We start from the raw sequence: 72,089 nt of genomic DNA on the forward strand, positions 1-72,089 counted from the left end.
TTGATTCAATTCATGTGACCCACGTGTTGCTCATCCCAGCCATAAACAATGGATTCCAAACTAGAAAGGTTGGATTAACTCCATATCCTAAACCAAGCCAAATAAACTTCATTACAGCATAGCATGATGTACAGATCCAGGCATGTCAGTATGCGTGGGTTTTCTCTGCAAAGTTTCTTTCCCCAAATAAACATATAGAATATTTGAAACAGTTAGTACTCTGGGACCTTTGCCGAGGAACTGGCTATGAGAAATACAAGCCTCCTGGCATACTTTCTCCAGGCCCAAATCTCCTATGTAAGGATACTGGGTCAACTGAAAGATGCATACAGTGCTGTTTACTTAAACTATTTTTTAAAGTACACAGCATATTTGGCTGCATTATCTGTTTACACAGCATAAAACTATGAATTCAGCTGTCTGGGAAAATGGGATGATGGTCATTGATTTTGTTGGTTTTAATTTATAAAATCTAAGGCTACCACAGACAGACAATTTGATATAGTGGTTAAGGCACCATGCTAGAGACTGGGAGACAATGAGTTATAGTCCCACATTAGGCAGAAAAGCCAGCTGGGTAACTTTGGACTCTTAACTCTGTCTCAGTCCTAGGAAGCAAGCAAAGGCAAACCACTTCCAAAATCTTACCAAGAAAACTGCAGGGAGTTAGTTGTCCAGGTAGTTAGTCATAGGAGTCAAGACTGACATCACACACACACACACCAAGGCTAGTACAGGGGCTAGTACAGAGGTAGATTTCAGCAGGTTCTGACCAGTTCTGGAGAACCAGTAGCGGAAATTTTTAGTTTGGAGAACCGGTAATAAAAATTCTGACTGGCCCCACCCCCATCTATTGTCTGCCTCCCAAGTCTCAGCTGATCGGGAAGAAATGGGGATTTTGCAGTAACCTTCCCCTGGAGTGGGGTGGGAATGGAGATTTTACAGTATCCTTCCCCTGCCACACCCACCAAGCCATGCCACATCCACCAAGTCACACCCACAGAACTGGTAGTAAAAAATTTTGAAACCCCCCACTGGGCTAGTAGTCATAATGGCTATATATTATTTCTAGGAACAAAAGTGCTCAATGTACTTTTTTCTAAATTGAGAGTAGGGGAGGGCTATCTTTGTGTACTGTGGCCTTTCTACAGAGGCTTCTGACCACCTAATATCAGAATCAAATAAAATTCAACTGGCTATTGGTATGTTCTAGCAGGGCTCTTCTTCCTATGAATGAATGTCAATATGTTCAATTCCTAGGCCACAAGAATAAATTGTGCCTTCCAGAAATAGATGACATTAGATTCCAATGCATCTGATTTGGGCCTATGGTGCTTCTTGAACTAGTAAAGTGGAAAATAGTTTCAGTAGATAGATGATTTTGGATGAATCATTCAAGGAAGTATAAGGAGTTGATAGAAACAGACTATAAAAAAGACAAAATGTCTTTTGTTGCACAACCTTCTTCTATTTTGTCATCTGTGGTATATAATGAATTAAAAAAAATAATAATACACCAACAGTGGAACATTCATAAGGATCTTTCAATAATAATCTAATCTATGGAAGAAAATATTTCATCTTCTGTTTCCTGTGCATAGATTTGATTATTATTCCATAAAAATAATATTATCAAAGATTCAAGCCCACCCTGTACAGTAATCCTCGATGTACAACCCCAATTAGAACCAAAATTTTTGTTGCTAAGCAAGATGGTTGCTAAGTGAATTGCACCCAATTTTATGACTTTTTTTTGCCATGGATGTTAAGAAAATTACTGCAGTTGTTTAGTGAATTACATAGTTGTTAAGTGAATCTGGCTTCCCTACTAATTTTGCTGGGCAAAAAACAACTGTCACTGAAGATGATTAATGACCCGAGATTCTGCAACTGTTGGTTAATAAATACAGAATAAATACATGTCAGTTGCCAAGCGCTTGAATTTTGATCATGTGACTGGGAATGCTGTGATAGTCATACGTGTAGCACTGGTTGGAAATTACTTTTTTCAGGGTCATAATTTCAAACGGTCACTAAACAAATGTTTGTAAGTCAAATACTGTATACTTTCATACAATTATAAGGCGTGATGGGTAACAGTCTAACAGCTTATTTCACAGAATGTTTCAGTTGAGCTTGTTTTTTTCCTAATGCTCGGTTTGTGCTGCTGAAAACATTTACTGTCATTCTAATCAAAAAGCTACAGGAACAAAATTTAGATATCCTAGTTTAGCTTTATGTTGGGCAGTTCAGATTTTATTTCAGCAGGATCAAAAGAAATGCATGGATGGGATGAAGAAAAGTGACTAAAAAATGTCCTTGTCATAATAACATGGAGTTGTATGCATCAACATCTTGGAAAAGAGGACAACATAAGAAAATGTAGATATCAGTAAATTTAGAGAAAGCACATGATAAAGTGAATAAGCAGAGAGTAAAACCTGAATGTGTGATATCCCCTTGATTGGATAATATCTTTATGGATATTTACTCTCAAGAGATATTGTATGTTCTGTTCTGTCGTGAATGTACATGTTTATATATGCAAATATTATTTAGGTTGTGTGCTGCAGCCAAGGTCAGAAAATTAATGTATTAAAACCCAAGCTAGTTGTGTTTGACAGATAGAAACAACTCAAGTAGCATCGTCCTTCATGGGAATAAATGGAAAAAAGATAAGGAAAGCTTTAATGACCTGATTTGTATCATGGGCTGCCATGGTTTAACCAGCTCATTGAATAAGTCACAGTTAACTGCTTCAAACAACTAGATCACAAATCAAGATTTATAACCCACAACAGTGACATGATGGCCATGCTCTTCCTCCCAAAGCAATCTGGAAAAATGCACAAAAACGATAAAGCCATTTTCCATGAAAATGAACGCCCATAACGCAAAATATAAAGCAATGAAAGAACATCAGTTTACAATAGCATTTAGTTAAAAGATAGCCTAAAAGTCCATTCTAGGAGCAATTATAATACAGTAGTACTGGGTGAATATTTCAACTGACATTTAAAACAAGACAGTTGGTATTCATCATATTTCCCCTGGCATGAAAGATCCCAATTAAGGTGTTGTTACTGAGAAGGCCAATAACTGTAGCTACTCTCCAGCAAACCAGAGCTATCATCAACACTATAGTGGGTCTCCCTGATTATTGACTTCAAGGTAGAAACATGGCAGATTAGCACACCTCTGTGAAATAGAGGGGTTGATGCAGGGGCAACCTCCCCGCCTCCCCCCGCCCCCCATGAATGAAGCCTCTCTGGACAAGGAGAAGCCATGAGATCACTTACATGTGATCCAGGAAGGGGCAGCTCCTCACCAGGAAGCCTGAAGTATCAGGCAGGACCCTGCAAGCAAGTTGTGAGTAGAGCACTGGGCAGAATACTAATATTGTATTGTCTTACTCCAGACAGAGTCCTGGTGGATTTATCAGCAGAAGTTGGGAATATAGAGCAAAAACCAGTGTGAGGAAAACAAGTTCTTGGGGGAGTGGAGAGTGTTAGCAAGATAGAAACAAAGAATGTGTGGTAACTGAGGCAACCTTGAAGTGCTCAGTTCTCAGTAGCTTGTATCAAAATTTTTATGGCAATGTAACTGATACGTTTCTTTTTACTAAAACAATTCTTTCTTGAGGATAGTAACAGTAGAAAGGCAGGGAAGTAACTTGAAGTTTGCTAATCATGAATATCTATGCTTATGTCATCTATTACCTATCTCAGGGGTGTCATACTCACCTCGTCACAGCGGTGTCACGTGACGTATCAGGAATTCCCCCCCCTTCACTAAACCGGGCGTGGGCGTGGCCAGCAGGTGATGCATCCGGGGCGGGGCGGGAGTTTGACAGCCCTGACCTATGTATAAGTATGACTGCATCATTTTCTCCCCCCTTTCCTGATATTTATAAATATGTGCATCCTTTTCTATGTAGGAGTCCGTCCCATTATTTTCTGTAGGAAATTCCTCCAGTGCATACTGTTAAATAAATAATTACTGCAGTAAGCCTTGATTATTGCTTTTTGAGTCTTACATTTGATTCCACACAAAGAAAACACATTATGGTCACTTCAGGATAATGTTCAACACTCAGGTTTTCTGCATGATTTGACAGATGTTACAAATGGATCTACTCTAATACTGACTTCAGGACTTAATTGAAGAAGTAAACAATTGTGTTCTTGGGGCTGAATTGTTTTCTTACAACTACTTCATTAGGTAACATCATCAGTATAAGAAAGAATAGGGTTTGCTGGCTGTTTATATATAGGAGCTTGTTGTGCCAATGTGCCAGTCTTGATGGCAGTGAAAAATCAGAGTCTTTTGAATTTCTTTGCTGCCATATAATGACCATCTGGATTTTTGTAGGCTATATCTAGTAGCCCTAATATATCAGACAAACACAGCAATGTTTGAAAATGGAATTGATTTCTAAGACCATTTCTCAAAAGCAGAAACTTAATTATATATATATATATATATATATATATGTATATATATATATATATATATATATATATATATATATATATATATATATATATATATATATATATATAGAATTTGATTTATATGCCGCCCTTCTCCGAAGACTCAGGGCGGCTTACAATGTGCTCAGCAATAGCCTTCATCCTTTTTGTATATATTTATACAAAGTCAGCTTATTGCCCCCACAACTGGGTCCTCATTTCACCTACCTTAGAAAGGATGGAAGGCTGAGTCAACCTTGAGCCTTGGCGAGATTCGAACCCTGCAGTAATTGCAGGCAGCTGGTCTTAATAAGCTTAATAACAGGGTGCCTTAAACCCCTGTACTACCAAGGCTCTATTACATCATCCTAACATTCATTAGGATCCCAGTAAGTAATAATACTAGCAGTAGCACTTAGACTTACAGTATATGCTGTACAGCACACTCTGAGTACTTTACAATGTCAGCATATTGCCCCCAACAATCTGGGTCCTCATTTTACCAACCTGAGAAGGCTAAGTCAACCTTGAGCTGGTCAGGATCAAACTCCTGGCAGTGGGCAGAATTAGCCTGCAATACTGCATTTTAGCCCCTGTGCTACCAGAGCTCCTGATGATAATAAACCAAAAGTTAGTCAGCAATCAATACTATTTAAAGCAAGGCAGCCTTAATAGTGTTAATTCTAACTACCCATTTCAGATAAAATGTTAAGGGAAAATTCCTAATTCTGTCATTAGTTTTCTCACTGAACAACATAATTTTAAAGCTTTGGGATTTCCTTTCATAGTGTTCAAAAACTGGATTTCGGATTCCAGGTGAAGCAATATTTGCAGCTCAGGAAACATTTCTAACTTTCACTAAATGCATCTATAGGTGTCAACTAGCAAAATGAACAGTATTTTTCTTACCTTATTTTAATCACATCTCAAGTGCTGTAAAATGTAATTAATGGTTACTTCTTTTCCAGCTTCCATTCCTGATCTGTAGTCTTCAGGGGTGGGTTCTACTTACCTTTACTACCGGTTCGCTTGCGCGCTCGCAAAGTGTTTTGATGATGTCGGAGTCTGTGGGCGGAGCTTCCTGCCTGTTTTACTACCGGTTCTATAGAACCGGTGCGAACCGGAGGCAACCCACCACTGGTAATCTTCCTATATAGATCAATCCTTGTGGATGAATGTTACCTGAATGTATGTCCTATAGGTGCATAAAATAATCCCATCCATCTGAGATGGATAATGGTGCCACGATAGAAGTGGCTCCCTTAATGCAGCCTTGTCCAACCCAGTGGCTTTGAGATGCTCCCTTAATGCAGCCTTGTCCAACCCAGTGGCTTTGAGATGGGCTGGATGACCAATCTCTTCATTCCCCAGCAGCAGAATTGTCACTCAGGATGCCATAAAATGTATCAAGGCATTCAAGATATTTTCATGTTCATCTAAAAGAATTCCTGACTTTAGAGTGCCCATCTAGCCCAGCTAACAGCATCCTTTTAGGATTAGGAGGAAGAAAAAGAAGAAAGAGAAAATGAGAGAAAACTGTAATTGAAAAGGCAGAAATAATAACTTTTCATTATTCCACAAGTTTCTTCTCCAATAGGTGCTAATGCTGCCATGGAGCATTTTTCTTTCACTTGGAGCATTTATCCAACCCCCACTTGCAAAGCCCATCCCAGCCTTACTTTCACTGCGACTGCTTAATTCTGGAATATCCCAAGCTAAAGTACAGTATATTTCTCTCACTCCTAAAGAAGCAAGTGTAACAGCAATGAAGGGCAAATCAAAATGAACTCAAGTCACAGCATTCTTCATTTTAATGACTGGAGCATCAAACCAGAGTACAGAGGTAGTGAAGTGCTTAGCAGGTGCTTTCTAGCATGGATTGGTTTACACAACAGAGAGGTGGAATACAGAATCTCCTAGTTTGTTAGACTTTGACAGTAAACTAAACAGTGATAAGATCTATGTTTCAAAGTGCCAGTGCTGTGATGGAATGACCTTATTCATAATTAACTTCACCATGATTTACAGAACTGAATTTTCTACATTTGCACAACACTGAATCCTTGTGCACAATACATGAGGCTATAATTATATGATATACTGTATATAAGCCCACCCCTGAGTTCGACTACCTGTTATAGGGGGTGAATCTTTAGCCCCCACAGAGAGGGCTCACAATCTGGGCGTCCTCCTGGACGCACGGCTGTCTTTAGAAGAGCATATGATGGCCGTGGCCAGGGGGGCCTTCTATTAGGTTCGCCTGATTCACCAGTTGCGTCCCTTTCTGGATCAGGATGCCTTGTGCACGGTCACTCATGCCCTTGTTACCTCTCGGCTGAACTACTGTAATGCTCTCTACATGGGGCTCCCCTTGAAGAGCACTCGGAGGCTCCAAGTGGTCCAGAATGCAGTCGTGCGGGTGATTATGGGTGCAACCTGTTGCGCTCATGTAATACCTCTCCTGCGTGAGCTGCACTGGCTCCCAGTGGTCTTCTGGGTGCGATTCAAGGTGTTGGTTACCACCTTTAAAGTGCTCCATGGTCAGGACCTGGTATCTACGAGACCGCCTTCTGCCACCGATAGCCTCCCACCAACCAGTTTGCTCCCACAGAGAGGGACTCCTCAGGGTGCCATCGGCCAAATTATGTCGGCTGGCGACACCAGGGGGACAGCCTTCTCTGTGGGAGCCCCTGCCCTTTGGAACAAACTGCCCCCGGAAATACACACAATCTCTGACCTCCGAATTTTTCACTGTGCCTTCAAGACCCTGCTCTTCCGACAGGCAGGGCTATCTTTGTAATAGAGTTTTAAATTTGGAGTTTTAAAATTTTTGGGTTCTTAACGAATTTCAGCCGCAAATGTAAGAATTTTAATAATTTTTAAATTTAATTATGATGCTTGTATTGTGTTTTTACTTCGCTGTGCACCGTCCCGAGTCCTTCGGGAGAGGGGTGGTATAGAAATAAAATTATCTATCTATCTGTCTATCTATCTATCTATCTATCTATCTATCTATCTATCTATCTATCGAAATAATAGCTATTTCTATTTCTGTTTTAATGTGCTTGTGTATACTGTTGCTGTTAACTATTTTTACAGCTGCCCAGAATTGTGTACATGGCAACCACTGTAGAAATTTAAATAAAATGTAGTTAATGCAAAATGTATCATGTGAACACAGCCAATGACTCATCATATCTTGAAGTGCAATTTTAAGCATTAAAAATTGAGAAATGCTGGCAGAGAAATAAAAAAAAACCCTAATTGCGTATAGATAAATGTCCTCATTTCCCAGTATACTTCTGTATGCAAATGGTAAATTAAGATCTAGTGATGGGTCTCTGATGATTTGCAGTAGGTCCAGAAGGATTTTAAGCTCTTAGTTATTTAATAACAAAAACAACAAAGTATTTCCTTGCCACTGCTTGAAACAATGCTGCTGAAATGGAGAAACCTTAAAAATGGATATGTTTCTGAAAGCATTGAGATCTCTGTTAGAATCAGATTTTTAGAATTTTAGAATCCAAAACAATGTCTTAGGTTCAGAATTTCTTGAATTCCAGTATATTTAGCATCAGCTAAAATTGATTTCATGGGTTAAATCCCACACAGTACGATAATTTCTTGGTTATGTTAGGTTAACTTGAATTATTATTCACCAAAGTGGAAAATTCTGAGCAATGGATAGTATGGAGTAAGGCTTGTATCAGAAATTTTATTTAAAAAAAAAAGAAGCACCAGAATATATAGATTGGGGGGGGGGGAATAAAAAGGCAATACTGTAACAAATGAAAGTATCCAATGTAATGTGAATTGCAGTTTTTGATACTTTATAAGTGGTTGGTTATATGAGTTCTGGATTCTAAAATAAGTGCAAGTGCATTGATCCAACTGAGGAAAATTATAAAATGTTAATGTATACACACATTCTCAGACAAATATCAGTCTGTAAGGTTTAGTAATCTGGGGTGCAAATATCTCTGGCAGCTGTGAAATTCAGAGTACTTAGAGGGGATAGTATTCCCTTTATCGCCATCTGGTGGGCATCTGAATTTTTGCAGCTCTATGGTGCAATTACATCATAGAGCTGCATTTACACCTGGGAGAAACTTGTGGCAAAAGGAATCAGTTCTCCATGTGAGGATAATGTGTTTGTAAATATACAAGTGATGTAAGTATATATATGTGTGTGTGGTGTGTGTGTGGTATGCACATATATTGTAATAAAGTAAAACAACAGCAGTCTGATACATTTATTCAGACATCAGAATATGAACCATCTTACTGGATCAGATCAATGGCTTATCCTGTTTAACATCCTATATTCTGAAGTAGCCGATCAGAAGCTCATCAGATTTCAAAAGGAACACATAAAAGAACTGCAGATCTTGCTTTCAGTGGTCCAGCCAGTGGATATCAGAGGAAATTCCTTTTGAGCTTGGAGCTTGTGTATGGCAATGAGGATTAGCAGCCAACTAGCAATTAATTCTATATTCATTTAATTCCCTTTGATGTGGTCAGTCATATGCTAGCAGGTCTCCTGTCTGGGCAATCTAGATCACTTGGAAGGACCATTTTTGGAAATCGGGAATCTGCTGGGCTCCAAATGCTGCAGGACTGACCTCTTCCCTTGGATCTCCAAGGTCCCTTCTAACTCAGTTATTCTATATTCAATGGGACCAGTGGGCTCTGCATTTCCATGGCCCTTTTGTATATGGGGAACAGATAATGTACTTCACTGGCATAGCCTGATTCTTCCCTTTTTAAAAATTGTGGTTGCTTGGGCAGAAGAATATTGATTTCATGGGAAATTGATTGTAAATTTTCCAGGGGTTCAATATTCGTACTGGGCGACAAAACTAAAGGCTCCACAGGACCCAGGTGGCAGTGCCCTGTTCCCATCATACCCAAGGTCTTGAGATGTTTCTTGTCTTCTGGAGGTTGGCAATCTTGTATTATTTCTTTAGAAGCTGAAAGTTTTAAAAAAGTTGAACCAATCCATGCCCTGAAACTATGCTGCATTAACAGTGCCCACAGGCAGCAACAGTAACTGGCTCCATTATTGAGGAGGTAGGCTGGGGGGCAATGCTTTTCATACTGACATACTTTCCTCCTACCTCAATTATGGGAAGAAAGCATATTATTGCTGTTACGAAGAAGACTCTTCCTCTCCATCTCCAGGGAGGCATAAAGATCCTCTAGTCTCCAATATCAACACCATTATAGTTGTGGCTGTATATGCACTTAGGTGTCTTCAGATCCCCTAGAACTATTTAATGTAATATGTTAGGCAACAATATATCTTGAGTGAACCAGTAATTGGCAACAGGGCCAAGGAGGTCAGCTTCCTCTATGTGTGTGGAGGAGTTATATGGTGATGCTAAAACCTTAGCCCAAATCAATTCAGGGCAAGGTTAAGGTCTTTTCACTACAAGTTATGGATCATAATTTACTGCACTAGTGCAACGTGGCTTGGAAAGTACAGGAGACTTTTTTTCAGCTTTGCACTCTAGGGCTGTGAGTGGGTGTGGTTGGCCCAAAGAAATCAAGTTGACTTCAATGACTAGGGGAAGATTACCTGGGTCTGTCCTCTCCTGGTCCAGAATCTTAACCCCTACATTATAGTGTGTCTTTCTCCTAAATATAGGCTATTAAATGCAGAGGAAGATGTTGACACAGTTATCAGCAACGTATCTGAGACTATGCCTTTGCAATCCCTATTAAAATGTATGAGAGCTGTTAGGTAAAGGAGTCCCTGCAGATTTTATTCTGCTAGTTGTTACAGATTATGAGGGCGGGGCAGTGCTCATCTCCATTTCAAGGAATTGGGCCAGCTCTGTCCAAAGACATTTATGTGGTCATATGGCCAGCATGACATCATGGAATGCTGTTACCTTACCACCATAGTGGTACCTATTTATCAACTCACATTTGCATACTTTCAAACTGCTAGGTTGACAGGAGCTGGGGCGAGGACAGGAGCTTACCCTGCTGCATGGTGCTCAGATCTCAAACCTGAGCTGCCAGCTTTCCAGTCGACAAGCCCAGAGTCTTAACCACTGAGCCACCATGAGAGCTGTGCCTATGTTCATATACAACTCCTGTTCATTTCAGTGGGACTTGCATGGGAAAGCATACTGCATGGGGCATGATGCTTCAACCATCAAATTTGAAGCAGGACGATAACGCAACAGCAAATGACATGCACTGCGGCCAGAAGACTTTAAGTTCTCTCTCCAGCTTTTTCCATTAAAGGCATCACAAAGCAGGGCAATGCAAAAGATGTCTGCCTCTTCAAATCCCTATAGAATTAATCCTGAACTTTTTGGCAGCTTCCCAGATTCATACATAAAGTGAACCAGGGCAATGGTTTTGGAATCTGGCAGAAAGCCATCTCCCCAAGGACTATTTACAAGCAAATGGAGATTAGTTGAAGGAAGCATGATTCATTTTTATGAAGAGCTAGTAAAATTGTTATTACGCTAATGAAGTATTATAGAAGACTAAATGTAAGGTAGTTAAAAAAAAAGATGCTTGGGGTGTAATGCAAATCTTTTGAGCCATGTCATAGACTACGTTAATGAACACTCCTATCCCAAGGCCAAAAGAGAGGTCTTTCCTTATAGGTCATCAACTACCTCTTGCTCTATCTCTGTCCCAACTTTATTCATTTCTAGGATGCCTCCTGGAGTGGCTTTAATTGTACAAATACCTTACATCACTCACAGAATTGTTAAACAAGCTTTTCTATGAGTAAATCCCCTCTCCCTATATTTTCCCCATCACTTCCTGGGGGTAAAAGTCATTAAAATAGGAACAATAGCAAGAGTGCACAATGCCTTTTGACTGCGAGGAAACTTATATTTGGGGGTGCGATCTCATCCCTCCGCTTCTCTTTTATCTACAAATGCATTGGCATTTTTGTACTAAGCAGGGCTGAGAGGACAGACTGAGTTTTAGAGCTCAGATGGAGCATGTTAAAGCTTCCCAGCTGCCTCTTTTTCAAATGTGATATATTGCATATTACTTCCTGTCTCCAAACAGTCCAACAACAAGGGACTTCATACTATGGGGAAATGCAAGAGATATGAAGGAAGAGGCTACAGAGAAAAGAAAGGAACAAGGCAGATGACCATAACTGGTTCTAGGCTAGCTTTCCTTAATATGGTGTTGTCCAAATGTCGTCCAGTTGTCATTCCCAACATCTACAGACAGCAACACAGGTATAGACTGACTATATCCAGAAAGAAGCAGGTTAGGAAAAATTGTTCATGGCCATGAAAACTCTTGCAATTGCAAGTGCAAATCAAACTAGTGTTAAAGATATATGAACAGGTCAGATTCTTTTTCTGGTTAGCTGATAACCTTCTTCACTGCTAGTCATCTGCTTTCCTGAATTCAAAAGCCTCACTCGAGGGAGGGGGATTTTTTTTTTGACAAAAATAAGCTTCTTCCTGTACCAAAGGTGCTTTTTCAAGAGGCAACTGGACTTTCTGGTTTTTCTTTGAAGATGTTTCACTTCATCCAAGAAGCTTCTTCAGCTCTGACTGGATGGTGGGGTATGGAAGGATTTATAATCCTTGCAGACAGCTGGTCATGTGAGGGCCACTTCCCCGCTGCCTTGAAGGAGGCGGTGGTGAGGCCTCTCCTCAAGAAGCCGTCCCTGGATCCGGCAATATTGGCCAACTACTGTCCTGTCTCCAACCTTCGCTTCATGGTGAAGGTTGTGGAGAGTGTGGTCGCGCGACAGTTCCCACAATTCCTGGAGGAAACATCTTATCTAGATCCATTCCAGTCAGGTTTCAGGTCTGGGCACAGCACGGAAACGGCATTGTTCGCGTTGGTTGATGATCTCTGGAGGGCTCGGGACAGGGGTTGCTCCTCTGTTCTGGTCCTGTTAGATCTCTCAGCGGCTTTTGATACCATCGACCATGGTATCATGCTGCACCGGCTGGAAGAGTTGGGGGTGGGAGGCACCGTGTTGCGGTGGTTCTCCTCCTTTCTCTCCGACCGGTCGTAGTTTGTGTTGGCAGGGGGGCAGAGGTCGACCTCGAGGCTTCTCGTCTGTGGAGTGCCGCAGGGATCGGTCCTCTCACCCCTTCTGTTCAACATTTATGTAAAGCCGCTGGGCGAGATCATCCGTGGCTTCGGGGTGAGATACCACCAGTACGCTGATGACACCCAGCTGTACATCTCCACCCCAGGCCACCCCAATGATGCCCTTGAAGTGATGTCCCAGTGCCTGGAGGCTGTGCAGATCTGGATGGGGAGGAACAGGCTCAAGCTCAACCCTTCCAAGACTGAGTGGCTGTGGCTCCCAGCATCCCGATATAGTCAGTTGACTCCATCACTGACTATTGGGGGTGAGTCTTTGGCCCCCACAGAAAGGGCTCGCAATCTGGGAGTCCTCCTGGATATGCAGCTGTCCTTGGAGGAACATCTGACAGCTGTAACCAGGAGGACCTTTTGTCAGGTTCGCCTGATCCGCCAGTTGCGGCCCTTTCTTGATCGGGATTCCCTGTGCACAGTCACTCATGCCCTCGTCACCTCTCGCCTTGACTACTGCAACGCTCTCTACATGGGGCTCCCCTTGAAGAGCACCCGGAGGCTCCAACTGGTCCAGAATGCAGCAGCACGGGTAGTGACGGGAGCAGCATGGCACTCCCATGTAACACCGCTCCTGCGCGAACTGCACTGGCTCCCAGTGGTCTTCCGGGTGCACTTCAAGGTGCTGGTTATCTCCTTTAAAGCGCTCCATGGCATCGGGCCTAGCTATCTTCGAGACCGCCTGCTGCTACCGACGACCTCCCATCGTCCCGTGCGCTCCCACAGAGAGGGCCTCCTCAGGGTGCCATCAGCCAATCAATGTAGGCTGGTGACCCCCAGGGGGAGGGCCTTCTCTGTGGGAGCACCTACCCTCTGGAATCAGTTGCCCCCAGAGATAAGGAGAATCCAAGACCTTAGTGCCTTCCGCCGTGCCCTTAAAACCCACTTTTTCCAGCAAGCCGGGCTGGCTTAAGAAGAAATTTTAAATGTTTTAATTGGTTTGTATTTTGAATTTTGGGCCAAATTTATATATATTTAATTGTTTTTTAATATTTGTATTTTATGTTTTTTAATTCTGGTTGTACACCGCCCTGAGTCCTCAGGGAGAAGGGCGGTATATAAATTTAAAATAAATAAATAAAAATAAATAAATAAATTTGCATTCCTTCCATTCCCCACCATCCAGTCAGAGCTGAAAAAGCTTCTTGGATAAGAAGCGAAATGTCTTCAAAGAAAAACCAGAAAGTCCAATTGCCTCTTGAAAAAGCACCTTTGGGACAACCATGACCTGGATGACTGAGAATCTCCATAGACATTTCTGCCCATACTTAACAAAAGACCATATTATGTATAAATATAGGCTAACTGACTATTGTCAAAGGAAGAATGAAATTCTCCTTGGTTGTTTTAAAAGTTTGAATAATTCTATGGACAAATAGAGTGAGGGGTGATAGTGGGACTTTGAGTCAGATTATCATATTAAGCAATATAGAAGAAGATAAACAACAATGACCAAATAGCAAGATGCTGAAAGAGGAGTGAGCTCCAACTTGCACCTAAAGGAAAGGGATGAATATGGAAGGTCAGGAAAACTAATTTAAAACTCTCCCATTGTTTCTATCAGAATTAGAAACAGGAACACAGTTAAGTGAGTGCCATTGTTCACCCCTATCCCAGCGATGGAAATCCAGAAAACAACATAGTAGCTGGGACTAAAGCCATGTTTGCCAATGTAAGAGCAGTCTTTTTCTAAGACCAAACCACTTTTCCCCTCCCAAAACACAACTCATTAAGCCAGTCTTATTTCTAAAACAAGGTTTAAGGCTGAAAGCCCAGTTAACTGTTTATTCATTTAAACCATGGTAAAAGTATAACATAGCATAGTCTAAAGTCAGCCACTGTATCATGGCACTGGGCGCTTTTTGAGAGTCAGTACATTGTTATAAATACAGAGATGTTAATTTCTTGGTCACTAAGATATACAGATTTCTTGTTTCAGATGGATGGGTCTTGTCAGAAACTCTGAGGTACTTTCTTTCAGGAATTTCAGTTTGGGAGATCTACCTCAAATAGCCAAGTCTAGATGGGAAAAATGTAGACCATCGCTAGATGGCAACAAAGTCATACAAAAAACTCTTTGCTGTCATCTTAATGGTTATCTGGATTTTTTAAGCCCAGATTTGGGACCCCTAACCTTAAGCCCTAGACCTCAACCAATGCCTGAGAGAAGAGGTCCTCCATCCTGTGACCACAGAGGAGTATCATATGGAACATCTGCCATGGAACATTTCAAGGCCCCAGAAGATGCTGTTTAATGATTTCCTAAACAGCACATGCTGCCACAGCTAATCTCTGAGAAATGACAACCCCGTGAGCAGATACAATCTGTATGGACACTGCACCTGAATATCAAGAATACAGACATAAATTTCTTCCAGAGAGTAGGAAATGTGAGCATAATCAACCATGGCTGGAAAGGTTACCTGAAATATTAAATTGTACTTTAGTGGTTACCTAAACTGTATCACAACACCTTTGAGCATCACATGGTATGTTAAAAAGTGGTCTTTATGCATTGAATTATTTCATGCATCTGTTGTGCTATCAGATCCGAGTTAGTATAATTCTTCTCACTGCCTATAATTTACCTTGGAGTTAGGTAAAGCTGGTACTGTGTTCTTGATTTCAAATCTCCCTGAGTTATACAGATGGGGGGATGGGGAAATAAACGTTTAGCAGAAAAGCTTGTTCAGTTTGCAACAAATTCTTAAGGGTACAGTACAGAAAACAAAGTACAGGTTTTGCATCTTCAGAGAGAAGCCATGCTAACATAAAAGCGAGCAGCAGCTGAAGAAAGACAGGAGAAAGATTCTTCATCCTTCACAGAAGCATTTCAGAGGTGTGTTTTGATACGGCGGAAGATACAAACCCTCAACTAAATCGACACAGCGGTTAAAAAGAGCAGTCCACAAGAATGCATTCACATGTACCTCCGTATTTTAGTTCCACCAGTTTGTAAAGTTTGTCCAAATATTTGTGTTTAAGAAGCAAATAAAGTTTATCTTAAGGGGCCACCCATGGTTTGTTAGATAAGAGATACAGCAAGCTTTGCTTGTTAGCCTGTGGAAGGAGGAAAAGAAACCCTTTAAGAAGCTGTGGTGGAAACCAATTCTGAACTGGTTCTCAATGCAACAGTGTTTAACGTGTCTCTCAAGCCTGTAACAGGCCAAATGCACTAATTCCATAGCTCAGTTGACTGACAGTCACTGTATTCCAGACATGATTCAACAAGAGTTTTGGTACAACAGCTTCTGCTAGGTCACACACACCGTTGCAGCGTGGAGCTATAGATCAAGAATGCAGCCCTCTATTCCCCCCAAGCAGTCCACAGGTAATAAAACTGTCCAAGCCTTGTAGGCCTTGTTTACTAGCTTCGTACAAAAGGGCCACCCGCAGATCAAAACCAACAGCTTCAGATAATCATCAGAGAGCAACCTGAAACTGCAAAGTTAAAGCGTGGAGTCCATCACTGGATGCCCATTCTGAGACAGGATCTGATGCTCTATGGTGCTAGATTTCATTGAGGCAGGGGAGTACTTTGGAATCCTGCGGCAGGCAAAGCAAAGGATCTTCCGGAAGGTGCTTCGCATCTCATTGTCCCGGTAGGAGTAGATGATGGCATTGATGAGTGAGTTGATCTCTGCCAGCAACAGGAAGTATTTCTCCACTGCCAACACATTGCAACTCTTGCAGCCGAGGCCGTCCAGCAGAAGAACCACCTGCCCTGGCGTCCAGCAAATCACAAAGGCACCTAAGACAAGAGAGAGGAATCCATGAAAAAAAAAGAAATCCACAGCAATTCACAAGGCTTTAAGCAGTTGCACATTCGCCAAGGAGAGAGAGGTGAAGTGGAAGATACTGCTGCCAACTTGTTCTGAATGCTGAAGATGCATTGCTAACTAGAGTATATTACCTGATTCATGGCTTTCCCAGTCAGATATATATATATAGATATTATAGCTTCAATACTGGATGGGGATTCTGGAAATTCCAGTCACAGCATATCAGGAAAGACTAGGTTAGACTTTTGCCAGAAAGGAGAGACTAGCTGGAGGCTAAGATTTAGGCCTGGACCCAAGGAGGCAGAGTCTCCCTTCAAAGGAAGGAAGGATATATATTCTGGCACTTCCACCTATTATCTTTCTAAAACAGACAACCAAAAATGATTTAAAAGACTATCACATATAGGCTTTTTAATTATTTCTGGATTTTTAAAAAATCCTGCCTTTATTATTGGTATAAATAGCTCAAGGCAACGAATATAGCTAATACTCACTCTTTCCTCCTCTTATTTTCCTCACAACAATAATCCTGTGAGGTGAGTTGGGTTGAGAGTGACTGGCTCAAAGTCACCCAGACAGCTTTCATGCGAAAGTAGGGCTAGAATTCACAGTCTCCTGGTAAGGTACCTTAACCACTAGATAGAACTGCCTCTAATTTGATTTAGTTTAGATTAGAAAGGAGGTAGATGATGGAAGAAAGTGATGCAACATGGCGGCCAGGGAAAACATGGGCAGGAAACATTTTCTCTTTCTCTCATACTAGTGGAACGTGAAACCCGTTCTCTCTTCTTGAGAAAATTCAGAATCAATACAAAAAATCTTTCTTCTCAATTTCTGATGAAACCACGGAATTCAGAGCTATAGCCATCAATTTAGAAAGTGATTTCTAAAAAGTAAAGGGGGACCGCAGACGCAATGAGTGCACTGTTGAAAGACCTGAAAAAACAGGTTAGGGACAGATCTTCATGGAGAAAACTATGTGGTTGCTCAGTGTCACAAATGAATTGATGGCACATAATCAATGAATGAAATCAATCAAAATTTATGTTAGACTATCAAGAGCTAGTGGCTGTTATATACTATTTCCAGAATCAGTGCAGGACAGTCTTAAATATCTACTACTAGGGAGCAATAGCTAAAGTTGGTTATTACTTTTCCATAACGTATACAAAAGTTTAAGAGAGAATGCTGGATAACATAGGCATATTGCATGATCCATCGGGGCTCTTAGTATGTTCCAGTGGTGAAATGTATAATTTGTTACTACCGGTTCTGTGGGCATGGCTTGGTGGATGTGTGTGTGAAATATGACTGAGTGGGCGTGGCGAACTTTTTTTTTTTTTTTTTTACTTTAAAAAGCATTTTTTCTACAACCTCTTCGGCTGAAGAGGTTGTAAAAAAATTGCTTTTAAAGCCTCTGACGATCCCAGCTGACTTGCCTGATCGGCAGCGGCTTTTTTCCTTTTAAAAACATTTTTTTTATAACCTCTTCAGATGAAGAGGTTGTAGAAAAAATGCTTTTAAAAGCCTCTGATGATCCCAGCTGAGCTGCGTGATCATCAGAGGCTTTTTTTTTTTACTTTTAAAACCATTTTTTCAGCCAAAGAGGTTGTAGAAAAAATGCTTTTAAAAATTAAAAAAAAAAGCCTCTGATGATTGCGCTGCTCAGCTGGGCAATGGGGGGGTGGGGTGGGCAGGGATTTTTGCTACCGGTTCTCCGAACCACCTGCCTCCATCCCTACCAGATCCGGTCTGAATCGGGAGCATTTCACCCCTGGTATGTTCCCATAATGCAAATCAAAACTATGTTTATTAATCACATCTTCTGGTTGCCTGCTTGTTTTCCTATAAGGAGAGAAACATTTTATCTTACTATTTTATTAAGGAAGCTTATATGGCCACCAAACTCTTGGTGACTCCTGGTGGCATACACTTCATGAGTGTGTCAGGGTGCAGCCCCGATTCCTTTCCATGTACACATTTTGTTGGATTCATGAACGCTAATAAAATCTATGAAGAGATATAATTTAAAAATAGAGTTCTATCTAGAGGAACTGTTTAACACTTGGCAGCACTCTAGATATGTCGAAAGCCAAATGGCTCTAGCTTTAAACATTCTTCTGGGACATGAGAGGACAACCAGAGGTTTATGGGCCGAATGTGACTGGCCTCCTCAGCTTCTTCCTCCTTGACCTTGGATAGAATGAGCAATAAGGATTTTGAGCAGCTAATTCAGAGCTCAGAAATAGCAATAGCCCTCAGACTTATATACCGCTTCACAGTGCTTTACAGCCATGTCTAAGAGGCTTACAGAGTCAGCATATTGCCCCCAACCATCTGGGTCCTCATTTAGACTGTACGATTCAGAATTTAGACACAATAACTGGTATGCAGCAAAACATTTTTTAGCAAAACTATTAAGTTTATATGAAATATTAGAAATGGCAGGGTACATAATGTTTTACTGCTGGTATATTATTTCAGTTGCTAAAATGGACATTTTCTAAACAAAAAAGGTTGCAAAATCGGGTCGGTCACATGGACAGGCTCCATTACAGTTGTATGCCCAAAAAAAAACTATAGTTTTTTTTTTAAATGAAGGAATTCAATTTTCCCTCTTTTATCTTCACATGCTCTCAATTCCTTTTTTAGAAAAGCTTATTGAACCAAACATTGCGTGGGATTGAATAATACAGCTATACATCCCTGTTCATTCCTCTATTCCTGCTGTTCCCATCAACAGCTTCACATTCATTATTCAACTGAACCCTACATACCTAGAATGACCTTGTCCCAGTGGTGAAATCCAATTTTTTTTTACTACCGGTTCTGTGGCCATGGTTTGATGGGCGTGGTGTGTCATGGTGGGTGTGGCAGGGGAAGGATACTGCAAAATCTCCATTCCTACCCCATTCCAGGGGAAGAATACTGCAAAATCCCCATTCGCTCCTCACTCCTGGGGGAAGGATATTGCAAAATCTCCATTCCCACCCCACTCTGGGGCCAGCCAGAGGTGGTATTTGCTGGTTCTCCGAACTACTCAAAATTTCCGCTACCGGTTCTCAGAACTGCTCAAAATTTCCACTACTGGTTCTCCATAACCTGTCAGAACCTGCTGGATTTCACTCCTGCCTTGTCCCTAATGCTATAAGCTATAAATCACTCATTTCACAAAGCCACCCTGTCTGCTTCAATTTCATCTGCTTTCCAAAGGGAGCCCACTCAGGAGCCACCTTTCCAGAGCTATCAAGCGGTTTTAAAAGGCAGTTGAGCGTACCTATAAGACATAGATTAGAGTGATCCGGCCTTTGGCTTTTGAGGAATTCTGGTTTTCCCAAAGCTATTGTGGAAACATGTTTACCTTATTTATTAATTAGGTTTATATCCAGCCCCAATCATAAGATATAAGACACCTTACAATAATAAAACAAAATAATGGAGCAAAAATAAATAAATATAAATATTTTAAAACAAAAGAGACCCCAAAAGCCCTCTAGAAAAGCTTTCTATTTTTCCCCCAGAAGGCAGATAGTATCTACGGGCTGACATCTCACAAGAAGACATTCCAGGGGCTCTGCTCCATCAAAGAAAAATGCTTGTAAGCTACCCCTTAAGGGCTAAAGCAGTGTTTCTCAACCTTGGCCGCTGGACGATGTGTGGACTTCAACTCCCAGAATTGAAGTCCACACATCGTCCAGCGGCCAAGGTTGAGAAACACTGGGCTAAAGGAACAAAATCCCAAGCATTAATCAGCACCCACAGACAGGAGGTGATTTCCCCCCATTGAACAAATTTTTATAAACTCTTTATTGGTATAAGCATCATACAAAGTTATGGAGGGCTTTAAACAATTACAGGTTCTCCTTGACTTACGACCAGTGACCATTCGAAGTCAGTGAAAAAAGTCACTTACGGACCACTGCAGCATCCCCCGCCGTCACGTGATCAGAATTTGGACATTACACAACCAGTATATATTTATGATGGTTGCAGTGTCCCAGGGTCATGTGATTACTATTCGCGACCTTCCCAGATGACCTTCACTAAGCAAAATCAATAGAGGAGCTGGATTCACTTAACAACTATGTGATTCGCTTAACAATCCTGGCAAGAAAGGCTGTAAAATTGGACATGACTCTCTTTACAATCACCTCGCTTAGCAACAGAAATTCTGGTATCAGTTGTGGTTGCCAATCGGTGCCTATCTGTAAAAGAGATGCTCTGAGTGAATTACGGAATGCCCCCTAGAAAGTTTTTATCTACCTGCACTTTGGGGAAGACCTGGGACTTTCAAGAAGACTAAGGAGTCCCAAAGGAAGGACACTAGTGGAGAAGACAGACCCACTTGCTGAAAAACTCTTAGATTCAGTTTGTTCTGGAAACACTTCGGTATCTATCCTTCAATCTGTGACAGTATTATATCCTGCTCATGTTTTTAATTATTAAAATCCATATACAATTTATTTACTACTTATTAATAGGATAATACAACTGAAAACAATCTTAGTGAGTTCAGGAAGATCATTGGCAGATATGAACTGCCAATTCACTTAAGCAAAAAGTAATCTTGGAGAACTCCAAAGCTAGATATTTTAAAGCTTCCTTAGCCATACAACTCGAGCCTAGCAAAGCAAGAAAAAAGAATTTTTTTCCTTCTTCACTAGTTTATTGGAGGTTGAGAAACCTTTTAAGCCAGATTCAAGGCTGCCATAAATTTCTCACCAAACTAGGATGAAGATGAACATAGTAGAGTTTTCAGCCAATGGGGTCTATGATTTTCTATCCATTGGTCTTGAAGGCTCCCAAGTTCAAGATGGGATGGACTCTTCTCTCCAAGCAGGGGTATTTTCTTTCCAACCTTGCCAGGGAAAATATGAGAAACTGAGGAACTGAATGATACCTGTACACGAAACCTCAGATAGGATTACAGCCTGCAGGAATTATATCTAATGAGCTCGTCTCAACTAGTCTTATTATGAACTATGTGGTTATTTCATTGTCCTTTACCCTTAAAAAATACTGTATACTATTTTTTTCCCCAAAGGAAATTGCCCTTGTTACCATAAGGTAGAACTGAGCCCTTTTGGGAGGAGTTCATTTTTGAATATTTGCTATTATAAAGATTCTACATCCAAGAAGAAAGTGTCAGGAAGTTTGACTAGAACCTACACTTGCAGAAATAATAATAAAAAAGGATTTATTATTATTATTATTATTATTATTATTATTATTATTATTATTATTAATTTATTTATTTATTTATTTATTTTGTATACCGCCCTTCTCCCAAAGGACTTGGGGCGGTGAACAGCCAGCAAATAAAATACAGAAAATACAAAAATTAAAACAATATTAAAAACCAATTAAATTAATTTGGCCCACAGTTAAAACACCCCCATATTAAAAAACCCATAATTTAGCAATTTAAAATTAAAGCAACTTAAAAAAATATGGTCAGGTCAGCCCAGCTTGATGGAACATATATGGAATAGGTCAGTCTGGTGTAGTGGTTAAAGCACCATACTAGAAACTGGGAGACCATCACTGGTGGGTTGCCCCTGGTTTGCACTGGTTCTATAGAACCGGTAGTAAAACCGGGGGGGGGGGGAGGCTCCGCCCACTGACCCTGACGTCATCAAAACGCTTCTGTGCATGCGCAGAAGAGTGCACGCGTGCAGCCCCGCTGCAAACTGGTAGTAAAGGTAAGTAGAACCCACCCCTGGAGACCATGTGTTCTAGTCGTGCCTTAGGCCCCTGATTGGCCTTGGGTCATTCACTTTTCTCAGCACTAGAAAGGAAGCAATGACAAACCACTTCTGAAAAGCCTTGCCAAGGAAATTGCAGGGACTTTTGCAGTGCTAGTAGTTATTTTCCGACATTCTTATCAAGATAAAGGTTTTTTCCCCTCAAATATCCTAGTTGTTTATGAAATATAGCCTTGAGCAAACACTTGTGGAATAAATCCTGCTGACAACCATGCAACCTTTAGGAGGTTAGATGGACATCATCTATCAATCCGTTCTGTAGCATTGTAGGCATCGGGAAAGGACTTGGTCTGGAAGATCACAGGAGGTCACTATTGAAAAACCCACAACCAGAGTCAAATCAGTAGTGGGTTTCAAATCCCGGCACTACCAGTTCGCTATTGGGAGCGTGTGGGTGCGTGCACTTGCTTTGTGAGTGTGCGGCACTTCTGCGCATGCGCACAAGGTTCTGCACATGCGCAGAGTGTTTTTGATGACGTCTGGGCGGGTGGGCGGAGCCTCCCAGTGCCGCTGCTACTGATTCGCCCGAACCGGGGTGAACCGGTAGCAACCCACCACTGAGTCAAACCCTTATGACCTACTTTTAGTCTAAGACTTTTCCCCAGTAACCTTATAAATTTTTTTAAAAAAATTTAAACCGTGAAAAGTTTCACCTGCCAATTTCTGTACAAGCTGCTATAAAAACTGAAAAGAACAAAAACAAAAGGAAAACCCAGATTACTGACACCTTTTCTCGCTGTTCCTATCTCCCTCTCTACAGGGTTAACTTTGCAAGAAAAAAAATTCAATTTGGTATTTAATCCCACCGCATAAAGGCTAAACAACATGCTTACAAAAATGCCTCATAAATGTAATAGCCTATGAAACTACAAGGCATTCTTCATCTTGTCTATTTCAAAATAAATAAACCAAAGTATAATTTTTTAAAAAAATGTGAACAGCATGGGCATTTTCCAAAGAAAAAAATTGCTCCTCGTGAAGAAGACCTGTTTATTTATTTAAACACCTTTGCATAGTTGCCCATCTCACACAGTGATTCCGCTGGTTGATATTGGGATACCCCTCTCCATGTATAAAAAGTAGATCAAGCTGTTATTGAAGACATAGAATATTGCACCTTTTAAAAACTGTGGTATCAGCATACAGTATATGTACTTACACAAGAAATCCAAACATACACAAAAATGACTGCTCTTGCTAACCTATTTTTAGGTATTTCATTCGGTTGACTTTTGTCTTCAAGGCACCCTCTATTTTGACACAATCCTAAATTATATTTTAGTGCTCATGTTTTAGAAGAGTCCTCATTATCCTCTCTGTTGATGCAGCTGCAATGACTTCAGAAGTGCTGCTTTTAACTAAGCACAATTTACTATTATGTACAAAATGAAAAATATGGTTAATTTTAATCATGGTTTATTGAAATAATCCAATTTGAACCTATCATAAAATGAATTCAACTTAGTATACCATTGTTAAGTGGTCACAATTTAGGGATCAAAATAAAGACAATTATTGTGAACGCTTATGGAAATACTTTCACATAACACAAATTCTGCCATGCCCCATTCATAATCTGCTCTACTGTATATCAAGTAGAGTGGAGGCTTCTATCTACCCCCACAACTGCAATTCATTTCTGCAGATAATATACTGGATGAAGAAGGCACATAATTTTGCCTATTCTTCAACAAAGCACAGTATTTTTTGTACACCACCATACCATGACTGAATTCGTATATCACACTAAACCAGGGTTGCTCAGCACACTAATTCAGAAACCACGGTTAAATAAAAACGGCTTATATAAAACCAAAAAAAAAAAAAAAGTTCTCAGCATCTGTGCATGTAAACCTAACTTCTTGACTTCTTCTAAATGTCATTCTTCCTTTATTGTCTAGTTCATTATTCAGCTATTTTTTAACAACAGTAAATATTATGGATCATACATTCTAGGGGAAATTTTCATTTACTTCTTGATTTTATTTATTGGTGGCGGTATGGCCTAATAAGGCAAAACTATCAAGGCCTAAATATACAGTAGATGGCACTAAGTAAGAACAGCAATAAAGCAAAACCACAGACATTCAGATCTGAAAGCAACTTCTTGCATGATGGGACAGATAATAGGGCCAACAACTGTTATTGTAGCCATCACAGCAGAGGTGAAATGCTCCCGGTTTGGACCGGATCGCCCGATCCGGTAGCAATGGAGGTGGGTAGTTCGGAGAACCGGTAGCAAAAATCCCTGCCCCCCCCATTGCCCACTGAGCCACTAATTTTTAAAAGCATTTTTTCTACAACCTCTTTGGCCGAAAAAATGTTTTTAAAAGGAAAAAAAAAAAGCCTCTGATGATTGCGCGGCTCAGCTAGGATCATCAGAGGCTTTTAAAAAAAGGAAAGAAAGCCTCTGCCGATCAGGCAAGTCAGCTAGGATCATCAGAGGCTTTAAAAGCATTTTTTTAACAACCTCTTCAGCCGAAGAGGTTATAGAAAAAATGGTTTTAAAAGTAAAAAAAAAAATGTTGGCCACGCCCACTCAGTCATATTACCCACCCACCCCACCAAGCCACGCCCACAGAACCAGTAGTAATAAATTTTACATTTCACCACCGCATCACAGCTACTGCCACTTGGATAAATGGGCTTGATATCAAGGGACAATCTGGAGCCGCACAACTAGCATATACTGGCTGGCCTCACCTTAAAAATTCAGTTCCTCTTTGAAATACCTCTTTGAATGTCTCTGAAGCTGGCAGCGGTAATGTGGCAGTCAGACTGACATGCACAAAGCCCATGCAAAGTATCATAGCTGGAGAGTTTGCAGTTGAGGAAGAGTTTACTTAATAACCCCATTAAAATTTATGAAATGAACTAGGGCTGAAACTTTCAAATGTTAAAAGAATAATCAGCCAAAGCAAGCCCCAAAGCTGCCACACTCGGAAAACAATACAGATCTATTTTTTTTCTACTTCACATGCAGATTGTTAAGAAAAGCACATTCCTTCCTTCCTTCCTTCCTTCATCCATCCATAGCAAAAGAAAGAACAGTTCAGGTTTCCATTTGAGAAATGATGTTAATTTGCCCTCTGGTCTAGTCATGCATTCCTCCTTCATCCTCTCTCCCAGCAGGAACCTTGCCACACCTCCACATACGTCTACACAAAGCCAAGACAGCTCATCATAACAGAGGGAGCAACCCCCTGCATTCTTCTGGCTGTCTCTTAGTCCTCAGGGAATGATACAGCTTGAGCAATTATCAGTTAGAATATGGCTCAGTTCCCTGTAACTTCAGCTAAGGCAAAACAGCCTCCTGCTGCTTTTCTTGTGCACGGCAGAATAATCCATTCAAATAACATAATGAAAGAAAGAAAAAAATGTAACAGATTTACTGAAGTATAAAAGCTAGTTGTTCTGATTACTTCTAGCTTGGCTTTGACTCTCAAGTTATTTGTTCAAAAGATTCCAACAGCAACCATTTTTCAAAGGGCTTTGATGGGATTACATCTTTTAAATATGGAAGTTCTTGTTTCAGTCCCCAGTATTTCCATTTTTAAAAAATGAGGCAGTTGTGTTCTTATGTAGCTGTCTTCTGGCATTCCCAAAGCCATCATCATGTCTAGGATGACATGTGAAGAGAAAAAGCTAGCTCTGCTCGTATGAATGATATTCCAAACATCCTGTTCTCATAAAAAACAAACCCTGAAGGAGGAATATTTTTTATCTACTGATATGTTCCTTCTAAAACAAAAGAAGCTAACTGGCTGAATATAAGAACATTGTGTTATATAGAAGACATGGGCCTGGAAGGAGTTATTTAAGAACAGTGTGGAAAGCAAGAACATACAAGGTCAAGAATGCCATCTATGGAAGTGAATACAAGAGCGAGTGATCGTTTAGAGAATTGCAAAAGTAATACACAAAGGTAGAATGAATAAATTGGGAGGAAGGAGACAACTGAAAAAATCACAGTTAGAGGAAGCTGATGAAATTCTTAAGAGGTGACAAGAAGCAGCAATGATTTGTAGAGACACAAAGTTATAAAGACATAAAGTGAAGGGTGTTCCTAGGGGTAGTCCTCTTTCAACGACCATTCGTTCAGCAACTATTCAAACTTAACAACAGCACTGAAGAAGTGGAAGTTACAATAGGTCCTTGTACTTAGGGTCGTCACATTGTCCCATAACTCAGATTTGTGACCTTCCCTGCTGCCTTCTGACAAACAAAATCAAAGGAGAAGCTGGAAGGAAGTTGCAAGTCACAGTCGTATGAGGTCCTTACTTAATACCTACATAGGTAAAGGTAAAGGTTCCCCTTCCACATACGTGCTAGTTGTTCCCGACTCTAGGGGGTGCTCATCTCTGTTTCTAAACCGAGGAGCCAGCACTGTCCGAAGACATCTCCATGGTCATGTGGCCAGCATGACTAAATGCCAAAGGCGCACAGAACGCTGTTACCTTCCCACCAAAGGTGGTCCCTATTTTTCTACTTGCATTTTTACATGCTTTGAAACTGCTAGGTTGGCAGAAGCTGGGGCAAGTAACAGGAGCTCACTCCGTTACGTGGCACTAGGGATTCGAACCGCCAAACTGCCAACCTTTCTGATCGACAAGCTCAGCATCTTAGCCACTGAGCCACCGCATCCCCTACATAGGCAATGCTTAATGAGAGCAACAGGGACTGCTGGAATTGCCATCACTAAGCAACTCAGTCACATGGTCTTTTTGACATATGATTGTATCGTTTAACAATGGAGTTTCCAGTCCCAATTAGCATTCTTAAGTGAGAATGACCTGTATAGGTAAAGGACTCTTTGCAGATTTTATTCTGCTAATCGTTGCCAATTATAGGGGGTGCTGCTCATCTCCATTTCAAGAGCCGTTGGGCCAGCTCTATCCAAAGATGTTTCTGCAGTCAACATGACATCGTGTAGCATTGTTACCTTCCCACCAAAATGGTATCTATTTATCTATTCGTATTTGCATGCTTTTGAGCTGCTAGGTTGGTAAGAGCTAGGGCAAAGAGCTAGGGCAAGGACGGGAGCTCATTCCATCATGGGACACTCAGGTCTCTAACCCGGGCTGTCAGCTTTCCAACCGACAAGCCCAGCTTCTTAACCTTTGAGCCATCGTGCCACCCGTTACCTGTATAAACTTAATTTAATTCCCTTTTCTTTTGTCTTTAATTCTTTTATTCAGTACCTCTTATACTTTTTTCTGTATTTCTCTACATTTTCTGTACTTCTACAAATGATGTTTATCCTAAAATGGAAATGTGTTTTGTATGTATGGATTCATATGTCTTGCTGAAGGAAAGAACAAGCATTTGCATGTGTTCATAAAGAAACTCTGATTGAAGGGAAACTGGAGATAAGAGTAATTTTACTTACTGAGGATAATGATGACTGTCTTGATGAGGTTGATCATAGTTTCCTTGTAGCGTGGGTGAAATGTGGTATGCTTAGACATCCGAGCCATCTTCCTCTTGACGTAGATGAATATGTGCGTGTAGACAACCACCATAATGAGGAAGATAAAGAGATTGGAAAGTGCCCAGAAGGTCAAATACCTGCGGCTGTAGAGAGGAGCCATCGTAGAGCAATCATTCAGCTGACACAAACAGTGCCAGCCATATGAAGGGATAAGACCCAGTAGCAGGGCTGTTACCCAGATGCAGCCAATGAGAATAATTACCCTCTGATTGGACATTTTGCTATGGAGCTGCATGGTGAAGATTGTCTGGTGACGCTCCACTGCAATGGCCAAAAGGTTGACTACTGAGGCAGTCAGGCTGGTGTCCAAGAGGCTCTGCCTGATAAACCAAGTCTTGAGAGAGAGCTTAGCTGTCCTTGGCCCAGTGTGAAACATCAGGAACATGTATGCAATCCCAGCAAAAAGATCAGCTGCAGCTAGATTCCCCAAGAGGTAATAGATAGGATAGTGGAATCGCTTGTTGATAACAATGGCTGTGATGACCAGCAAATTGGTGAGCAGTACAATGATGCTGACTGTCAAGCCAAGGGCAACCACCAAAATATCTTTGGGTCTCCATTCATGGAATAGCTCTTTTCCACTGTTGTTATAGAAGAACTCCACTGTCATATTATAATAACACACAGTCATCTTTTCAAACAGTCAAGTCCTGATTAGGAGAGAGGGGGAAATGAAATGACACAATCTGAGCCTTTAAAGAGAGAACAGAAGATTGGGGGGGGGAGAGAAAGAAATAAAGACTTTTGTTTACACAATCTTAACTTTTAAAGAAAGGATAAAAGACATCTCTAGCTAATGTTTTGTTTGTTTGTTTTATTAAATTTGTATACCGCCCTACTCCCAAAGGACTCAGGGCGGTGAACAGGCACAAGATAAAATACAGAAATACAAAAGTTAAAAACAATTTAAAACCAAATTAAATAATATTGGCCCACGACAATTAAAATTCCAATAAATTTAAAACAAATTAAAATTTCAATTTAAAATTTAAAATTTAAAAGAAAGGGGAGAAAAATTAGGCCAGGCCGGCTTGCTGGAATAAAAGGGTTTTAAGAGCACGGCGGAAGGTGCGCAGATCCGGGATCCTCCGTATCTCCGCGGGGAGCTCGTTCCAGATAGTGGGTGCCCCCACAGAGAAGGCCCTCCCCCTGGGGGCCGCCAGTCGACACTGCTTGGCTGATGGCACCCAGAGGAGACCCTCTCTATGAGAGCGTACCGGCTGGTGGGAGGCTATTTGTGGTAGTAGGCAGTCCCGTAAATAACCAGGTCCTAAGCCATGTCAAGTTCGCTGCCCACATTGGACTTAATTTACTCGCCAATCTTCCACTCAAGAAAATCCCAACCGTTAAGTATTCCCATGATACAATTATTACCAAATGTCCCAATTCACTGAAGATAAACAACCAAAGATTTTCTCTTCTACCAATAGTTGAGAACGATTTTGAAGAGCACCCACATCATAAATATTATACATCTTCCATGTACATAATTAGAGGAAGGAAATCCAATACTTTCCAGTTATGTATCTCCAATTAGCCAGGCTAATTGTAAAGTATGATGGGTGCTGTAGCCTAAAGGATTTGGAAAGTGCCAGGTTGCATACCTCTGCTCTGTCCAAGACTGGCTGTTGTTTACAAAAGCTTCTTATTTGTCAGGATAAAAACAGCAACATTGCCGGTGACCTACAGAGAGCAAAAGAGAAAATAAAGAAGAGATTTCCCACATTAGGGTGATGTTAACAATATACTGCAGGTAGAAACCACAAGTCTAATCGGTTAGAAGTCTTCAACCTTCTTAGGTTTGGGACACATGTTCTAAAAAACCTAGAACCCATTGTTTCTTGTGATGCCCTTTTTTTTTCCTTTTCCCCTTTTCAAACCTTCTGGTTTCTGGAAAAGCAAGTAAAAGGAAATTAAGATGATGATTGTAATACTGTTCTGATCCAGCACAAGTGCTCAGTAAACAGACCAAAAAACTGAATGCTAGTTAATTAAGTTGTGCAACTTTTTGCCAGAGGTCATTCTTGCAGAAATGTAAAACTCAACCTTCCTATATAAGGGTACAAGGAAATGTGACAGTTAAATTCAGTCTCTTTTGTATTCTAATACATTATACAAGACCAAGTTTTAAAAATCTGTTTATACAGAATCATTCGTTCAGGAAGTTTATTGTTCGTGGTTTTACCATTATAATTATGCAGAAGAAAGAAATAGTTAAATATAGTTTTATGCCACCCTTTTGCTGTCCATTTTCTCATTTAAATCTTCTCCGTGGACATAACCAGTTTTTTTTAGCCTGCACATGTCTTGCACCAAAATCCAGTTATTTTTAAGGCCTGGAAACAATTTGATCTTTGGAAGAGGCAATGGAGTAAATTAGGTAAAAAGAAAAAGAGAATGGTAGTGGGTTTCATGTTGTTTCCTAAGAAAAAGTAATCGTGATAGGGGAGGAATTTAAGTAAAATAAATTAGCCCCTGAAAAAGATAGTACTATGACTAATTATTATAACCATGCATAAATTAGCCAGCACATTTCCTACTTTATTTTGTAGTTGGTCTGGAATGGATTTGGTTGTATCCTACCTCTCCTAACAATAGTTGGATGATGCACTATATCTTATTCTGTTACTTATTTAATAATGGATGTAACAGAATTAAATTTTTATGGACGAACGTCTAATGGGGTATATGCATACCATGTTTATTACAATCCATTTAGTATTAGGTCAAGCAGTTACAAGCAGGAATAGAATATGTAAATACACACACATAAACACACATGTATCTGTGTTCAGAATAAGCATTGCAGATTTAGTTAACTCCAGTTAGAAACTGGGTATGTGATAACATTTCCTATGCTTTGGCAGAGATGCATTGTAAATCTAAGAGGAGCAGAAGAACTGGTGGCGCAGCAGACTAAAGCACTGTTATTAACAGTTATTAACATTAGCTGCCTGCAATTAATGCAAATTCAAATCTCACCAGGCTCAAGGTTGACTCAGCCTTCCATCCTTTCTAAGGTAGGTAAAATGAGGACCCGGTTTGTGGGGGCAATAAACTGACTTTGTATAAAAATATACAAAAGTATGAAGGCTATTGCTTAACGCATTGTAAGCCGCCCTGAGTCTCCGGAGAAGGGCGGCATATAAATTAAATTAAAAAAAAAAAAACTGGGCACAGTGGTGTCTTCTCTGCGTGCACGCGCGCACATACACACACACACCAGAGGTGGGTTTGAGCAGGTTCTGACCAATTCTGGAGACGTGGTAGTGGAAATTTTGAGTAGTTCGGAGAACCGGTAGTAAAAATTCTGACTGGCCCCGCCCCCATCTATTCTCTGCCTCCCAAGTCCCAGCTGATTAGGAGGAAATGGGGATTTTGCAATAACCTTCCCCTGGAGTGGGGTGGGAATGGATATTTAACAGTATCCTTCCCCTGCCACGCCCACCAAGCCACACCCACAGAATCGGTAGTAAAAAAATTTGAAACCCACCACTGACACACACACACATTTTAACACCAATTTGTTTTCTGTACTTTCTTAGCTATCAAGCGTTTTGCAACAGCTATAAGTAAGATTTCTTTCTTTCTCAAATTTTTCCAAGTCTGATGCTAGATCCTCAACAACCCTTTGCCCACATTAAAAGATTGGAGAAAGAGCAGCATTTATATCAGCAAGGTACTCTATATAATGCAGGCTACTGTGGATAACAGGCATTGGTGTGAGCAAACAGCTGCACACCCTTTTGCACTATACCTGCAAATTTAAGAGTTGACTATTGTAGGCTATAAAGAAAGCTGCTTGAACCAGGAAAGTAGTAGAAAACCTCTGAAATATGTCAGGTGGCACTTTTTTTAATTAATTATTTTTATTAAAGGTTCTAAACTGCCATGAACTACAGCTCATTATCAGATGCATAGAATGGCTAGACTAAGGCAAGGTTTAAATTAGGATTGCAATGGGAGGGAAAAGGGAGAGAAGAAGTTATATAGATGCAGTTTACATGCATCTTTTCCAAGGAGGATTGCCAGTATCTTATCAATTAGCAATTATAATGGGTTAAAAGTCCACTGTACTTGTTAAGACCTTCTGAGATTGCCTGAAACCCTTTGATTTTGGGGTTAAGCAATTTAAGCAAAAATAAGCTCCATGGTGTTTTAAAGTCAGATAAAGGTTTGTTTTTTTTGTCAGTCCCAAAAGGTGCTATCAAACTCCTCCTAACATGGTCCTCTTACAATGTCACCTTCTGAAACAATCTCAGAAAAGGAAAAAAACAACTACCAGTTTCTACTCTGGGAATACAATGAAATTGCAGGATGTAAATGCCCAAAATATATCGATTTACAACTAAAAAGAAATACCTAATAGAAGTAGATGGGCCAAAATGGTAGAGATCAGAGAAACGCTTGAACTGTAAACAGACCAGATGGCCTCTCTCAACACCCTTGTGCCTGTGATTAGCAGGCCCTGTTGGAAGGAAGGATGGATGGATGGATGGAAGGAAGGAAGGAAGGAAGGAAGGAAGGAAGGAAGGAAGGAAGGAAGGAAGGAAGGAAGGAAGGAAGGAGATCTTACTGATATAGATTAGATTATAGAAAGAAAAGAGTTATGTTGCAACCATAGAGTAAGACATAAATTTATAATTGGATAACAATTGCTGTAAAGAAGATCAAAAGCTCTATTTTCTCTCCATCCCAACCCCCACTTTTAGCAATTTTAGCTTTCTCTTTGATTTCTTTTTTTCTTGTCTTACTTTATATTAGTCTGCACAAGTTTTTCTCTTTTTGAAAGCAATAACAATGGATTTGGAGTTGTTTGTGTGTCTATCAGATATTACTAAATAAGGCATACATTTTCATTATTGTAGAATGCTAAAAACTCCTTTGGAAAGTATGGGGGTGCCCGTATAGGACTTCACTGCAACAGTTTAAATGCGTTTTTCCCCAGGATCATGCTGTAGCTGTAGAGAACAGCCATGCATCTTATGAAAGAAGTAGCTGCTTTAAGGAAATTTAAGTAGTATGTACTATGTGAGTACTTCAGTGCATTTCAAAGTATCTTTTGGTCTTCAAGTCTGAAATGCTGCATAGTTGCACTATGAATATTTAAAGCATGGCGTCTAATTGATTTAATTTCTACATTGAGAAAGATGAGTTTTGTATTCTGTCTAATAACCAAAACCGTAAACTTTGCCTAAATATCTAATCTGTAGTTAGAGGGAATCAACTAGACGAAGTGTTTTCCACTTTAGGCCAAAATGTTCAGATTTGAAGTAGTAGTGGAGAAGCGCATGAACAGAAGGATGTGGTTTGCAAAAATGAGAAGCTGATAGGAGATGAGGAATAACGGGGAGTATCACACTAGCCTTCACTTCATCCACCAAGTTTTGCTGAAGATGCAGAACCCTTGGGATAAGAAGAAGCCAAGCTGGGGGGGGGGGGGGGAGGAAATGCCCGTATCTGATAAGAAACCCTTCCTCAGAAATATTTCCTCCCTAAACTTGGTATGTAGGAGATGGAGATGCTAAAAGATTTTCTGCAACCACAGCTGCTCTGACTCAGAAAATATCAAAAAATAATGCTGCGAGTTTTGTTTATCATTCTGTAATGAAACTGCCATTCCAATACATTTTCATGTATTTCCAGCTGCAACCGCTACCCTTTTACTGGCACTCATTACAAGTTAGTAACTCCCAAGACAGATGCCTGTTAAAAGTCTCAAAGGGTGAAAAATATGCAAATGGAATGCTGCAATTGCAAAAAACAAAACTAGGTATAAGGTTTTGGCCAGAGTTCTCCTTGGTTAAGAATGTTGACAACTGTAGTCTTAATTTCAGCCTGGACAAAACTAGCTAAGTGTAATTGCTAAGTAGTTCTAGGAAATCTACAACTGAGTTCATGCTGCTTGCTAAGCCAACATTTGTATAACCATGATTTATTGAACAAATTAGCTTGCTGGATTGATATACTGAACTAAGATAGAACCAGACAAAGGATCACGATCATGATCCAGATCCATGACCCTGAACATTCCATTTCCAGATTTTGTCTTTAAAAAAGGGAAGTACTGAATTATGAGCATCTAATCCAGCGCTGTCAAACTCATTTCACGCCCACGCCCAGTTTAGCGAAGGGGAAAAAATCCCAATATGTCACATGATGCCATCGTGATGCCATGAGTTTGACACCCCAGATCTAATCCGATAATTTCATATTGGCCTAGATTACTAGGTAAATCAAGGATCTCAGGATGTAGAGTCAGTAATTTTGTCACGCTGGTTAGTTAGGGGAACTAAGTAGAATCAACCACAGGTTGTCCTCAATTTGCAACCACAATTGAGCCCTACATTTATGTTGCTAAGTGAGATATTTGGTAAGTGAGTTTTGCCCCATTTATGACCTTTTTTTGCCACAGTTGTTAAGTGAATCACTGTTAAATTAGTAACCCCGGTTATTAAGTGAATCTGGCTTCCCCACTGACTTTGTCAGAAGGTCAAAAAAGATGATCACATGATCTCGGGACACTGCAACCATCACAAATATGAGTCCTCTGCATTTTGATCACGTGACCATGGGGACGTTGCATTGGTCGTGTGAAAAATGGTCATGAGTCACTTTTTTCAGTGATGTAACTTGGAGCCATCATTAAATGAATTGTTGTAAGTTGAGGACTACCTAATTGCTCAGAAGTTATGATTTAAATCTTGAGTTAAGCCTTGGTGGTCCGTGGCCACAAAAGGTATTTAAAGGGGGTGCGTGGTGAAGAAAAGGTTGAGAACCACTTTACTAGGGGAAACTGTGAACTTGTTTGAGCCAATAAAACTACAGTAGAACCTCTGGTCACAAATTTTTTTTTTTTAAATTTGATTTATATGCCGCCCTTCTCCGGAGATTCAGGGTGGCTTACAATGCGTTAAGCAATAGCCTTCATACCTTTGTATATTTATACAAAGTCATCTTATTGCCCCCACAAACTGGGTCCCCAATTTACCTACCGTAGAAAGGATGGAAGGCTGAGTCAACCTTGAGCCTGGTGAGATTTTAACTTGCAGTAATTGCAGGCAGCAGATGTAAGTGGATGTTAATAACAGTGCTTTAGTCTGCTGAGCCACCAGAGCTCAGAATTCTTCTGACCACGACCAAATCCGGTTCCGACCAAAAAATTCACAAAATTTTAAACTCTGGTCACGAACACATACTTGGGTGGCGATCAAACACAGCTTCAGCAGATTTCCCATTCCACACCATTTTTTTTTTTTTTGGTAAGCACCAAATTTCCTGTTGTTTGGTTAGGGTTCAGGTCACGACCAAATCAGGTTGCGACCAAAGTTATGGAACAAATTATGGTCGTGACCAGAGGTTCTACTGTATGGCAGAAGTGAAACTTGAGCCCTGCACTTTGAGTTTTGCATTTATAATAATCTATATATTTCTGGACAGTCAAAATAGTTAACTTAAATTGAAACCAGCATGCAATGTTCTCCAATGATACCTTTGTGGGGAGGAAAATTAAAAGATTTAATCCAGTTGCATAGAAGAATTCCTGAGTTAAGCATTTCATTTCCGTCTTCCATTTGTTTACATGCTATGTTATTTCACAATTTTACAAAATATACTTTCATAGCCTGATTAGTTCATCCAGAGCTCAGACAACTCAGCCAGGGCAAAGCCAGATGCCAAGGGAGAATTTGAATAAACAGATTCTGGGATGACTTTGGGGATGACTTCTATTACCCAATGTGATTGTATCATCGTCCTGGGCAAAGGAAAGAAATTGCAATTACAGGTAGTCTTCAACTTACAACTGTTCAAAGTTACATCACCACTGAAAAAAGTGACTTGTGATCATTTTTCACACTTGCTACCATTGCAGTATCCTCATGGTTCACAGGATCAAAATTTGTAAAAAAAAATTTTTTTTAAATTTATTTTATACACAAACAAACATTTAATACATCTTCCCTTCCGTGCGACACCTCGGTGTTTTCTCCGTGACTTTTTGTTTTGTTTTGTTTTGTTTCTTCTGTCTTCATTTTCACCAAATCTATTACAACATTTCTCCAAAAGTACACTATTCTAATTATACCATTTTCTTACATAGCTATTAATTTCCTTGTCTGTATTTTTTTTCTAACCAATGGTAGAATTGATCCCATATCTTAAAGTATTCTGAATCCTTGACAACTGGCATGTATTTATGTCATGTGATCTTCTGACAAGCAAAGTCAACAAGGAAGCCAGATTCAGTTAACATCTGTGTTACTAACTTAACAACTGCACTGATTCACTTAACAACTGTGCTAAGAAAGGTCATAAAATGGAGCAAAACCCACTTGCTGTCTTGCTTAGCAATGGAAATTCTGGAATCCATTGTGGTCGTAAATCGAGGACAACCTGTATAGCAGGGATAATGGAAAATATCTATAGCTTTCATATATTCTCTTAAAGATGTCATGTTCAAACTGGAACCATCCAGAGGTTCTGGATTTGAAATGCAACATATCTTGAAACATATCAGTTAGGAAGAATTACTTTCAAGAAGATGGGAAAAGGTGGCTCTTTTGACTGCCCTCCATTTTATAATCACAACAACCTTGTGTGGTAGGACACATTGAAAAACAACAGTCCAAGATTGTTTGGGATGAATTTAGTGCAGAGTTACTGAACTCACCAGTAGTTGGGTTCTCACATTCTGCTAAGCCAAAATTATACTTTTCAAGCTACAATTGCTGAGTTCATGCAACATCAGATCCAAAGAAAAGCATTGTGGTTTAATGTAAATGTGTGAACCCAGCAAGTGGGTGTTTAAAATATTAATATTTTAAACTCTTCTATCCGCTTAATATCATTTTGAAATAAGTTTTATGTTTGCCTTTGTCTTATCTATACTTGATAGCAAATACTCAACAAGTTTTTGAATCTCTATTATAAAGCAAAGAATAGATTTTATGTGAGTTTCTGGTAATATGTCACTCTTTATATTTCTTTCAATCAGGCTATACATTGGGTCAGGACTGATGGATGCCAAAAAGGATTAAATGGGGATCTGTGACTAAGTGTGGAAGAAGGATATCATCTGGATTTCCGTTTGTTTTGTGTTACTGAGGATCATCTTCAGAGGACCTTTGAGGTTTCAGAAATGGATTTGTGTTACAATGATTAATAGCAAAACCATTTATTATAGTCTACATCATGGCCCCCCAGGTTGAGAACTACTCTGCCCTAGAGGAAGTATAATGAATAGGCTATAATGTGAAAAGTGCAACAGGATTCTCAGCAGGTGTGCTATTCAGCAGGTTCTGACAGGTTCTGGTAGTGGAAATTTTGAGCAGTTTGGAGAACCGGCAGCGGAAATTTTGAGTAGTTCGGAGAACCGGCAAATACTACCTCTGGCTGGCCCCAGAGTGGGGTGGGGATGGGTATTTTTCAATATCCTTCCCCCAGGAGTGGGGCGGGAATGGGGATTTTGCAGTATCCTTCCCCTGCCACGCCTACCAAGCCACACTCACAGAACCGGTAGTAAAAAAAACTTGAATTCCACCACTTATTCTCACTGTGATTGCATCTGAATGGTATCAGTGACATCAAACGTCTCAAGACCATTTCCATAGCCATTTACACATTTTATTGATCAGATAGTTCCTTATTTTTTGGATCACTGCCAGAATATTCCCCAGGAAACCTTCCCCCCCCCCTTTATCTCCATATAAAATGAGATTTTCAGAGTTAAATTCTGGCAAATAAAGCTGTTAAAATTGACAAGGACATAGTGTAGGTTGACAATTCCACCCCGCAAAATTCCACCCCGGGTGCAAAATCAGTGTACGAATGGCATGCCACATGTAGTGTCATATGTATGTGTCCCCAAAATTTAACTTTAACCCAGAGGAAACATTTTAACATAATAATGCAGGGCAGTGCCTATAGAAGCCATCACTGCTGGCCAAATGACATTAGCTGCTCTTTCTCTCCAGCCCTGTCCTGGGATATCAGCTGATACCAAACCTGAAACCCAAGGAGGTATGTTTCCAAAATGGTATACCACAACCCAGATCTCAGTGCCATCTCACCCAAGACACGAAGGAGGGCCTATTGCAAACAGGCTTGCCCTAATCTAGAGAACAAGGACACTAACAATCCAGATCAGGGCTCTTAACTAACAAATCTGCTGCCTTTTCATGTCCCCCAAGAGACAGCTTCTCAGCAGGCATCTCACTCTGATTAAAGGGAAGAAAGCTCCTATAATGCATCTTATTCACTTCTTGTATAGAAGTGTGCAGCTTGTAATCGAACATTAGGACATAACACATTTTGAAGCAATACTCATTGCCCTCTAAAGATGCACGGAGAAACATAATTAAGCCCAGAATCTGAAATTACCTCATGGCCACTGGCTATGCAGTATTGAATTTTCTTTAGTCATCTACTTCATTTGGGCTTTCTCTTTGGCAGGCTCTGCAATGTGCTACAACACCGTTTCAGTCAGCAGCAGAGTATCAACCATTACTTTACATCAACTGATTGTTTTCTTTTTAAAGTGCTGAGTGAGTTATGATGAAAATAACTAGAAAGGGCCAGATGGGTTATTAATACCTGACCACCCCTCACAGGACTTTTAAAATCTACTGTTTCTTTTCCCAAGTTGGCAATCTCCAGCTGTCCCAGCACATCTGGAAGATACCAATGGGGGAAAGGTAGATCTTCCTAATGCCAAGATAATGCTGGACACAAATAATAAAACTGGCTTTTCTTGACAAAAGAGATTACAATTGGTTCATTTTCCAGTGATGTCATAAGGGAAGCGAGTAAAGGATTTGGTGAGGTAGGCAGATTTACTTTTAACTTAATATTGAATGGACAAGGATTTTTTTTTTCTTAAACTAGTCTTCTAATGACCTTCTTTTTAATCCAGAGGGTCCTTTGGATGGGCCAATGCCACCAATTCAGAGAGGAAGAAAGGACAGATGAGTGAGTAAGAGTCTTCCTAGAAATTTCTTTCCCTCCTTACTACCTTTTCCATTAATGTAGTGGTGAAGAAATAACAAACCTCCAAAAATCAGGATCTCTTTTTATCCTATTCCTGGCTTTTATTTTGTATGAGGTCTCTAGCCATCCTTTTCGGATGGGAAAACAAAATGCTGATCACAGTGAACACAATCAACCCCAACAGTGGTGAAATCTAAAATTCGTTACTACCGGTTCTGTGGGCATGGTTTGGTGTGGTGGGGGTAATGTGACTGGGTGGGCGTGGCCAATTTTTTTTCCCCTTTTAAAACCATTTTTTCTACAACCTTTTCACCTTTCTAAAGGCTCTAACGATCCCAGCTGAGTTGCCTGATCTGCAGAGGCTATTTTTCTTTTAAAAGCCTCTGCCGATCAGGCAACTCAGCTTGGATCGTCAGAGGCATTTAAAAGAAAAAAAGCCTCTGCCGATCAGGCAGCTCAGCTGGGATCAACAACTGACGATCCCTTTGACGATCCCAGCTGAGCCGTGCGATCATCAGAGGCTTTTTTTTTTACTTTTAAAATTATTTTTTCGGCCGAAGAGGTTGTAGAAAAAATGCTTTTAAAAATTAAAACAAAAAGCCTCTGATGATTGTGCGGCTCAGCTGGGCATGGGGGGGGGGGCAGGGATTTTTGCTACCGGTTCTCCGAACCACCCACCTCCATTGCTACCAGATCGGGCGATCTGGTCCGAACCAGGAGCATTTCACCCCTGAACCCCAACCAACTCATTTCAAAGCGAAGCGAAGCAAAAACGTGAACAATTTGCTGAAGAATTTGAATCTTCAGAGAAGAAGCGGAGAAGGGCCCAAGCTTCCATTTCACAGAAGGTTAAACTGTGGAGGCTAAAAAAAATGAAGCAGCAGCAATAAGTCCAAAATCATGCATAATAGCAAAGGTGAGGTCAGAAGCTGGAAACACAAACCGGTATTTCTGAACCTACAACTTTTCCAGCAGCGAGTCATTTCCAGAAAGGCATGAGACGACTAATAGATAATTAATTTACACGAATATTGGAGCAAAGGATTTGGAGGTAAGTTTCCCAATTGCTATGCCCCCCCCCCCTTTTTTACTAGTTCTTCTATAGTATGAGTCTTTAGCATGCAAGTAGTTTGTGGCTGCTAAATGGGTTTTCGTTGTGATTTACTGAGAAGCACTGAAGGCACTTTCAAAGAAGTTTCATTGCCATATTCCTACACATCCCACATTTTCCTCTGAACAGGTTTTACTGGGGTGATGGCGGCGGTGTTAACATTGATTTCATTTTCCCTGAAACCTGCCAAACATGTTTAAACAGAGGTAGCCTCAGAACAAGATGTACAAGACACCAATGCTACTCCGCCCTCCACACCAAAGGACATTCCTAGTTTGTAACCAATGGCTTCAAAGCTTGAGGAACCCAAAACTGCAGCTGCAAAAATGGAGGCAGAATAAATGGACAAGGAATTCAGATATCCCCCTTTGAAATGCAGGGAAGGAGAGATAAAAGTTGGAATGGAGCCGGGGGTTGTTGACAGGTAAATCCTTCCCTGATTTGCAGGGATGCCTCTCCTTGCTTTGCAATTAGCAGCAGCTGACCTTGGGACTTAGCATAGAGTGGGGGTGGCCACAAACAAGACTAGACTCAACAATAAAAGGATCTAACTGGAATGATATGACAAACAAAGAAGCCGGAGCTGCTATTCAAAAACAGGCTGCTCAGTTCTAGCTTCTTAGATGTAGTTGAAAAGAACAGACAGTTTATGGATTTACAGCAGGACTTGAATCCCAATGTGGCTGAGAGGAGTAAAAACAAAGAAAATTCTGGAGTTTATTTTTTGCCGTGCTGGAACACAGTTGTTATTCAATGATTGTTTTTTTTTTTAAAAAAAATATTGTTAACTCAGTACTAAAATATTTCAAAGACTCATGTATCCAAGGTATTTCTAAGATATTGGATACTTTGTATTCCGGGAGAGTATGAATACACAGTAATTTGGGGGCTTTTTTACATTAAATGTTAAACCTGATACTTCTGCAAAATATTGCAACTTCTTTTTTCAGGAGTGTGCTATGCTTGAGAAAGTTAATATTACATACATCTACAGATGTTATAAGTTAATAACATCTCCCTATATTTAATTGTCTGATTTTATTATTCATGAGTTAAGTTTCTATAATTTTACACTTTTTTTTTTACTATATACAGTACTTCTATAAATAAGAAAAAAGGGACAATGAACATTCTTCTACTTTAAAAATGCTTTAGAAATTTGGGGGAGATATTAATTTCAATATCAAATTTTTTTAAAAAACCTAAAATATCCAATCTTTCTCTTATTTTTAACTTTTCTGGAATTTTTTGGAAGCCTGTCATTTATTTTGTCAATAAATTCGGATGAGACCACTGCCTGGAGATCAGACTGGCTGTTGGGAAAGGGGTACCTGTTTACAACAAGTGGCACCTCGCTCCTATTTGGTGGAGGTTGGAGGAACCCGATATCGGCGGAACCGTGTGGACCTGCGTGTGGCTGAGCAACCAGACTTGCATGTGGCTGAGCAACCAGACTTGCATGTGGCTGAGCAACCAGACTCCTCATATCCAGTGGGTGGGTCAGAGCTAGTTGCCAAGCCAAACCTACTTAAGGATAATAATGAATGCTCGTCTGACATTGATGATAGTCCTGAGCAAGTTGGTGCGTCTGGTGATAGCCAAACATCCGAGGCTTCAGAAAATGGCGAGCGAAGAGATCCGGCCTACGTGAGAGAGTCAGGTGTGAGAGAGCCGGTCGTTACTCGGAGTGGTAGATGCTCACGCCCCCCTGATAAACTCAAGTTGTAAAAAGTGTTGCTGTTATTAGAAAAGGGGAGATGTTATGGGGTTGTGTTGCTTTTAATCTTTATCTCTATGTGCCTCTATGAGGTGTTTCCGGTTCCTGGGTGTTGCCTTTGAAGACGCTTTATAAGCGTTGTTTGTTAGTTTTACTTTGTTAATAAAAGCTTATCCGAAACCTCAGTGCCTTCCGCGTGCCCTTAAAACTCACTTTTTCCAGCAAGCCGGGCTGGCTTAAGAAGAAATTTTTAAATGTTTTAATTGGTTTGTGATTTTTAATTTTTGGGCCAAATTTATATATATTTTAATTGTTTTTTAATATTTGTATTTCATGTTCTTAATTCTGGCTGTACACCGCCCTGAGTCCTCAGGGAGAAGGGCAGTATATAAATTGGAAATAAACTAAACTAAAACTAAACTAAACAAATAAAAATCAATTTAGATAGTCCTCAACTTACAACCATTCATTTGGTGACCGTTCAAAGTTACAATGCACTGAAAAAGTGACTTATGCCTGTTTTCACACTTACAACCATTGCGGCATCCCTATAGTCATATGATCAACATTTGGGCACTTATGAATTTATGATAGTTTCACTATCGTGGGGTGATGTGATCACTATTTGCAACCATTTGGAAGCCAGCTTCCAACAAGCAAACAATAGGGGAAGCTGGTTTCACTTAATGACTGCATGAATCACTTAATAACTGCAGTGATTCACTTAACAACTGGGGCAAAAAAGGTTGCAAAATGGGGCAAAACTCACTTAACAACTTCCTTGCTTAAGAAGCAGAAATTTGGGGCTCAATTGCGGTCATAGGTCACGGGCTACCTGTGTATAGAATAAGATTTTTATAAGAATTCTTTAGCTCATAGTAAAGAACAGACAGAGCAGCAATTAGAATATAAAATATTGTGGTTTTGTGGAATCATATGAACTATTTTTGTGTAAAAAAGCTAAAATAATTTACAAATCACCCGTAAACAAGTTTTGAGAAATTACTATTAAGAGTTATCTTTCTCAATGTAAAACACAATCTCCAAAATATATACCGTGTTTCCCCGAAAATAAGACCCTGTCTTATATTTGTTTGAACCCTTTTTTTGAACCCTCAAAAGCACAATTGGGCTTATTATCAGGGGATGCCTTATTTTGGGGAAAACAGGGTATGTTATTACTGGAAATAGATAATTGTACAGAATTTGAAAAATGCATGGGAGATTGATCTGGAAAGCAGTTTATATAGTATTTGAAAAGTTTGCCTCAGTGGCATTTAAAAGCTTCATAAAGCATTGCCCAAATATCCCAAAATTACCTCAAAACAACAATAGGAATTAGCTTTTTAACTTTCATGGATATATGACAAAGTATCCAATTTTTGGGGGAAAAAAGTTCTTTGATAAACTGAATGTTATAATGAAAGAAAAAAATAATTTTACATCAACAAATGTACATATACTTGTTGGAAAGGATATGGGGTAAAGTATTTATAAGTATAGTGGTTAGGTACCAGGCTAAAAACCAGGAGACTATGAGTTCTAGTTCCACCTTAGGCACAAAGCTAGCTGGGTGACCTTGGGCCAGCTCTCTTTGCCTGAGGAAGCAGGCAATGGCAAATCGGTTCTGAAATCTTTCCACGAAAACTGCAGGGACTAGTCAAGGCAGTCGCCAGGAACTTTGGTAACTAAATTATTAATTGCTCAACATTGAAAATAGTTGGGTAATTTATCAATTTAAAAAAATTGAAGAATCAAATTTGGTCAATAGTTCTACTTGAAAAAATATAACAAAGTTCCTTACTTGAAAAAACTGGATGACAAACCCTCATTTTGCAGGCTCTAGGGGAAGAATAATTGATAATAAATCTTCTGTCAGCTGGATATGTGGAAATTGTAATATGATTTGTAAAGAAACTAGAAAACGCTGATGCTGAACTGGTAAAATGCCAATCGAAATGTACAGTTGATTAAAATAAAATATATAAAAAAGAAAATGTCAGAAAGAAAGAAAGGAAAACAAGTTTTGGAGACCTGTGAACTGCATGTAATTTTATGGTTGTTAATTTACACTGAAAAGCGTAAATGAAGAGGAACTTTCTTACAGAAATGTTTAACAATGTATCCCAGAGGTTTCTTATACTGTGCACTTATGAGAGTTTTCTTAAGAAGATGGATATTATTGCATAAGGTTTTCTACTAACCAATCCCTGTAACATGTTAAAAAAATCAATCCAGTTTACTTGAGGTTTAAAATACTTGGCCAGCACTGGTGGTGAACTGAGAAAATGCCACCCCCACCCGCAGGTCGCCACTACCAGTTTGCCCCAACCGATCTGAACTGGCTCAATACCACCATTGTTCTAACTCCAGAAATAGGTTGTAAGTAACTTTTGGGAGATCCGTCATAATTTCAAACGGTCGCAAATCAACCAGTTGAAAATCAAGGACAACTTGTGCATGATACGGTGCATACAAACATGTATCCTATACAATTTTATTTCAGTATTCCTGTTTGATAGCATTTGGTCAAATACAAAATGCCACTCTTGTTTGTTACTTCCTGGTGTTTGATTATTAGCATGCATTGATATTTTACACGTTTGTTTGAGCAGGTGTCAAAGAGGTATTTCCATAATCTGCCAGTCTTCAAAGCAGTGGTGAAATTCAAATTTTTTTACTACTGGTTCTGTCGGCGTGGCTTGGTGGGTGTGGCAGGGGAAGGATACTGAAAAATCCCCATTCCCTCCCCACTCCTGGGGGAAGGATATTGCAAAATCTCCATTCCCACCCCACTCTGGGACCAGCCAGAGGTGGTATTTGCCAGTTCTCCGAACTACTCAAAATTTCCGCTACCGGTTCTCCAGAACCTGTCAGAACCTGCTGGATTTCACTCCTGCTTCAAAGCATTGAAGAATTATAAAACATACGCAGTTCAAATCTGGGGGTAAAAATGAACTTTCAAACTAATATGAAGTCAAATTTGAAAACCTGAATGTTTGAGAACATTTGTTTCACCCCCAAGGCAACTACATCTCAAATACAGAGAAGTGTGAAACCATAATGAAATTGACTTATACCATAAGGTACTTGCATTTATTTGGTTACCCTCCCACAGATGTTTGCTCTTTTGCCCATCTTTGAATCATTATATTTGTCACCTCAAATGTTGTGGTAAATAATGTTGTGGTAATAATCCATTCCTACAAATCCTCCCCCCCCCCAAATATGAATTTTATCATTAGAATTGGAGATGGACAAGAAATAATTATATTATTTATTTTCAATAATGAACATTTTTTCTCTCTTTCTCTCTCACACAAACGAAAGGCTTCTACAATTCTGCAGTATCATGAACTGCCCAGTGCAGGCCAAAACCTGAACAAGTTTTGAACTCTTTCATTGCTTGCACAAATCTGGATAAGTTTAAAACAGTTGCGAATCCTTCTCTCAGTTGCTTGCAACACCTTGGGAATCACAACTCACTGTTCAAGAAACCCTGAATTAAAAATGTTTCCAATATCTTGGAATTCCTCTCCTTCAATCCTAGCTGTAAGGGTGATATATCTATCGCTGTCTTAAATCAATTGATTAAATTATGAATTTATGATTGTTTGAGGAGTTGCAGCAGAAGTATTACTAAAGCTGATAAATTCATCCAAGGCCTCAGTATGAACCTGACAGATGATGGAAGACCATGGAGGATGTGTTATGAGCCAGATAATATTCATTACTGGCAAATAAGAATAGAATGTTCATTATGTGGGGTCAGAAATGCTTTTGTTGGCTCTCAAGAGAAATAATGACCTTTGGTGATTTTTTGGAAAAGGACATAGGTAGGCCTTTTCCAACCTAGTATCTTTCAAGTGTGTTGGACTAGAATAGTGACACCCCCCCCCAACCTTTTGGGCACCAAGGACTGGTTCCATGGAGAGAGGTTTTTTATGGAACGGAGGGGACATGGCTTCGTGTGCGGCCTGCATCCTGTGAATAGAGCGTTGCCTGTTCACACGGTCCGGTTTCTGGTATTCTGCAGACCGGTGCCAGTACTTGGACCAGGTGTTGGGGACCCCGGACTAGAACTCTGACCATATGACACATGGGGATGATGGGAACTCTCCAACACATCTGGGGAGTGCTGGCTGAAAAAGACTGATGCCAAATAAAAAACATGCAGCATATATGGATATACATATATAAAGGATAGTTCAGGATAGTTTCCTCTTCCTGGAGAAAAAAACCACCACTCTCTTATTTCACGTTACACCATTTCACCTCTCACTAGAATGAGCAAATATTTTGAAAAAAAAAATAAAATAAAATTGAGTTAATCGCTTCACATCAACAACTATCTTAACTGGTATCAACTATTTGAGTACTCTACTCAATTAATCAGCTAAAGTCTTCTTCATATTGAGTGTATTCAGCTATGTGAAAGGACAGACTCGTGTGGATGAAGAAAGAGAGTAGGAAATTAGAAGAGAAAATCCATGTTCAGACAATATACTCAGCTAGGCCCTGTAAATCTGGTAAAGGTAAAAACTAAGAGTAAGGCATGACGTCACAATTGCTTTTACAAGACTGCACTCCTTATGTCCTTCAGATCCAAGAGAAGGGTTTTATCCAAGGCAAATTCTTCTTTCTGGCCTCCAAATACAAAAAGAAGAAGCTACAGCAACTCCTAAATAGGTTTAATTTAGGTACAGCATCTCTTCTCCTTTCCTTTGTTCATGGAGACCTCCCTTTTATGGACATGATGACCAGAGGACCTCACCACCCACAAACAGTAAAAAAGAGTATTTTTTTTAATCTGAAAAAAAATTAACCCAGGATTCAACCGTAATTAGTTAATGAAGAAATGGTTGTGGTACTGATTACACCAGGCCTAGCTTTGATTTCCTGATTTCCTGATTGCCAGAGCAGTGGCCATATTCATTTATTGATAGATTTCATTTACATCCCACTTCTCCTCTAAACAACAGGACTTCTACTTTATCCCACAGCAACAATCTTGTGACACAAGCTGGGCTTAGAGACAGCAACTTGCTCGGTCACTGTGGGATTCCATGGCTGAGGGACTCCCTCATGCCAGCCTAACATTTAAAGTGGTACCACTCAAGCAGCCGAGATATATCGCATAAATACCTTCTTCCCCATGGTTAGTACCATATTACCTTCAAACTTTGTGCGAACAACACACCCTAACCTTTTGAATTAGCACCTGTGATTCCTGGCTCCATTGTAACCTTCAGCCAAACCTATGCCTAAAACTCCTGCCTAGCTGGCAACTTTCTTCCAAACAAACTTTGGATTCAATGAACAAACAAACCATGTTCCGCTCTAAGTGTGGCTTCCATTATTATCTTTCATGCTATCTTATTGCTGTACATAGTTCTGCAACTCCACTTGTTGGAAAAAAAATAACACACAGAGGCGAAGTGTGGAAATAAGAGAACTAGGATTGTTAGCATGAAACTTCAGTGTTTGAGGGAATGATGGATGCAGATATGAGCGCTTTCCCCCCCCCCATCAGAATAGTGCCATCACCCAATGAAAATCTTCACCCATCTCTACTAATCATGTGGACCAAAAACTTTTTTTTTTTTTTTACAAACCAACCCTGAGATTCTTAAAATCCCAACCGGCTGGGAAGAAGCCATTTCTTGTCCCATGCCTGATGAAACCAAAATATCTTTCTTCTTCCTGGACCAGAAGAACTGAAGCCGGTTTTTTTTTTTTTTTTTAAAGCTGTATTTTCCCTAAGCGAGTTAAGACTCGTTTTGCAGGGCTAACCTTTCAATTAACACGAATTTCCCTGCCCTTCCTCCTTCCCGAGTCGGAGTTGCGAGACTAGGTTCTGCGGAGGAAGACCCAGCCAGCATCCCTGCCTACTTACTTGGAATCGTTGGGGAGCAGTGCTTTTCCGAAGGAGGAACCAAAAAAAAAAAAACCAAAACTCAATAACAACCCGAGAAAAGACTTCTCTACCCGGCAACAGGCAGAGAGGCTAAAACAAATTACAGCGGACCAACTTTCATTGTTTCAAAGCAAGCTGAGGGCTGGCTGGCTCTTGCCCGTGCAAACTTTCCGTGCCCTGCGACCCTCCCTTTTTCTTTGCACCGAAGCGGAAAGCCCTTACCTGAGAACAGGAGCACACCTCCGACGCTCTGATTTGGCCGTTTTGTTCTGTGGTGTTTTGTTTTACCGCTGATCTCCCCACCCCTGAGAGTGAGGGTGCTTGCTTGAAAGGGAGCCCCTAGCCATTGGGTGGGCAGCTTCGGCCTCTCCTTTATCCTCCTTTCCTGGCTTTTCAACAACAACAACAACAACAAAAAACCTGGAAGGAAAAAGCCGCCACCACGCCGAGTAACCTCTTGTCACCGTGGAAGCCTTTGGAAATGGTGATTCTGCAAGGCAATGTTGCAAGCTCCCTCCTTCCTTCGGCCCATCCCTCTCTGTGGCCTCCCCGAGGCCCGCCTTCCCCTTCGCCTCCTTAGCAAGAGACCTGAGCCACCCAGGAATTGTAACCTGAGTCTAGTTTTAACTGGACGGCCTTTATATGATTTTTGAGGTAGCTGAGCCTCTGTGGTCTCGAAGATCGTCCAGTTTTGCCTGGAAAGCTGGAAAGTTTTTTTATTTTTGGGGAGGGGAGCGCTCTGCGAAGGAGCAGGGAGAGGTTCAGTATTTTGGCTGGCTTTGGAAGAAGATGGAAGGGGGCTCAGTGGGAAACCGTAACAAGCCTGGAGGAAGAGATAAACAGGGCTTCTTACTAAATGAGGCTGTGGAATGAAATGGAGGAGAGGGTGTAGGAATCTCTACTCAGCAGAGGGGTTTGGTGGGCAGAGGAAGAAATGAATCCGTTGAGACATATCCACCGGGCGGGAGGTTTAGAAAGCAAAGGGTTTAACCTGAGTACTTTAGCTGGTCCTTTAAGGTGTAATGGACTACAAAGCCCATCATCTCCAACCAGTTGGGCCTATGACCATGCTGGCTGGGAATGATGGGTTTTACTTCCAACCCATCTGTATGTGCCCTGTTGGAGAAGGATGTTCTAAAGAATTTTGTGTGACTACGTTTGCGTGACACATTTACCCCTGGTTAAATTTAGTTGAATTCACCAATATTCTGAGTCTCTGTGACATACGCTAATCACAAAGGTTTGTTTTGCACTGTGCATCATGCTAAAATATCATTGCCTAGTTGTGGTTCAGTGTGTTGGGTAAACACAATGTGTATGTTGAAACAACATACAACAAACCATAAGTTATTAAACCTGTGGCTGAATTCACATAAGCCAGATCCAAGTAAGCCATATTATGATTCATAAACATGATAATATATGAATCAGTCACTGTAGATTATTCAACAAATCACCATTCAAACAAATTAGTACTGTGTATCAGCCTGCAAAGTAGCTTATTCTTCTTCTGAGGTTTATATCCCTTCAATTTATGTTTTAAAAAGTTATGTTGATGGGTTAGCACATCAAGGAAAAGCATGGTGCAATCTGGTTTTGTGCATAGTGTTTGTATGGACTTTTCCATTAGGTTCTGTAGGAAGTTAGCACCCACCCCTTTCCTGGAAGAGTGAAGTATTTTAGGAAATATGAAAAAGGCAGAATATTATATTTCCCTGGATGAGAAATGGATAAGCATGGTTTGAAGCAGCTCCCACCTTCCTGCCCCCCACCCTTTGTCAATGGGCCAGAGGCAGAAACCCAATTCTTTGTCAAAGGACATTTGCAACACAATAGTAACAGAAACTAACACAATGGGCCCCATCTAGCAACCGAAACTCACCAAGTGACCTGGGAAGCACATGTGACCATCAACCAGCAAGGCTAGCTAAGACCCCCACCCCCGGGGAGTCTGACAACCAATTAGGATACTCTTTCGGGGCCCCAAGAAATGCAAAGCCAGAGAGAGCATAAAACCCGAGGATTTACTGTATCTGCCCTTTTCTTTTTCAGGAACTCAAGCCATGTGATCCTGTCCACCATTAAACCATCTTTCCAAGCAGTCTCCATGTTTCCAGTGTCTTTTTCCCCACTTGGAGCGGAACCTAGAAGGATGTTTCTTCCAACAGTTCCAAACTATAGTTTGTAACTTAACCATGAGGCATGATGGCTGATTGAACAAGTTATATTTTATGTAAAAATACTGTGACCTAAAATATTAGGGATTACCTTGTCCCAAATGATTATGTTCCTTCTGTGAGGTTATCTAGAAACAGCCTGCTCAAGGTTTTGTCCCGAAAAAAATGTGGGACAGAAAACAGGCCTTTTCTGTGGTAACGCCAAAATTGTGAAATGTGAGTCATAATATTCAGAAAAGAACTTAAAAGCAATTCTTTTAAAGTAGGCCTACAACATACTGGGATACCTAATCTGATCAAAGTGGTTGACTATTATATTTTATGCTGGTTTGATTATTTTTGTATTGGGGCAGGAGATGTTTTTAAGAGATCACTTTTTACTTTAATATTAGTGTGTCCACTGCCCAGAATTGATTGAGTGGGATGGTACAAAATATTATTAATACACACATAAGTATAATGTGAACTCTTCCCAATTTTTTGTTTGTGTATGCCTTCAGGTCAGTTTTTGATGCCTGGCAACTGCATTGGCTAGTCTGCAGTTTTCTTGGGAAGATGTTTTTAGAAGTGGCTTGTCTTTGCCTCCTTCATGAGAGAGATGGAATGGCCCAAGTCTCTCAGCTGGCTTCGTGCTCAAGGTGGGACTAGAACACATGGTCTCCCTCATGCCTTAACAAGTTATATCAAGCTGGCTTTGCTGCCCAAGGATGCTTCTGGGGATGTGCAGTTTCTTTCCATTTCTTCTAAGAAATCTAGGTTATAGTTTAGCTTCTAGAAAGGCTGTTTTAGGAAGGGTATTGCTGGGAAAAAGAAGTGGTAGGAAGTAAGGGATTAAAGTGGTGCAATCTGTGATTAGGAATTGGTGTGGTTGCTGCAAACAGATTTATGAGTAGATCAGTCATGTGACTGCGGGAAATCCTACATCTTAGGCCTTTTGAAATGTCTTTATTTGGGAATAAGCCCCATATGAATTTCTGAGGGGGAAAGTTATTTCTGAATGCAGGGCTTAAGATCAGCTAAGAAGCCCAGCTCTTTCCCATGTTTGTTTGAAAATAAGCCCTTGCTATTTCAATGGGACAGGCAAGGAAGGCCCATGTCTATTTATTCAGAAAAGTGTCCTGCTGCTCTCAGTGGAGCTAATGTCCAGGAAAATATGCCTAAGCACACTAACTTGAAGAAAAGCAAGCTCACTTGAAGAAAAGCAAACTCCGAAGTAAGTGAGGCTTGCTTCCGGATAAATAGATAAGGTCATTGAGTTGAAGTAGCCAAACTAGCAAATTTAAGACTGCAGTCTAATGGTGGATAATGGGTTGCTAGTTTGAAGCAAGACAGTCTGATTTGATTCAATTGCAGTTTTAAGTCCAGACGTTATATGCAAGAATAAAAGAAGCAGTTATATGTATGGGTTCCCTTACCTGTTGATCAGATGCAAGTACAGTAGGCTGAGGAAATTGTGGTCTTTTATACACAGGGAAGGGAGAAAATGCATTTTAGTTAGAAAGCATGGACAGAGTGAATAATTACTAATGCAAGGCCATGCTTAAATAGGCTGCACATTTCAAATATTTTTCTTCAATCATGAAAGTTAGATTCAAAATCTGATAGAAACTAGTTCATCCTGTCAAAAGTTTGGTATTTCTGTTCCATATGATTACGTAAATACAAATCGGAGAGATGACAGAGTTTATTCCTGTCACAGTACAACACTGTTGCAAGACCTGAAGAACCAGGTTTGGGACAATGTATCATGGAGAAAATTTATCCTTGTCATTGCTGAGAGTCAGCATCAACTTGGTGGCACCTAATTAAAAGCAAGAGTAAGGCAGTAATTCAATACTGTAGCTGAGGATAATACAAACACATACAAAAGGGCTGTTTGAGTTTAGTTCCATCAATCTCTTGAAGCCCAATAGGCTACCATAGGTTTGTGGTCAGGATAAAATGAAGGGAAATTCATATGTTTTGTAATCTTAATTTCTCAAGAGAAAAGACTGGATAGAAAGAATAAATAAATAATGCCAGTACTCTCCTCCTCCTCCTTTCCTAGTATCATGGTGGGACTTGCTGGCTCTGACGCAGTTCCTGAACCTGGTTTCCAAGCACTAAGGTGATTGCGACATAGATCACACATGTCACTAAATCATTATATGGTTTTTGTTGGTTTTTGGTTTAGGATGTTGTGCAGTCATCAGCCTCTTACAATATATTCAATAAAGAATACACCATGATGAGTTGAGGTGATGCAGGAACCAGGCTTAGGGATTACTGAGATTTGAAGCAGACACTGAAAATGATTCATCTAGCTAACACATCTCACGATTTTTCATCCTTTGTGTATTATTGCAGCTGGTAGCATCTCCCGCATTCTGTCACCGATAGACCGAAAGAGAGAGAGGAGAGAGAAACTGAGAACTAACCTGTTGCCCTCTCAGTATGTTCGGTCTGACTGGAATTTCTGGGAATTATCATCCCAATCCATCAAGAAGGCCCTAATTAGAGAAATTTTTGGGAATCTTAGGAGTTCTCAATAAGACAAAATTGTTGTACCGCATTAAGTGCTTGAAGTACTGATTAAACGCCCTGCGTGCTCTCTCATTATGTGCCTCCTTATTACTGCGTTTAAAATTATGATCCACTGATTTTGCCTTCAGAATTTGCTTCAGCTCTGCTTTTCTTTTGCAGCACCTTATCTGCAAAGGACACTAAATCAAACCAATTGATGTTCTCCTCAAGCTGCCCCCCCCACTCCCAGCATCCTTCCAGCGCTGCTGTTTTGCTTTTGGTAGAAGCTCTAACATTAATTTTCTTCTCTTCCAGAGTTCCCGCTGGGGTCCCATCCCCCATTCTTGAACAAGTCAGTGAATTATAGCACTCCTGGCCAAAAATTTCTGCAGGGCATGCAGGAAGTAGAATCCTTTTTTTTTTTTTGCCTTTTCCTTTTTCTCTAGTAGGGGGCCATAGGGATGTTAGGACTCGCCCCTCCCCTCCCCACCACCACCACCTCCCCCTCACAGCCAGCTGTAGCATAGCGTAATTTAAAACCAACTTGCTATAATAGCTGCCATATGCGTGAGGTTTCTCCATTCATCTCCCCTTTCTCAGGGTGTGAGTCATCCAATTCCAAGCTAAAGATGACACAAAATAAAGATTTTCTGAAAATAATAGTAAATACCCAGGATTTTTCTCTTAAGAAGGATGGCAAATGTAACCTGACTGAAGGAGGGTGGAACATTATCTAGATGGATAGGGGGAAAATATCAAGTTCCTAGGCATGTCAGCATCAGAATCTGAGGATTTAGAAAACAGCAGTTCTTATGTAAATGTTGGAAGAATCAATATCTAGCTCTCAATCTGTGTTTTCTTTAGTCTCTTGGTATTAGTTAGAGCAGGAATAAGCCAGTATTCTAGGTTCAGATCAGTGGTGGGTTGCCCCCAGCTTCAGACCGGTTCGCAAGAACTGGTAGTAAAACTGGCGGGAGGCCCCGCCCACCACCCCAGATGTCATAATCGGTGATCTGTGCATGCGCAGAAGCAAGGCGCGTACGCGATCCTGTTGCAAACCGGTAGTGAAGGTAAGTAGAACCCACCCGTGGTTCAGATATGGTTAGTATAAATAGGATTTGTGATTTTTTTTAAAAAATCATTTTTCCTTGGGTTTTGGAGCTAAGCCCAAACCCAGCAAGTTACATCACTTTATGTTATGTATAAATTTTGCAGTTAGCAGTATGGTATGCAGTTGCTCCCTCAATAATTGTCTTATAGAAACAGTTAAATCAGCAGTTCAAAATCACTGTAATTCGTTGTGATGATATTTCTGCAAGAGAATTTTCAAGTTTCCATGGTCATACATATCCTCTACTTGATGGTACAGACATTCACCCTGCTATGACTTATTTCATAGAAGACCTTCCAGTCAGTAGTGTTTGAGTGATTAATTGATAGACAATCTGTGACTACTTTTCCACTAGATGGCGCTCAGGGTGGCTTACAATAAAACAACAACAACCATAAGCGCATGTGTAAAAAAATACTACTAAAAGTATCATCAACAAATCAACCTAGACCAGCCTTTCCTAATCAGAACTCTTTAAAATAAATCTAATCTAATCTATCCAGAGAATAATAGATAAGGGAAGGTTGCTACAAATGGTCCTTATTCCCAGTCAGTGGAAAACAAAGTGTTGAGGAAACAGTACAAACAGGATCTCCAATTTATAATTCAATTATAATAGACTACTTTATCTATAAATTGGAGGTGCCATTTGCATTTTTACCCAGCATTTTTTCCACTGCTTGCACTGTTCGTCAAGGCTTATGAGAAGTGCAAGGAGGAGGAGAAGGAGGAAGGTTAAGCTATAAAATTGTCTTCCTTTAGCTTCCACCATCCACATGTGAAACACTTCAGTGCCACCCCTTGCCTGCTCTGCTTTTGTCTCAGTCCCTTTAACAGCTAATGTAAAATACTGGTTAGAGCCTTTAACATCTACCAGGCTTCCTACTGCCATTTTTTTCAAAAGGGGAAAAAAAAAAAACCCTGATATTTTGCAAAGCAAGGTTGTAGGCTCCCAATGCTCTGCCCAGGGAAGGGAAAACAATAAGCAGGCATCAGAATGCCTCCTGGAGGGAAGCATTAAGAAGGAATTATGTATAATCTATAAAATTCCAACTTTCCCATACCGGGAGTCGAACCCGGGCCGCCTGGGTGAAAACCAGGAATCCTAACCGCTAGACCATATGGGAGAATCTTTTGATATGCTGTGTGACTGTGTGCTTTGTAGTTGGCTTGGTCTCTCAAAACTAGAGGGACCAGATATTTGAATAAGCAAAGGAAGATGTCAACTATTGGAAAGGACAGGGAAGGGGGGAAGAGAACACACTAATTGCTTAACTTTCTTAGTATTTATGACAAAAAAATTACAGCCAAAAACATGTACATAGGCTTACATTTATATGAAATTACTTTTTCCAACATCAGTAAGATTAGTTTTTCAGTTGCAGTATTTTTCCACCTAATCTTTATTTTCGAGAACCTACGTTAGCAATAATAGAGAGTCAACAATGGCATAATTTTCAAATTTCACCATACGATGAGTCATGTGATCGAAGCCAATTGCTGGGATCGGGGAAATAAGGTAAATTTAGTTTGTTGAATCTATCACTGGGTGAAGAAAAAAGAAGCAGACAACGTACAGGGTCACAGTACATGAAAATGTGAACGGCAAGTTGTGAAAACAGCCCAAAATAAAACAAAATTTAAAAAGACATTTAAAAAGCTGGACAATATTTGATTTTAAGACTGTTGTCCTCCTTTTGCGGGATGTCTGGTAACCTTATCTATGACACCTTTTGTAAATGGATAAGTCCCTTGTAGCCATTGTTTGCAAATGGCTTAATATGGTCTCCAAATTCCTATCTAGCCAAAAAGCTTAAGGGTATTTTTACTGAACAGGTAGTCCTCGACTTACAACCACAACTGAGCCCAAAATTTCTTTTGCTAAGTGAGACAGTCATGAAGTGAGTTTTGCCCCATTTTACGACCTTTCTTGCCATAGTTGTTAAATGAATCACTGCAGTTGTTAAGTTAGTAACATGGTTGTTAAATGAATCTGACTTCCCCATTGACTTTGCTCATCAAAAGGTGGCAAAAGGGGATCACATCAGTGGTGGGTTTCAAAAATTTTTACTACCGGTTCTGTGGGCGTGGCTTGGTGGGTGTGGCATGGTGGGCATGGCAGGGGAAGGATACTATAAAATCTCCATTCTCACCCCACTCCAAGGGAAGGATACTGTAAAATCTCTATTCCCTCCCCAATCCAGGGGAAGGTTACTGCAAAATCCCCATTTCCTCCTGATCAGCTGGGACTTGGGAGGCAGACAATAGATGGGGATGGGGCCAGTCAGAATTTTTACTACTGGTTCTTCGAACTACTCAAAATTTCTGCTACCGGTTCTCCAGAACTGGTCAGAACCTGCTGAAACCCACCTCTGGATCACATGACCCTGGGATATTGCAACCATCCTAAATATGAATCAGTTGCTAAGTGTCTGAATTTTGATCATGTGATCACAAGGATGCTGCAACAGTTGTAAGTGGGAAAAATGATTGTAAATCGCTTTTTTCAGTGTCATAACTTTAAACGGTCACTAAGCAAATAGTTGTAGAGGATTACCTGTACTTTTACAGAGATATGGGAAATTTAAGTTCAAATTTTTGATCTATCTCTAATAGCTTTTAGCCCTTATCTATCTTACAAGCTGATTCTGAGGATAATAGAAGGAACAGAGAGACCAATGGACATTGTTTTAAGCTCCTAGAAAACATGTGAGATTTGATTGTAATCAATAGGCACCAGAACTTCTAGGAGGAACTAGACTAGTCTGGGGAGATTTGCGTCCTCTGGGGAATCTTATATTTATTGAAGCGAGAGGTTATGAGTTAAGGGCTGGTGAAATGAAAAAAGTTCTGCATGTCATCTAGTAAGACTAATATAATTTAGGTCACAGGCACAATGTTGATGTTCATTTTCATTCCCCTTGTTTCTTTTGATCTTGGCTTACTTTTTTGGCACCTAAGATCTTGCTTAGTTTACCTCAACAAGCGTTGACCTCGATGCCTTCCTGCTGCGGCCAAGGAGCAAGGCAAACATCCATAACAATATTCAGTCTCCAGAGCGTCGCAGGCTATTATTTTGCCCAAACTTGCTACTATTTTAAAACCGTACAGTTCACGAGCCTCCTTATTTGTTTGTTTGTTTATATATTATATATTGAGCAACTTATCTTACTAGTTTAGTATTGGGGGGGAGGAAGCAAGCTGTAAACTAAGTAAACCAATAACTGCTTACAGTATCATAGAACAAAGGAAAGCATGAATGAAAAGCTAAATCTTAAGCAAAAATAATCAGTGGTGGGATTCAACCAGTACAACAACTGGTTCGCTGAGCACGCACTTCACACATGCGTGGTTGATTTCCAAACCAGTCTAAAATTTGCCTTCGACTGCAGCCCCGGTGAGTAAAACAGCTGAGGCAGCAATCCGCTCTGCCGCGCCTATCAGCTGGGCTTCAAAAAAAGAAAATAAAGGCCAGTATAGCACAGAGGCGGGCGGGCAGGCTCACATGATTGTCGAAGCGAACCAGTTCCCTCTCAGCTGATCGTCGGAGCAACTGGCTCACCTAACCGGTCCAATTAGGCTGAATCCCACCCCTGAAAATAATATGGTAATACATAATAAAGCCATTATGATGAAAAACGATCACAACAACATCCCATAGAGTAAATATTGACAAATACATTCACCCATTTTATTGGAAAGTATAAGCACAAACCACCACTATGAGATGTGGTGCAGAGATTTTCGTTTGGCCAAAGGCAGGGTGTTCCTGACAGGATGGGACAATACTGGAACAGCTTGGTTTCTGTTTTGTTTTGTACGGTATAGTTCTATGGTCACAGGTGAGGATTCTGCAGGTTAACAAATGATTTCTATTTCAAGAGAATATGTTTTACAAACATACCATTATGACTACGTTGAACACTATGTAGATCTGAGCTTGAAAATGGAGATGGGATAAATGAACTCTTGAGGTGGAGTTTGAGCAAAGATTACTTAGTCCTGGGAAAGAAAGAAAAAAGAATGAGAAAGAATTTCAAAATAACCCCACCTTAATTTTGTTTTGGCATAATGTAGTAGGGGAAAAAAAAAAACTCTTGACAGACTTTCTTCTGCTACAATGCTCTACAACAACAAAGAACACCCAAAAGCGTCTGCTGACTCTGTTTCTTGACCTCACCTACTTTTATAAACAGGCAATCATTGAGCAAACAAAGCATGTGGAGTTTTACAGATGATGCAACTATTTTTTTTGCCATATTGAATGAAACGAAACTGTATAGTACTGGTTTGACCAGAGTAATTGTATATAAAATAAGTCAAGCGTTATCTGGGTATTCCAATAGATGTGAAGGTAGGCACTTTTGACCATATGGAAAGTACAACATAACAAACATGGGCTGGTGACTCAATCATCACAATGGCAGGATCTTAGCTTGTTAGAATCGCTTTCCAGAACCGCTGTTACAGGACATTGAAACCTGCTAATATGAATGTGCTTCTGCATTTGAGAACAGTCATTTGATTTAAATGTTTTGGGCAGTCTAATAAAGATGGCTTGACTACTCAAAAATACAGTCCTAGATAGTCCAATCTGACTTTCCAGTTGGATCAATTGCACACCGTGTTCATTGCTTGATCATCCATCATGTTTCTTTACGATAGCTAAAAATCAGCTAAGCGTTTGGGAGAAAAACTTAGGATATGGCCTTAATTTCAATGACTGGGAGATAGCTTGGAACAGAAATCTCAAAATAACGAAATCGGTAACATTCAGGGAAAATCACTACAAAATGTTGCATAGGTGGTACCTAGCCCCGGACAGGCTGGCCAAAATATTTCCAAATTCCTCTGCTTTATGTTGGAAATGTGGAAAGACGGTCGGCACCTTTTACCATCTGTGGTGGACTTGCCCTGAGACCAAAAAGTTTTGGTTAAAGATTCGACTCTGGCTCTCGGAAATAATGGGACAAGAGATAGCCCTGGCCCCGGAATCCCTCCTCTTAGGTATGATTGAAGATGGTCTCGACAACAATAAAACCCAACTGGCAATTCAAATTATTACTGCGGCTAGATTAGCCTTTGCAAAACTCTGGAAATCCAACTCTACCCCCTCTGAAGAAACATTAATAAATAAAATTCTAGAGTGCGCAGAGATGGCTAAATTGACGAGCGAGCTAAAAAATGAAGAGAACTCTAAGTACTACGAAGTATGGGGAATTTGGTATAACTGGTTAAAGAATAGGATAAAAATATGATAATAGGCTACGATTTGTTAGACACCCGAAATGGACTTAATTGTATAGAAATGTAGAGAATTGTATAGAACTGTATATTGTATAGTTATGGATGGAATTCACTTAATGTTTGATCTATGAAATGTGTAAACATTGCACCTCGGATCAAGATTGTGATTGTACATTGTCTTTTTAAAAATTGGAAAATTCAATAAAGTATTAAAAAAAAAAAATTCTCTCCTGTGTGGACTTTGTAGGAGGAGAGCTCTGCAAAAATTGCAGGAACCTGGTAGCACCTTTTTCAACTGAGAAATTTTATTCAGGTTTTATGAGATGTGGCTCACTTCATCAGATGCACGGAGCAGCTAGAATGATACAGGATTTAAATTGAGGTGGAGCAGGGGTACATTGAGGGGAGGATAGGTTGAATATACGGACAACTGTACTAGTGATCTAAGGGAAGGCAGTCTTTCATCAGGGGTGGGTTCTAAATTTTTTTACTACCGGTTCTGTGGGCGTGGCTTATTTTGTGGGTGTGGCTTGGAGGTCATGTGACTAGGTGGGCGTGGCTAGCTGGTCAGAGTCATTTCTGGAAGGTCCTCGCACTTACGACCAGTCCTCGCACTTACGACCCGGCTCATTTGTTTTCTTTTAACACTGATCAGCTGTAGGACGGCCCTTTGAAGCCCCGCGGCAAGAGTTTAAACAGTTTTTTTCCCTCTAGTCATCAGCTGGGACTCAGGAGGCAGCAATAGATTGGGGGTGGGACCAAATAAAAGGTAAGAATAACATGGGTGAGGAGTGGGGGAGTGGGGGGGTGGGAGGGCGGGGTGGGAGAACCGGTTCGGTGACGTCATATCGTCACCGCTACCGGCTCGGCCGAACCGGACCGAACTGGGAGGAACCCACCACTGTCTTTCATGTATTTAATCCCAAACTGAAATATTTTGTATGTTAATTAACAATTGGTGCTAAAATCTCTTGTCTCCTTTTCTTAGTGGATCTGCACTCTAGTTGAGAAGAGAAGTCCATTCCCCAGCTCTGCACTGTTTTCTGTTGTCAAACTATTTAATGGATTTCCCTCTCCCCTTCATTGTTTACATTACTGGTGAGGAGACAGTTATGATGTTAAGTAGCTACTTATGGTATTTGGAAGGCTATACAGTAATTATATTTAGCTAAAATTGGGAGACTTAGGGGAGAGTTAACATTTTCTGAAAAATGAAAATAGTAATAGCAGTTAGACTTATATACTACTTTACAGCCCTATCTAAGTGGTTTACAGAGACAGCATTTTGCCCCCAATAATCTGGGTCCTGATTTTATCGACCTCGGAAGGATGGAAGGCTGAATCATTCTCGAGCTTTGGCAGAATCGAATGCTGGCAGTCAGCAGCCTGCAATAGCTCATTCTAACCACTGTGCCACAATAGCTTATAAAATGAAAACAAAAAATTGGAAACTTTACCCCTGATAATTTTAGCTTTACCTGTACTGAAAAACAGAATGTGATGGTCTTGAACTTTTGCAGTTTTACTACTTCTTACAATTAACTATGAAGATTTTGGGATATTCTGCAAATAATTGACTGGAATTGTAATCTACACACATTTAGTTTGAAGATCATCATTCTAGTCGATAATGTATATAAACCTAACTTGCAGTTGAAAAGTAAGGTTAGATTGCATCAAAATGTGATCATCTCTAAGGATTCTGTAAATTTTAAAAAGTAACCATGAATTCTTGCTATAGTAATTGGGATTTGTTTGAATAGACCCTGTTCTCCACTCTGGATTGCTGATTGTATGCACATCTTTCTAAGAGTTAATCCTTCTTGTTTCACTGGAACTTGAAGTGCATTTTGAAGAGCTGTTTTGTTTTTCTTCTTCTTGAGGGCCGTGTTTACCTCCTTCTCCAAAACTCATTCAAATTCATAAAGCACAGCTTGTTTTCACCTCTTGAATAATTCCTGTAGCTCTTTGTCTATAGGATATACTCTTGAAGATTTTGTGACAGGTTTATAAGAATATGAAAAATTGCCCTGTTGGGTCAAGTTGATTTCCTACTGCCTTTGGGCGTTTAAAAAGATGGTTTGTTCAGTTCTGGCTTAGTATGTTGGATAAACTCTGCAGTTTGTAAGCCGTGGTATAATATGGCTTTAACACAACTAATTTCTGTATAAGCAATGATAAGCAGATGCAGACCGAGCTAATATACTTTCAAGCTGTCTTCCCAAACCTTGTACACTGCGGATACGGTGCCCTTTAATTGCCAGCAGGGTCACAGTTTATCACATCGGCAAGTCAGAAGTTTAGTGACAAAAAGGTTCTGTAAACTGCAGTAGATTATTGCAATGTCTCACAATCAGCCAGAGAGTTAGATTGGAAGTGGCATTTTTATCTACCTATTGAGTCCTTCCCAAGGATCTGGGCTAGGCAGAGGTTGTTGTTTAATGGTGTTAAAAGCATTGTTACAGGATGCAAGTTGTTCCAAGTAAAACTATCTTTTGCAATTGATTGATGATGATTTTGTCAGTGCCAGTGGTGTTCAATTACTGCTCCAGATGTTTTGAATTTGCACCCAAAATGTCTTTTACTATTGGTGTTATCTTTGTTTTCTTTTGTCCCAGTTATTCTCCTTCTATTTGCAGGTTTTTTAATTTTGTGATTTTCTTCAGTTCTTTTAATTATTATATACACAACAATGTGAAATCACAACGGCCAGTTTTTTAGCTAGTTTTGGCTTTCATTCACATTGAGTTCTCCCCAAGAACCTAGGACTGTGATGGCGAACCAATGGCACGAGTGCCAGAGGTGGCACGCAGTGCCTTCTCTATGGGCATGTGAGCTGTCGCCCCAGTTCAGCTCCACCGTGTGCCTCCCGCCAGCCAGCTGGTCTTCGGGTCTCTGCCGCGCATGCGAGGTGGGCAGGTCATGTGCAGGGGGCTGCGCTTGCATGCAGGGGACACATGCATGGGCCATGTGCACATGCGTGGGGCCCACACACGCATTGGTGGGGGTGTGGCGCATGCACGGGGGCCCAGCGTGCATTACATTTTGGGGGTTTGGTCACGTGCGCACATGCTTGGGCACTCGGTCCAGAAAAGGTTAGCCATCACTGACCTAGGGTGTCATAAAGTATTGGGGTATATATGTGCAGATCCAACCAGTGTGGTATGGCCTTTTGCAATTGACATGGACATTTTGTCAAAGAGCAGATTATCCAGGTTCTAGGTCCAAGGTTTTTTTGTATGCTACCCAGTGTGCCAATAATCACGGTGACCACCACAGCCAGTTTTTGCCATAATATTTCAGCTTTGATTTCAGAGCTTGATACTTTGTGATCTTCTGTAATTCTTCATCTTCTATTTGACTATTTTCTGGTATTGCCAGATCACTTACCCACACTTCCTTTTTTTCAACCACAGCTAAATCTGATGTGTTAGGCACCAAGGCTTTATCAATTTGCATTCGGAAATACCACAGTATTGTAACCTGCTCATTTTCAACTTCTTTTTCAGCTATATGTTTTCACCAATTTTTCCTTATAGACACAAGAACATTTTTAGCTGATAACTCCAGTGAATCATTTTGGCAACTGTCATTGTTTATAATCAGTTTATGCAATCTCCTTGCACAGGCTGAGTGTATGAGCTACTGTTTTTTCTCTCCTTTGCACAATATGCACTTTGAATCATTTGATGATTTTTCAATTTTGGCCTTGATTGCATTAGTTCATATAACTTCCTTTTGGGCAACCAAAATCAAGCTTTCAATTTCATTCTGCTTTTCATGTTTCACTGGTAAATCATTGCCAAGTTTTGTTTATCTACTTTCCTCTCAATCTTTTGTAGAAATTGACCATCTATTTTTTTCTTGGTAGTATTCTATTCATGTTTTTATTGCATTATTTTGATATTCATGTTTTGTTTCTTGTACATACAATAAGCTCCCATTGTTAACGTGTATCAGTGCTTGTTCTTGACTTTTACATAATCAGCCAATGTTTTTCTTGTTTGATAGTTTGTTTAACTTGAAGTACACCTCTGTCTTCAATTCTGTAGGGTAGGTATAATCTATCAATACCACTATAAGGATGCAATGCACATTGAATAGTTATCAATTTTCTTTTTTTCAGTCCAGTTCAGTTTACATCCAGTTTACATCCAGATTAATAATCCCAGCAATGTATCGTGTAGCAGATATGACTCAGGTATTGATGGCTTTGGTGGTGTTTCCACTATTTAATTTTGGCTTTAGCAATTTTCTCACTTTTTGGATATATTATTTATTAATCATATTTTAACCTGGCCATGCTTGATATTATCCAACTGTCAATGCTCAGATACATATAGAAGTCATATCTGCCAGGGTTCTAGTCTCCCTTTCTGGAATACAGAATAACTATTAATTCATTGATTTATAGATTTATATGGCAAGAGCCTTTTCTGGAAAAATTTAAAACACACCAAAGCATTTTCTTACATAGATTTTGACAACACAGTTTTTCAACAACCTGTTAAAAATGTTTCAGAATTATTCTCACTATAACTCTGGCTACCCAGATCTGTTGTCTCTGGCCAAAATCAGATATTGTCAACCAAAAATTACTTTTGGCCAGTCACTGTTCGGTTTTAGTGAATTAATCCTAATTCATAAAGTCTTCTATTAAGTAGTCCTGTTTAAGAATGAGACATGGAACTTATCTATATATATATCTATGGAATTCCATACAGTGAGCATTGATTGGCATTGAGAGGGCATTTTCCCTTGCATTGGCTTGAGTGTGAGATGTCTAAATTTATGTCTCCTCTGGGGAGATATGAGCCATACCATCTCAATCCATTGAGAACATACAAATTCTTTGCACTAAGATATACATTCCCAGAGGCTCTTTTTTCTCTTTTTGTTCTCTATATTTCTAGAGGCTTTTTGACATTCTGAATGGAATGTTTTATCTTGTCAGCTGTTAAGAAGACACTTTTCATTTCAAAGGAGATTATTGTGTTTTGGCCCTAAATGACTACAGGCGTGGCCACATCACCTTTCTTCTGTGAGCCAAATCTGATCCCAATTATCTGGAAAAATTATATGGTTCTGTTTTGTCTACTTTTTTGGGGGAAAACCCTCTTTAGTTAGTTGCACCTAACTTGCAGGATTTTCTCCATTGTGGTATACTGAAAAAGAATGAAAATATTCCTTGGTGTGTATAGGTGATATTTGTCAGATTTTGATTTAGGATGTTTTTGTGAACTAGTCATCTAAGAATTCTGAGGTGCATTATGCTCTTAGAAGCACATTATACATCATGTGCAAAAGTGGCAAATAGAACAGACTTCTTTAAAAATGAAAAACAGTCCAGGGAAATTAATTCTGAATGAATGAATGGTAGAAATGTAGAGGTTTTCAACTGTTTCCCTATAATAGATTGTTTTCCGATTCCAAATTACCTCCATCATCTCTGCCTTGTGGGTATCTGGCACAGGGAGCGATCATTTGTAAAAATTGTTCGGAATTAGTTAAAGGTTGTATAGATTGAGGAGTCAATAGTAATTCCTCTCACAAAAACAAGTCCATAATCAACCCTCAATAAAAGGAAGTCTGTGTCTGAGAAATAACCAGGAACTTGTCTTATCATCAAGTCAATAAGAGGCCTCCTGAAGGCCTTGCAGCTGGAGAAATCTTGATTGGAACTCCAGCTGAGTTAAATGTGCTGACCTCTGGTGGAATTAGAACTCAGTGCAATCCCACTGAGCCCAGTGCTGCTTTAGTGACCAGCTGAGCTATCGGTAAATTTGTAACACAAAAGCAGGCGCCTCCGATCTGCAGGGAGGCAGGGGGAAATAAGGCCCCATGTCTGTGGTTGTGTGCCCTTTGTCCTATTTTGACCTTCTCTTCACCAAATAGCAACTGGCATAATTCTTACAAACAGTAGGAAACAACGTGACCCACAGATTTCTTAAATATATCACGTTAGGGACAAACTGTGTGTGATGTTTTTGCAGGGTGTGTTTTTAATATTTAATGTTGATTTAAAAAATGCAAATTGCCTTAGTTTACAAGGCTGAAAATTCATGAGGAGACTGTTTTCTCACTCGGCTTCTGATAATCAGGTGGTTTGAAGTGTCATCTAAATTCTTTTTTAATCTAGGCTTCCAGCCAACATCCTCCCCACACATACCCCCATAGGTGTCATGGTTCAGAGAAAGTCACAGCCCACATGCTCTCTTCCGGTTACTCTTGTTATGCTTATAAATTGATTGCAGAGGCGCATAAGAGGAGGAAACCTCTCCAGTACATTAGTAGTACTGAAATGATCAAGCCATGACAGAAAAGGAAGCCTTTAAACTACACAGAAATGCAAAAAAGAAACACCTCAAAGCAATTGCCACTTTTGCACCTGCATCCAGACATTGCACACATTTACATAGAGCTTATGGCATGTGTTTTTTGGGGGGACAATCACACTGGATTCTGCAGGATCAAGGTGAAACCAAATCTCATCTAATTTATAATAGATTAGGTATCAAGGAATCAAAAAATGAAAGCCAAAAGCCTGAATTGCTACGTGAAACCAGGACAAAAGTAGCTTGGATATTTTGCATTTAGCAAGCAAGGAGAACAACAAGAACATATAACATTTCTTCCTTATAGCATATAATAATAGAGGGGGGGACCACCTCATCCAGTACTTAAGGGTTCAGAAAACATAGTTGAGCATTTTAAAGCTTGGCAGGAGGTGACCACATGAGCAAGAAGTTTTTCAATTACCTTAATGGCCAGGCTGGGAAATATTGTACTTGGAAAGCTGTGCAAGATGGGACAGGATGGACAAGCTTGAAAGTAGGCTCTTCCATCAGTGACACAGTTGGATCCAGGAAAACCTGCATCTATATACATGCTTCTTCAAGGAGAGGGCAAATCCATTGTGACACTTTCTGAATTTCTAGAAATGCCCCCAAAGAATCTGGTAAATTGAATGCATGGCTTTTGTTTCCCTCCCAAAAACTCTCCTTTGTAAGGCCATTTATGTAGATAGATAGAACCAGCAGATTCAAGACTGTACCATTATAATTTCATGCTATAATCTGAGGACGTTGGGTTCAGCTTTGGAGAATTTGGTTTGTTGGCTCTAGCCAAGACATCCAAGATGGAGGTTTCCCATCGATTGAGGAACAAGCCAGTCTCTTGAAAGAGGTTTGCTTTCACTTATCTCTTGCATTTTAAAAAGCCAAGGTCAAATGTTCAGAAGAAGAAATGAAGTGAAAAAAGGAGAAAAAAAGAGCTGTCTTTAGAGAGCCAAACAACAGCTCTGGATCTCTCTCCAATCATATTCTCTGCAATGATCAGGTTATAAAACTTGTATTCAAAAACCTAATATATAGCTAATTAGCAAAGCTGACTGTATTGATTTAAACTGAAATTCTCTCTGTGATGTCTTCCCTTGGGTTCAATCAACTTTTATTGAATTGTTAATTGTTATATGTGAATATATGTATATGTTTCATAATCAGGGGAGGGAAGGGCCTTTTAAGCTACAGTTCAGCATTATTATTTTGGAACGAACAGAGAAGACTGTAAATAAATATTTTTGAAGAATATCTGTGGTTGATATGTGGGATTTCAAAGTAATTGGCTTGCTGCTAGCAGTTGCTGGATTGTTTTGTTTTGTTTCTGTCTTGTATCCTAGCAGTTGGGTAGTAGGATATCTTCATACAATAGTTAGGGGAATATGCAAATGAGCTTAAAGTCAAAGCCCATCTGTATATCCTATTAACTGGGTTATGAAGATGCTCCTTTTACCATTTCTGCAGAACATGTCCTCATAATGCAGCCTTTCCTTCATACCTAGCCTATGGAGGCAACTTAAATTCATTCCTATATGTTCCAGTTTTAAGGTTGCATTTTCCTTCTTCTCTGAATGCAAATCTTAGCATAGGAACAATTTATTGGAACATAAGAATAGAGCCACGGTGGCTCAGTGATCAGAATGCATTATTACAGGCTGACTCTGCTCACACCTAGGAATTCGATCCTGACCAGTTCAAGGTTGACTTAGCCTTCCATCTTTCTGAAGTCAGTAAAATGAGAACCCAGATTATTGGGAGTAATATGCTGATGTTGCAAACTGTCTAGAGAATGCTGTAAAGCACTATGAGGTGATACATAAATCTAAGTGCTATTGCTATTGCTATTATGATACCCAGTCAAGGTCTTGGTGATAGACTGGCATTGGCTGAGTTCCTTATAGTTGGTTGAGCTGTTAAAGGAGACAGTTCCATTTTGACTATTCTAAGACAATTGTGCATATTCCATGGGTTATTTCTAGGTGCTGCCAACTGTGGCCACTCCAATATTGCTATCCCTCAGCAGTGCTTATTTATGTGGGACATTGGGAATTGGTTGAAATTAATAGATTTCTGTCAGATCCCCTTTCCAACTCAAGTGACATCAATGAACCTCTCTATCAATTTTCTGGAAAAAACTGTGTCCAAACTTCTGACAGTTTGATAGGCTGGAAGTGTAATGTTATGTAGGAAAGATCTTGGAAGACAAAGGGAAGAACCACAGCAGGGGCATGGAGGGATGAAGACAGTTTAACACATAAAGAAAATGGGGCATAGCAAGCATATCAGAAGGGACCCTCTCTATTTCTTTGGACTGTAAAGGAAATGGAGTAGAAATGTACCTTCAGACTTGCAAGATTTTATCAATGTAACCTTACCATCAGAATTAGTTCATTTTGGTTTGCTTCCTGTCTCAACTATCTTGCAAGGCTGACAAGAGGTTAATCAGGAGATCAGGGAGGGAGGAAGGAAGGGATTTCTGATGCTGCTTGCGAGCTTTGCACAAAGAAACTCAACAGGGAAGTTGGTAGGAAGTCGAAATTCACTCCTACATCCCACTCCTTTTTTTGGCCCACCCACGTTACAATAGAATAACAGAGTGGGAAGGGACCTTGGTGGTCTTCTAGTCCAACCCCCTGCTTAGGCAGGAAACCCTACACCACTTCAGACAAATGGTTATCCAAAATGTTCTTAAAAATTTCCAGTATTGGAGCATTCACAACTTCTGGAGGCAAGTTGTTCCACTGATTAATTGTTCTGTCAGGAAATTTCTCCTTAGTTCTAAGTTGCTTCTCTCCTTGATTAGTTTCCACCCATTGCTTCTTGTCCTGCTCTCAGGTGCTTTGGAGAATAGTTGGACTCCTCCTTCTTTGTGGCAACATTAATTCGGTTTCTCTGTTTAGGTAAGGAAATATTTTTGAAACAACGACACAATGGGGCATGGGTTATCTAGTAAAAGATAATAATCAGATCTTACCATCAGTTTGGCCAAAATGTCTGACAACCCCTTGACTACTCAGCAGGGGAGTTCCTAGTTCTTCTAGCCAGAACGTCTCCCTTCAGAGACCAGCTGTAGGAAAGCTGAAGTTTAGCAAGGAGTATCATTGGTCAGTTGAGTAATCAGTATTAGTTCCACATCAGAGAAGTGGCTGAATGTAGTGAATGCCCGAACAGTAATAAAAAGTGTGAATTAGCTCAGATGTGTGTCTTACTAAGACAACTGAAGCAGGAGCTGGCTAGAAATGTTTTTAGGTATGAAGTTTTTTTTTTTTATTTGATGTATATGCCGCCCTTCTCCAGAGACTTAGGGCGGCTTACAATGCGCTAAGCAATAGCCTTCATTCTTTTGTATATTTATGCAAAGTCAGCTTATTGCCCCCACAACTGGGTCCTCAATTTACCTACCTTAGAAAGGATGGAAGGCTGAGTCAACCTTGAGCCTTGGCGAGATTCGAACCTGCAGTAATTACAGGCAGCTGGTCTTAATAACCAGCTTAATAACAGGGTGCCTTAGACCACTGTACTACCAAGGCTCGTTTTAATTTACTATAAGCCATTTCAAGTTTATAGAAAATGGAAAAGGATAATATTAAACAAAACGCTTTTTCTTCAAGTGATCCAAATTACTGGAAGAATTCAGTTAACAACTACAACTCCTCTAAAGTAACAACAACAACAATAGAGAAGTCATTGATCCCAGACAACTGGAAACACAACTTATGCAATACTCTGGAATTGAGTAGGAAAAATGGTGGCATTCTTGTGGGTGATGCCAACTTTTATCAAACATTTCCGAAAAGATTGCAATAATGTCTCTTTGCAAAGCAGGCCATTTTTCTCTCAGGGCAAATTTTACTTGATAAGCCAGACAAATTACACCCAATGTTAAACCAAATCAACAAATCAAACACAGAACTACCTGAAAGGCATTGTTGAATACCCTGGGTTGGCAATTGTTCTGTCATTTCTGCCCCAGATTCAGAAAACGCCCTTGGCTGACTCTTGCTTTAGTGAAAACAAGCAGAGAACATGCCAAGCAGAAGATTTGGAACAGATCAAGCTCAACATCATTCTCAACCAGCTGTTTGTGGTCACCCCCTGCTCTATCATTTATTTTAAAAAAAGAACTTGCAAAGCTGCAATTCTGGCTTTGCTTAGACAGCAGGTTTTAGATTGTTAGCAACAAGAGCCCTGGAGATGGGCTAGCTTCATTGACTACAAATGCAAATGAATGTACCTTTCTCTGTACACGGCTGATTAATGAATCCAGGTTGTTGTTGATTTGTTTCTTACTACCAAGCAGTAGAGAATGTTGTTTGTCACAGAGAAAGGTAGAGCTGCTCAGAAAAAAGAAGAAGAAAAGTAGAGCAGATGATTTGCAAGTAGAATTAAAGTTTTCTCAAAAGAGCCAATCTATTCATTTTTAATGTTCATTTCAATGTTCCCTCCAAAAGGGGAGATGGAGGAAAAGCTATATACAAAGAGGTGACAAACTCAGTATGATAGATGAGACACTTTCGCAAATTCATTATATATAAGTTGGGATTGTAAGAATCCAATAAATGTCACTAAAGGGGTTTCTGAATTTGGTTACAGATAGCTAAAGAGCATAATCTAGTGAGGCATAAATCACAGATTGTTGGGCCAGCATTGAATGAAAACTCTTGAGTAGGTTGACTGGTGAATCAAGTCATTCGTAGACCATTGACAGTGTTCAGAAGTTCTTCTATTTGAAAATTTTTATTAAGTTATAGAGTATTATAAAATACAAAATACAAAAGTAGATAGAAGAACAATGGGGGGAGGGAGAAGTGAAGTGAGGAAAGATGGGGGGGGAGAAAAAGAAGCATTGATTTCCTACTCTCTCTGTTACAGTAAAATAAGGCATTAACATCAAATCACCGCCTTTTGCTTTTCCATAGTAGTATGAACAAGTCATTTCTATAAGGATCTATCAGTCTAATTGGTAAAACCCAAAGTAAACTTACATTCTTTTCCACATCAAGCACGAAGTTCAGAAGCGGTTTCCATGTGGAAACAAAAGTACTTATGTTCTTTTCTTTAATCAAAGTAATCAAAGTTTTTCCATTTCCGCCAATCAACTTCTGCAAACCAGTTCTTCTATATAAGGAATACAATTTCAACTCAGATCTACTGGATTTACAATTTGCAGCATTGTTCCACACATTGAAAATAATTTTTAAAACCACAGTTATATAAAAGGTTTGGATGGAAGCTGTAATTTTTACAGATCAATTATTGGGTGATAATAATGAGTTTTTCAACATTTCCTATGTTGGATAAATATCATTTGTCAATTGCCACCAATTTGTAGTGTTTACAACATCTGCCGATATCTTGATTTAGATCAACATTTTCAGTTCAGAGATACTTAAAATTATTAGAAATGATTACAATTACTTTTGAAAACAAAAAAAGCCCACAATTAATCTTGTTATTGATCATTGTTTGATATGTAAATTTTAAACACTGAATGGAATAAGAAATTGGAAATCACCATTTTGTCAAAAAAAAAAAAAAAAAAGGGAACCATCAATGTCTTTCAAAACATTCAATTTAGACCATGCAAGAAAACATCAGACTTATTGGCCAATTGAATTTGTAGGGAAAGCAACAAGTAAATCATCATATTCTTAGAGAAGCAATGAAAACAGCACTTCATTAAAACTACTTTTTGCAATGTGTAAAATTGTTATATTCGAAGAAATCATTACATATATTAATCTGACTTTGAGACAGGGTGCAATATACTTGATATCTATAAAAAAAACCTATGCACCTGTACATGGAAATTGATTGCAGGTGAATAGAAGTAGATTCTCTATGCCATTCTTATTCTAAAAGATTTATCCTTCCATGCTGGAAAAATAAATTTACGACCCCAGTTACTCAGTGGATTAAAGACCGGATGTTACTTAGACATATGAGCAAATTGCTTGCAGACATACTTTTTGTTTTGAAGTTTATGATGAAATATGGTAATTCTTTATCAAAACAGTTACCTGAAACTTTAGATGCACATATACAGTACATGAATGAGAAGCATGTATGTTTGTTTGTGTGTGTGCGCGTTTTATGCTTTGCTTTTTCTTCTATTTTTTCTTCTTCCATTTTTATTATTATTATTATTTATTCAATTTATATACCGCCCTTCTCCTATTGGACTCAGGGCGGTCCACAGCCAAGGATAAAAAACATACCAATACAAAATTTAAAATCAATTAAAAGAATTATACAGCTTTGGCCCACAATTTAAAACAATCCAATTAAAACCCAATTTACACTTAAAAAGCTAAAAAACTAAAAAGAGCTAAAAAGGGGGGGGGGGTTCACGCCAGCCCTGCTTGATGGAAAAGTTTTTAGGGCACAGCGAAAGGCCCAGAGATCTGGTATCCTTCGTATCTCCGGGGGCAAATCATTCCAGAGGGCAGGTGCTGCCACAGAGAAGGCCCTCCTCCTGGGGGTCGCCAGCCGACATTGCCTGGCTGACGGCACCCTAAGGAGTCCCTCTCTGTGGGAGCGTACTGGTCGGTGGGAGGCTATCGACGGTAGAAGGAGGTCTCGCAAATACCCAGGTCTGATGCCATGGAGAGCTTTAAAGGTGGTAACCAACACCTTGAAGCGCACCCGGAAGACAACTGGAAGCCAATGAAGCTCGCGCAGGAGAGGCATCACATGGGAGCGCCCTCTTGCTCCCATAATCCCCTGCGTGGCCGCATTCTGCACCAGTTGGAGCCTCCGGGTGCTCCTCAAGGGGGGCCCCATGTAGAGAGCATTGCAGTAGTCCAGGCGGGAAGTGACGAGCGCCTGAGTGACTGTGCGTAAGGAGTCCCGATCCAGAAAGGGTTGCAACTGGCAAATCAGGCGGACCTGATGAAAAGCCCCCCTGGCCACGGCCATCATATGCTCTTCCAAAGACAGCCGTATATCCAGGAGGACGCCCAAGTTGCGAGCCCTCTCCGTGGGGACCAATGATTCGCCCCCAAAAGCCAGCATTGGCACCAGCTGGCTATATCGGGACGCCGGAAGCCACAGCCACTCAATCTTGGAAGGGTTGAGTTGAAGCCTGTTATTCCCCATCCAGATCTGCACGGCCTCCAGGCACCGGGACATCACTTCAAGGGCATCGTTGGGATGGCCTGGGGTGGAGATGTACAGCTGCGTATTATCAGCGTACTGATGGAACTCCACCCCAAAGCCACGGATCTCACCCAGCGGCTTCACATAAATGTTTAACAGAAGGGGCGAGAGGTCCGACCCTTGCGGCACCCCACAAACGAGGCACCTCGGGGTTGACCTCTGCCCCCCTGCCAACCCCGATTGCGACCGGTCAGAGAGATAGGAGGAGA

General features: G+C 40.2%; 1 protein-coding gene and 1 non-coding gene across 2 annotated transcripts; both read right to left on the bottom strand.

Annotated features, from left to right (window-relative positions):
• Positions 1–16,027: 16,027 nt before the first annotated feature.
• LPAR2 (lysophosphatidic acid receptor 2) lies at positions 16,028–28,247 on the bottom strand. The gene is made up of 2 exons (XM_070935035.1): positions 27,515–28,247; positions 16,028–16,329 (listed from the first exon to the last, which is right to left on the bottom strand). Exons 1-2 carry the CDS (start codon positions 28,245–28,247, stop codon positions 16,028–16,030), a joined length of 1,035 nt encoding a protein of 344 aa, XP_070791136.1.
• Positions 28,248–54,192: 25,945 nt separating this feature from the next.
• Positions 54,193–54,264, bottom strand: TRNAE-UUC (transfer RNA glutamic acid (anticodon UUC)). Its single transcript has one exon. It is a non-coding gene; the product is annotated as a tRNA-Glu (tRNA).
• Positions 54,265–72,089: the final 17,825 nt, after the last annotated feature.

The sequence above is a fragment of the Pituophis catenifer genome, unplaced genomic scaffold (genome assembly GCF_029215685.1).
Source record: "Pituophis catenifer annectens isolate HBS135680 unplaced genomic scaffold, rPitCat1.0.hap2 SCAF_2, whole genome shotgun sequence".
NCBI classification, from domain to species: domain Eukaryota; kingdom Metazoa; phylum Chordata; class Lepidosauria; order Squamata; family Colubridae; genus Pituophis; species Pituophis catenifer.

Excerpts from the sequence above, each read along its gene's own strand:
- LPAR2 (XM_070935035.1), bottom strand. The coding sequence starts at position 28,247 with ATGACTGTGTGTTATTATAATATGACAGTGGAGTTCTTCTATAACAAC. Across the intron at positions 16,330-27,514 it reads GACAGTCATCATTATCCTCA|GTGCCTTTGTGATTTGCTGG; the intron begins GTAAGTAAAATT and ends CTCTTGTCTTAG.